General features: G+C 32.7%; 2 protein-coding genes, 2 long non-coding RNA genes and 1 pseudogene across 5 annotated transcripts; 3 read left to right on the top strand and 2 right to left on the bottom strand.

Annotated features, from left to right (window-relative positions):
* LOC141673632 (plasma membrane ATPase 2-like) overlaps nt 1–1,891 on the top strand; it is a 4,857-nt pseudogene extending 2,966 nt beyond the window's left edge.
* A 17,291-nt stretch (nt 1,892–19,182) lies between these two features.
* Nucleotides 19,183–21,724, top strand: LOC141672778 (uncharacterized). Its single transcript, XR_012555701.1, has 3 exons — nt 19,183–19,864; nt 19,971–20,035; nt 21,195–21,724. It is a non-coding gene; the product is annotated as an uncharacterized LOC141672778 (long non-coding RNA).
* Nucleotides 21,725–25,749: 4,025 nt separating this feature from the next.
* On the top strand, nt 25,750–26,828 carry LOC141671104 (uncharacterized). Its single transcript, XR_012554941.1, has 3 exons — nt 25,750–25,874; nt 26,097–26,410; nt 26,497–26,828. It is a non-coding gene; the product is annotated as an uncharacterized LOC141671104 (long non-coding RNA).
* Nucleotides 26,829–28,754: 1,926 nt separating this feature from the next.
* Nucleotides 28,755–30,550, bottom strand: LOC141673631 (uncharacterized). Its single transcript, XM_074480381.1, has 4 exons — nt 30,052–30,550; nt 29,747–29,931; nt 29,554–29,624; nt 28,755–29,448 (listed from the first exon to the last, which is right to left on the bottom strand). Exons 1-4 carry the CDS (start codon nt 30,548–30,550, stop codon nt 28,755–28,757), a joined length of 1,449 nt encoding a protein of 482 aa, XP_074336482.1.
* Nucleotides 30,551–39,656: 9,106 nt separating this feature from the next.
* On the bottom strand, nt 39,657–42,324 carry LOC141670699 (protein DEHYDRATION-INDUCED 19 homolog 6-like). Of its 2 annotated transcripts, XM_074476653.1 has the most exons (4): nt 41,896–42,324; nt 41,661–41,803; nt 40,347–40,429; nt 39,657–40,140 (listed from the first exon to the last, which is right to left on the bottom strand). In XM_074476653.1, the coding sequence occupies exons 1-3, from the start codon at nt 41,969–41,971 to the stop codon at nt 40,379–40,381; spliced, it is 270 nt and encodes an 89-aa protein (XP_074332754.1). In that variant the 5' UTR covers nt 41,972–42,324; the 3' UTR covers nt 39,657–40,140; nt 40,347–40,378. The 2 variants fall into 2 exon arrangements, with proteins under 2 accessions (XP_074332754.1, XP_074332753.1); XM_074476652.1 differs by lacking the exon at nt 39,657–40,140 and having other exon boundaries at nt 40,346–40,429; nt 41,896–42,323.
* Nucleotides 42,325–72,089: the final 29,765 nt, after the last annotated feature.

The following is a 72,089-nucleotide window of genomic DNA, read 5'->3' as shown; positions in this document are numbered from 1 at the left end:
CGGTTACCAATTAAGAACTGATGTCAAAGGTATTGTTAACATCAGTTTTTGATGAAAACTGTTGTTACTGGTACTAGTAACATCAGTTTATTGGTTAAATTGAAAGATTTTGCTTAGCTCACATATATTTAAATTGATAAAAATATCATATTCCGATGATATATGAAGATTAGATATGCATGAGAAATTTAATATCAAGATATAGAAATCGGTTTTAAACAAAGAATTGATGTTATATGTTGTATTTAACATCAGTTTAAAACCGATGTTAAATGGGGGGGTCTTTAACATCACCCACGAAGACATCGGATTTTTGCATTTATAGACATCGGTTTTTAGCCGATATCTATTGACGTTTTTCTAGTAGTGTTCATTTATGCAAAATTGTAAGGCATCTCCTATTTACAATTAGCCAACCTATTTTGTATATCTTGCTAGTAGTTAACATGACTTAGAATTTCAACAACTTCTAAACCTCTAAGTAATTATAGTATACATAAATGTTCTACAAAACAATATTTAATACAAGTTACTCCATCAATTGATGGTTACAAAATCATTTATTTGATCTACATATAGTGTTTTGTTAAGTTATTATTAAGCCTCCAACATATTCCAAACAATCTCCCTCAATTTATGTCTAATAAAATTGTAGGCATAAATTTAGGTTAACTTGATGATAAAAAACATCCTAAGAAAACTAATACAGTAAACAATAGATTAAATTTGAACAAAGATGGTAAAGTATAGTTATATGTCATTTTAAAGTGTTCCCTTAGCCTGAGCTGATAATTTTTTTCTCCTTGAATCCCTGGTCCTCTTTCCCAGCCTCTTATCATTTTCCTCAATTTGATTTTGAAGTTTTCTAAAGAATTTAGCCTCATTTTCATCATTGAGATCGAGCATCTCCTTCATGTCCTTAAATGTATCTTTGCTTGATAATTGTAGCTGGTCTTCAAGTCTAAAAAATCTTCTGACACCCTTTTCATCTCTAAACTCCATCATCCAATAAGGTCTCAAATGCGCTATATCAACATTGTATAGGATAGTTTAAACGCTAGGCAGTGCATTTGGATATCTCCAGCTTTGTCTGATTTGGCTGATCTTGCTAAGTACTTCTGATTTTGCAACTTTGATGAAGCCAAAATCCTTCCTCAATGCAGAAAACACCTTTACTAGGACATTGTAGCCTTCATTGAGAATTCTGTGTAGAGTCCAAGTGATCTCCTCCCCTCTCTTGTATTTAAACACCAATCTTTCTGGCAGCTTGTTATAAGCATCAATTCCCCTTACTTCATCCAGCTCATCCAAGAAAAGATTAATATTTGAGAATTCTTTGATGTCACATATAAATAATTGATCATCTTTGTTTACTGTTGGCTTGGGCTTGGACAATGATTTTGACTGGGGTAAAACTGCTATGACTTGTTTTCTGACTGATTTTTTCCTTCTTTTCTTGGTGGGAATGGGTAGGTTTGGCTCAGGGATTGGTAGGCTTTCCCAGTCTATTGGTTCATCCTTCGGAATTATTGGCTCACCATAAAAATTTAAATCAGGATGGACTTTGAACTCAACTTGCTCCATTGTAGGCACAGTTGTTTGATTTGAGGTTGTAGATTGTCTTGGCTCAATTTTTGTTTCTTCATCTTCAACAATCTTCCTTATTGCTATAACCTTGCTGTGCCCTTCAGCTAACTTTTGTGGTTCTTTATTTTCTTTAGATAAGGTTTTCTCAGTTTCAGTTAAAGTTGCAAGCATTTCCAATTTTCTTTTCACTCCTTTGGTGGCCTGCTTCTTCCTTCTTTTCATCATCTTTAGCTTCTCTAAACTGAGGGTGCCCAGTCATTACACACATCATCTTTCTATATCTATAAATCCTGGCTTTTCTTGATCTCAAGATAGCATCTTTAGTAGTTTTGAAGCTTTCAATAGATGCACGCATCATTTTTTCTTCATCAGGCATAGGTGGAGTGTATTCAACCAGCATTGGGTGCTTTGTTGATATTATGACACTTTCTTGTTTAGGCTTTAGCACAAAAAAAAATTGAATTCATTCTTCATTGAAGATTCACCCTTCTCCCCTTTTTCTAGATTCATGTCTTTCAAAACAATTTCTTTCAACTGTGTTGAAGGCCTCACAGATTTTTCTTGATTTGTAATTAAACCAAACACCTTCTCAATTCTTTCATCTATCATTTATTTATGTTCCTTCAGCTTCAGTTCAGCTTCTGCAAGGGTTATGAGATCTATGTTATCCGGAACTCGTGTCTTTGAGAATATGCAGCTGGAACTAACACTTTTGAGATTTGTACATGCATATCCTTCTCCCCCTTTGTCTTAGCATCAAGTAGATCAGGGTTTGAAGTTTGTGTAGCCACCAGTTGATGAAGGAGATGAGTTTGAGCTTCTTGATTTGAGAGTATCTTGGCTACCGAGTTCTCAACATTTGTCAATCTTGAACTGAATGCCTCAACCTTCCTACTTTGATCACTTTCTTTTCGAAGTTTTTGTTAAATGTCCTTCATTGTTGAATCAGGAAGCTTAATCTCTATTTTCTCATTTAATTCTTTCTTAACTTCACCAATTGTGTTCTTGAGCTTCTAGAAGACATCTGGTACTGGCATTAGTGGTGGCTTGAAGGGCTGATTAAGTCTTGTGAATTAGCTTGAATATTATGGAGTTGAAATGATAATAACTGTAATCTTTTGTTAGCATCCAGGTTGGAGTGTCTATAGATGAACTAAGGCCTGCATCCTCCCCCTATGTTCATGCCAGCTACATCAATATCTTCCCCATTATAATCATCCTTATAAGAGTCACTGAAATCCTACTGGAAATCATCAACAGTTGTAGGTGGAAGAGAGTTGATTGCATCCTTTGCTCTTATCATTGAAGTTATAGTATGTACCAGATTAAGAGTCCTCTCTGCATCCTCATTGCCCTGTTCAACCAAAATTTGATAGGCTGGAACAGGGTGGGTAAATGTCTCAGCATCCAAAGAATACCAGATTGATATTTTTGCTGAAATAGCCTCTCTTTATCTGTATCATTGACATTCCTTAACTCACTTGCAATGGTTTTCTCCCTTATTTCTCCTGTACCTCCATTTCTCTCATTTCTCTCTCTTTTTGCATTAAGAGGTCCCCTTGGCTCCCCATCCTCACACCCTCACCTTTACCATCTAAGGTGGGACTCCGCTCACTTACTTTTACCATACTGGAAGAAATAGCATGTGGAAGTTCACTCATTTCCTCTCCTTTTTCCTGAGAGCAACTCAGCCTCTCACTCAGGTCACTCACTTCCCTCAAACCTAGGAGTGATTGTACAACTACTAAGTTAACTACACTATAGTTGACACTGTGTGTCTACTTTGTAACTCCCCCAAGGGTTTCAACTTAATCTTTTTAATATAAGTTTGAGTTTGGTTTTTGGTGTCCCTACCCCTTTTATTCTGTGCTCTTTGAGAAGAGCTTATTTCAACAGTCATATCCTTCTGGGCGAATGCAACTGGTAATGTGATAATTTTCTTACTAACATCCACAGTCTTTTGGGAGACTGTGGAGTGGCTTGGCTGGGACATACTAAACTTTCCCACCTTATTCTTAGGGCTTATTTGATATTCACGCTTTCCCTCGCCTTGCTCACTACCCTTGACACTGCCCTCAGGTGATGTCGTAGTTTTCAAAACTAGTTTTTTTTTGAGAAACTAGAGTGTGGCTTCTTTGATTTGGGTGTAAATGATTTTGGTTTAGTGGCTTGGGAAGGCATTTGTTTGGTCACTGTTACAGATGCCATAGCCACAGTTGAACTCAAAAAAATATTAGGTTTGGAAGAGGTAGAGACAAGTTCATTTACCTCACTTACCTGAGGTGCCTCCATGATTGGCATGTAGTGAAGAGGTACTTCATCATTGAGATTGTTCCTCCATAAATCAGCAAGCACTCTCTTTTCTTGGACCCAACAAGCCAACAAGCAAGCTTGTTATTTGGGTTCTCAACTAAAAGATCTTTAGATACATGGTTAGCTAGCATCATAAGAAACCTAACATAATATACATTCTCTGGTCTTTTATTATTATCTCCTAACTTGTACCCTAACTCTAGCATGATACGATTGCTACAATTAAAAGAGTTGTCATTTAAGAGCATGTACAACATATTAAGCATGGAAGAAGTATTGCATCAAAATTACTTATTTTTCCAGAAAATACTTTTATAAAAGAATCACATACACTAAAACATATTTTCAATCACGCAACGGTTGACAGGCAACAGTTAAAAAAAATATCGTTATCCTTAAAAATACAATAATGGTGAATTATTTTACAAAAAAAACTGTTGTGTCAGTTTCAGAACAAACAATAGTTACCTCGCAGTTTAAAAATGGTTTTTTTCATTCTGTCCTCCCATGGAATTGGACAACAAATTAGACTACAGTTGCCTTAGACTGCTAAGACAACACCCTAAAAGTGTTGTTAAATAACAACCTTTTATCTGCTTATGACATGGTTTTGGTGCTTATGTTGTGTATTTTAGACAAGTGTTTATTAAATACCCCTGTCTGATTTAATATCAAACAACTGTGCATAAATACCATGGTTAAAAGGAAAGGCCACATACAATGGTCTTTTAGAGCATTATATTTATAATATTCACACAACGGATTTGTAACGCATCATCTAAACACCATAGTTAAAAAGATACTTTTAGAGGTTATGATTTGAAATGAATTTTTTCATTCTCCGTCTTATTTTAATTTTATCTTCCCCAAAATGTTACCAACTCACCAGTTTAGTTTCTTAATCTCTCAAATAATAGACAACGTTTTGAGATAAACAACTTGTTGAAAACTAAAAAATACAATGGTTTGGTTTTTCTAACATGTTGTCTAAACTCAAGGTAGAACACAGTTTATAGATTATGAGAGTAACGGTTGTCTCTGAGTAATGTTAAAATGAAAAATTGACTTGTTTATGCGAAATCCCGAGAAATTTAATCCAAAAGCATCCAACCAATGACTAGCTAACAAAAAAACCTCAATCAAGTTGGAAAATCAGAATATTTCCTCAAGTCAACAAGTAATTTCAATTGGATAATTCATAAACCAAATTTTATTACAATATGACAAGATAATTAATAAAAAAATATAAAATTTGAATGAGCTCTCATGATCCTATATAACATTGGTCCCTGAAAGAAAAATTAAAAAAACTGAACATGGATACAAATAACTAAGATTAAAATGGTTTATGGCCCATCAATACTACTGTCCTATAATTACATGACAATGAATCCAATATATGAATGCTAGATAGTCCAAACAATCAAGAAAAAGCTGAGCAATAAATTAGAAAATGACAAACTCCAATGTGATAAATCATTTATAAAAATTTTAAAAAAAAACTGCTAAATTCATTTATATTAAAAAAGTAATCGTAATTGACATGAATTAATTAAAATGTCAAATTTTGACAAACAAAATAATTCGAGAAATAAAATGATATTTCGGATAAATAAATGATAAACGGTAGAAAGGTGTACTCATGCTGGGGTAAATTTGTAGATAATTTAACTTAAAAAAGGTAATTATTACCATCTTGGAAGTTGAATTCGTTCATCTCCGTCCCGCATATAACTAGCTTTTTCCTGATCAAGTTCGTCAATATTGGGAAACATTGTCACTTGTAGCTCATTCTCAAGTTCTATTTCTACTGATCCATCATTTTCATCATTACATTGTTCATAATAGTTCTTTTCCGGTAATTTCAACACTACATACCAATGTTTTTCAAGAGGATCATCAATGTAACAAACTTGTTTAACATGTATCCCTAACACGAAAGGATCATTTACGAAACCAAATTTGTTTAAATTAACAATTTTATATCCCAAGTCATCTACCTTAACCCCCTAATTCATATCTACCCAATTACAATGAAATATTGGGATTCGAAATTTGTTAGATTATAACTCACATGTACTTGTTATAACTCTATAGTAGGTATGTGAAGTATGTTCAATATTCTTCTCCTTACCTTGCACAAGCATTATATCTGCAACGACACAGACGCCACTACATTGAACTTATCGAGTGTCATCACACTCCTTGGTTCTATACATAACACCATTGACTCTATATTCGCTAAATGTAGGGACATTCTAGTTGGGACCTTCTACAATCCACCTTATCTCCGCAGGTACATTATTATGGTCATCCAACAATTCTGATTCAATCTATTTAAAATAAATTGATTAAAATTAATTATATTTTCATATTAAAATTAATTATGAGTCTAAATGTGTTCCTGGATATTTTCATGTTCCTATGATTCATTTTTTAACCATCATAATGAAATTTTAAGGAAAATACTATTTTTTATGAAAATAACCATGTTTGCTTAAATAAACAAATAACAAATACATTTACCGTGAAAGTATAAACAAGGCCTATTTATGATGTTTTTAATCAAATAAGAATCATACCTTTTTCCTGAACTATTTGTGAAATTTTCCATTTTGCTTGCTTTTAAGCCAGACTTCGTCATTTTCATGTTGGTATCTTGTCATCAAAGATGCCATATGCTCACTCCGAGAAAAATCAATTTCTTTAGTATATTAATGAAAATGCAGAAAATAATGAAATAACACACACTTAAATGTCAATAACTTACTCAAAATATGGTCTAATGTCATTTGTATTTTGGAGAAAATACTAATGTGCTGGATGCAAATCCTCGTCGCTCGGCTATATCAATGTCGCACCAGATAGAGGTCTTGCATTCTGCTCACGTATAATTTATGACACTCCTATTGTAGCTTTTACAAAATTCCCCAAATACTTCACCGGCTCTTCGGTAACATATGTCTCAGCAATACAGCCTTCGGGATGAGCCAGGTTCTGTACTTATCCTTTAAATGCCTTCAGATATCTCTCAAAGGGATACATCCAATGAAGGAATATTGGCCCACAAAGTTTAACCTATCTCACGAGATGAACTGGGAGTTGGATCATCACATCAAAGAACGAAGGGGGAAAGTGCTTTTCGAGCTGGCACAATGTTTCAACGAACTCACTCTGCATTTTTTCCAACTTGTCTACATCGATCATTTTAGTGCAAATTGCTTTGAAGAAAGGCAAAACCTAATAATTATGCACCTGACTTATTTTTGTAGTATTGACCAAATCGAGATTGGAAGCAAATGAAGTAATATTCTATATTTTCAGATATTAATATTATTATTTAAAATTGTTTATGTGATTATTATGGGAATTTCAGTGAATTATCTGATGATTGATATTCATATTTGGCTGTTTATATGTGATAAAGTATTAGTATTTTGATTTTTATATGTCCCGAATAAAATGTAGATAATTATAAAAATTTTCCGGTAATTTTTGGACTGTTATATGATTTTATAATGATTTTATGAATTTAATAATTATTTTCTGAATATTTATAAAACTATTTTATAAAGCCGGGAATCATCCAACTTCAACTATTTTTGCATTTTTACAACCAGAAACTCTTCCGAAAACTCCTTCCTAACCTAATCTAGATATTCTGAGCATTTTTCGTGTTTTGACTTTTTTGATCCGGAGTACGGTTTGACCCGTACGAGTCCCGGTGCAAAATTTTCGATACGATAATCATTTCGGTAGATCAATAAAACACGTATTTTCGAGAGACGGGATATTTTTACATTATTTTCTCATATGATGTTTTTTAAAAGCTCGGTTATGATTATTATCCAATTCTCATATAAAATTATATCGTTTTTATAGTTACTTAGCAGCTAAGTAATCTATATCTGATAAGATCCAATAAGTTACTTATTGCGTGTTTAAGATGCATTTATATGATTCGATCCATAATTTAGACGCGTGTTTATTTGCATCTTTATCGAGTTACTCATTTTATTTCATGTTATGTGAATTTGAATGTATTTTATCTGTTTTCGGGATTTTCTGTTTATTTAAAAAAAATGTTTCTGTTTTTCAAAAATTAACGGACCGAGACCCCACCGGGACGTCAAAGCCCACAAAATTTATGTTTTATTTTTATAGAATTATTCTTATTTCAAATACCCGTTATTTTTGCATTTTTGAATAATTCGCAATTTTTGGGAAATTTTTGATACAAATTTTATATTTTATCGCTTTTAAAATTATTCCCCATAATTATTATGTTGGGGTTTAATTATTTTAATTAGGGAATAGAACACCCTAAATTGATTTTTGGGGTGTTTATTTTTCAGAAAATATAAATAGCCATTAATTCCTTTGTTACATTTTGATTTTCAATAAAAACGAAAACCAAGAACAAAATTGGGGGTAAAATTTTTTCAAGAACACAAATCGAATGATTTTGGGAGATTCAGGGATCCTCTGTTGATGCTCTACATACCAAAACAAACCTCTCAACGAGCCCGTTCTATTGGTACCACTTTTAAAAATTGAGGTCGAATATCTGTGAAAATCGATTTTTTGTTCTTGTTCTTAAATCTCGAATTTGGATTATTGTTGATTGTTGATTGAATATGATGATATAGATAGCTTTGTCATGTTTAGGAGAATCATTTCATATATAAAAGTTGATTGTTTGATTACGGGATGATATAACTCGAGTTTTTGTTTTTTTGAGTTTTTAATTTTGAATTTTTGATTAATCATGATGTTCTTGATGGTTTTGATGATTATGATAGTTTTTAATTGATTTGTGCTTTATGTTCGTACTGGAATCTTAATTTTTGGTTTCGATTTAATTGTTGGCCGGAGTTCGTCGGCGTTAATGGAAGAAGTGGCCGGTTTTTTTGATTGGTTTCCGGGTTTGATTGATTGTGTGATGTTGTTATACCTTGCTCTGGATATCTGGGCATGTACTGAATGTTTTTCTGTTAAAACCGGTGTGAAACCGTGTGTGTTGTGGCTGGGAAGCGGGTCTGCCGGACTCCGGCGAAGTCGCCGGTTTCCAGAATAAACCCAGATTCCGGTCGACCTTCAACCAGATTTCCTGGCAACCTGGTTGAAGCCTGACCCGACCCGTTTGTTTTCAGAAAAACCCGTATTTGAAACCTTTTTATGCTAATTTCTTTTTATTTTTATTTTAAAATTCATTGTCTAATTTCTGAAAATCATTTAATTTAAATTCAAAATTCATTTACTTATTATTTTAAATTCTAAAAATCATTATCTTAATTATTTTAAATTCCAAAAATTATTTTCTTTTATTATTTTCAAAAATCCAAAAAAATATTATTCATTTAAATTGATTAATTATTTTGATAATTAATAAGTTTATTTAAAAAATTTGTATTAATTTTCTTTTAATTCCAAAAATTAGGGAAAATTCATTTTCAATTCTGATTTTTCCTAAATAATGATTTTAAAATTATGTTTAGTTTGTAAAAATATATTTGAGTATTTAAAAATCAAATAATATTATTATTAATTGATTTATTCTTGTTTTATTTGTAATTAATAAACCGTTCGTCCGTTTATTACGAAACGAACGAGTCTAGACTCAGAAAAATATTCCACTTCTTTTAAAAATACTTTCGGGACCCAAATTCTTTTGTTTTGAAAGGTCGCTTGTTTTATGAGTCATTCTGAGTCAATTTTTGAATGATAAATCATATTTTTTACCCGATTTCGGTTTTAAGCGTACTGAGTCGAACCTTTTGACGAACCGAGTCATATGTGATATGAATTATGTGATACCTGAGTTATGTGTTTATGTGCTATATGAATTACATGCGTACGTGGGTCATGAGTCTTGTCTTTGACTTTCTTCTTTATGTGTGGGCTATCGTATGGGTAGACAATAGGATTTTGACGCACAGTTCATTGGGTAATTATAGATTAGATGATTAAAGTTGTATCTTTTAATTGTAGATGTGGATCATTCGAGTTGATCAGGACAAGATGTTGGATAAAGAATGAGATGGAATGGTATTGAATATCTCGCATCTAGCAATCGTAGGAGCAGCATATCAGTAAAGTGTTGAAAAGAAGGACGGTGATGTTTTGAGACAAAATGTCAGAGTAGATGCGTCATTGCGAGTGTGACTAATTGCTAAATCTTTAAGGCAAGTATCCTATCATCACTTATTGTTCAAGTGATATGTATTTTTGAATCCTATTATGCAAGTATTGATTTCCCTATTCTCTGTCATGAATAGATAAATGCTTTTTATATCGCTGAAATAAATGATTTCATTTATGCAAGAACTTATCCAACTATCGGGTTTATAAATGTTTTGGATTTTGAGAAAGATGACGTTGTTTTGGTTTTTCTGCCCAAGTAAATGGGCGAATAAAGTTTATAAGGGTGTAGAGTATTATGACCCCTTTCAATAAAATGTTTTAAAATTGGATTCTTACTGATTGCGTAAGAGGTCATAGTGGCAGTCCAGCGGTGAGCTAGGTATTATAAAGGATATAATCCCTTTTAGGCCGATATGTGCCTTAGGTACCCCTTTGTTTAGTTGGATATGTTTCGACATACCGGTGTTACTCCGCGGCTGATCACCGGCGGCAACACACCGTCGTTTGAGGATTCCAATCTAAATTATTATATTGTTTTGATAATCATAGAATAAATAATTTATCAACTGTATTGGTTTTGAATAAAAGATGAGATGCACTTTTGATTCAGTTTCTGATTTATGCTGATACTTACTTTTTGTTAAATATCAAAGGTGGTATTAGTATAGATGATTGATGTGATTTCAGTATGGGATGATGTGAGCATCAAAGTTCATATTGATATATAATTTGATATGACAATAAAATCAGTATTAATATCAAGAGTTCTATTTTGAATAAAGTTTATGATTCATTTCATAATCATTGCTTCTTGTTAGTGTTGTTTACGATATTTCCGTAAACACTATTTTACGAGTTTTATTCTCGTCATGATTCAAAGTATTGCGGAAACATTTCACTCGAAAATATCAAATAGAGTTTTGAATGAAGTGAGGAACAATTATCCGGATCCCTAACAAATTTTTTGTTTCAATAATTATGATTTTAAAATGTTTTGCTCTACGTAGATGTCGGTTTTATATCAAAATGACCCTATATTTGATATAATGATCTTGTTGAGCATTTCTTTCGCTCATACTTGCCTGTTTTCAAATTTAACCTCCAGTGAGGATTAGCTTGCGCTATTTAGCCGCGTAATTCGAGAAAGCAAAGAAGAAGCTTTTGGAAGCTGGTTGGTCCAGGGTTTACGGGCTAGTGTAAGTTCTGTTGTGTAAAGTATAGTTCGCAAACCCTGGACCAACCACCTTCCAAAAGCTTCTTCATTCCTTTCTTGAATTACGCGGTTAAACAGCGCAAGCTAATCCTCATTGGAAGTTAAATTTGAAAACAAGCAAGTATGAGCGAAAAAAATGCTCAAGAAGATCATTATAATATATATATAGTCGTTTCGATATAAAACCGACATTTACAATAGCGCATTACATTTTAAAACCATAATTGCTGAAACAAAAAATTTATTAAAGAATCGGATAATTGTTTCTCATTGTATTCAAAAGTCTTCTTGATATTTCGAGCGAAATGCTTCATCAATACTTTGAATCTTTACGGGAATAAAAATCATAAAACATTATTTACGGAAATATCAGAAATAACAATAAAATGAAACAATAATTATGGAATTGAATCATAAACTTTATTCAAAACCGAACTCTTGATATTAATACTCATTTTGTTGTCATATCAAATTAGATATCAATATGAACTTTGATGCTCACAACATCCTATACTGAAGTCAACACTAATCATCTATATTAATACCACATTTGATATTTAACAACAAAGTAAGTATCGGCATAAATCAGAAACTGAATCAAAACTGCATTTCACCTTTTATTCAAAACATAAACGGTTGATAAATTATTTATTCTATGATTATCAAAACAATTTAGAAACAACAGTTTAGATTGGAACCAATTATATTTCATGTTGTTCCTGATGATCAGTCACGAAACAGCACCGGTATCTCGCAGCCATACCGTGAATATAGGTATTACCCGTATCCCGCAGCCATACGGTACCTATAGGGTCCTAGAAAATGCATATATTCGCCTTGAAAGATATTATAGCTGGACCGATAACTCGATCACCTACGTTGTAACCAGTAACCATTCCAATCTTAAAACCTTGTTATTGAAAAGGAGCCGACTCAATCGATGTCTTAAATAATGTTATTCCCCCATTCTCTTGGACATGAATACTCGCAACAAAATCATCTTTCTCAAAATCCAAAACGTTTATAAATCTAGTAATTTGATAAGTAAAATATTTAACTATTATGAACGTAGAATAGCAAAGGGTACTTGCATGATAAGTATTTTAATTCAGCGATATGTAAAACATGTATCTATTCAAAACTGAGAATAGGGAAACCAATACTTGCATAATAGGATTCAAAGTATATATCACTTGAACAATAAGTGATGATAGAAATACTTGCATTTGAGTTTTTTTAACAGTTAGTCACACTCGCAATATCGCAATCCCTCATTCTGACATCTCATGGCATCACCATCTTTTATTCCTACAATTCACTGATGTGCTGCTTCTACGATTGCTAGAAGTCAGATATTCAATACCATTCCATTCCATTCTTTCTAATGTCTGGTCCCGACCAACTCGAATGATCTGCATCTATAATTAAAAGGTACAACTTTAATCGCCTAAACGATAATCACTCGACGAACTACACATCAAAATCCTATCATCTACCCATACGATAGCCCGCACATAAAGAAATTAGTCAAATACAAAACTCTTGACCCATCGTCTACCCATACGATAGCCCGTACATAAGGAAAATAGTCAAATACAAGACTCTTGACCCACGTACGCACGTAATTCACATAACATATAAACACATAACTCACATATCACATAATTCATATAACACATGCCTCGGTTTGTCGAAATATTCGCCTGGGTACGTTTAACACTGAAATCAGGTCAAAATACGTCTTTTTGGTAAATACACGACTCAGAATTAACTTGCAAAACAATCGACCTTTCGAAACAAAGGGATTATTTCTCGAAAGTATTTTTAATGAAAGAAGAATATTTTTCTAAGTCTATACGCATTCATTTCGTATTAAACGGACAAACGTTTTATTTATTACGAATAAAATAAGAATAAATCAATTAATTTTAATATTAATTGATTTTTTTAAAATACTCAAATATATTTTTAAAAGCTCAAAAATAATTTTTAGGAATTATTAGTCTCAATTATAAATAATTATACTTTATTTAACTATTCATAAATAAAATTCATTGATTAAATGAATTAATCAATTAATGAAATCTATAAATAATTAACTAAAATAAATTATATATAAATAAATCAAATGTTTTATTTTTGAAAATAATAAAAGTAAATAGTTTTTAGGATTTAAAATGATTAAGTAAATAGTTTTTAGGATTTAAAATGATAACTAAATGAATTTTAAAATTAAAAGAAATGATTTTTAGAAAAATAGAAATTGAATTTTGAATAATAAAAAAAAGAAAAAGCAAAAAAAGTTGGGAAATAAAGGTTGTCTGCAACCTTGAATCGAATGGTGGCAGGAGCTTAGGAACATACAAGAAAATCAAGAACATAACGCCGGAAACTGGACTTTCCCAGAATCCGGTAATGTGTTCCAGTTTCCGGTGAGAGTCCGGCAGCCCCAAACGGCCTAAAATGTTGCCAGTTCAAGTCGTTTTTAATCCCAAAATGGTCTACCCATTCCTAGAAACATCGAAATCCTACCAACAAGAATTAATCAAGCCGGAATCAACCAAAACGCACATACTCAGGCCACGACTCACGAATTTCCGGCAATAAATGAAATTCGGTCATTCCTTAACCAAAATCAACAAGCCATATATCAAATCAAAGCTCAGGATATCTATAATCTGCTACAACAATCGCAACATTCAAAAACAACACATACTAATTAACCGGAAAATCAAATTAAAAATACGTCAAAAATAAAAACTCCGTTTAATCAATCCTGAACTAAAACAAACCAACCAAATACACCAATCGAATCTAAAGATCAAGCTAAAGTTGTATATAACGTCAAACATAATCAAAGATCAACAAAAATCAAAAACGAGTTCAAGAAGAACACTAAAAATCGATATTTATAAACACTTCACCTCATATCACGATTCTGGTATGGATAGAAAGAGCTTGATGCGAGGATTGATTTGGTTCAAGAATTATTAGAAACGGTTCACTCAATCTCCCAAAATCATCAATCAAAGTTCAAGCTTAAGATTTCACCCCCAAAACTATGATTTTCTATTTTATTTTTAATAAAATAATTGAAATAAAATAAGTATTTAGGCTATTTATATTTCCTAAAATTTTATACCTCAAAATCAATTAAGGGTGATTTTATCCCCTAATTATAATAATTAAGCCCCAAAAAAATAAATTACGGGGAATAACTTTCAAAGTTATAAAATATAAAATTTTTATCAAAAATTCCCCAAAAATTGTGAATAATTCAAAAATGCAAAAGTAATGATATTTGAATTACGCATGATTCTATAAAGATAAAAACGTGAATTTTGTGGGCTTTGACGTCCTGGCGGGGTCCCGGTCTGTTGATTTTTGAAAAACAGAAATGATTCCTAAATTAACAAAAAACCCCGAAAATATATAAAATGCATTCAAACGCATATAAAATGAGATAAATCGAGTAACTTGATAAAGACGCAATTAAGCATGCGTCCAAATTAAGGATCGATTCATATAAATGCATATTAAACATGTAACAAGTATCACATTGGATCCTATTAGATCCGAAAATATATTACTTAGCCGCTAAGTAACTAATAAAACGATACAATTTTATACCATATTTGGATAATTATCAAAACCGAGCTTCTTATAAAATACCCTGTGACAAAATATTGTAAAATATCCCATCTCTCGAGAATACGGGTTTTATTGATCTATCAAAATATTTACACCGGGATGCATACGGGTCAAACCGTAATCCAGATGCAAAAAGTTAAAACACAAAAAATGTCTGAAATTAGCAGATTAGGTTAGGAAGGAGTTTTTCGAAGAGTTTCGGGTTGTATAAACATAAAAACGGTTGAGGTTGGATGATTCTCAGCTTTATAAAATTAATTTTATAAATACTCAAAAAATAATTTTTAAATTGAAGTGATGGTAATTTAATGGTACATGGTGGTGCACGTTCTGTAAGGACTTCTTCTTTGGCATCCTTTTCGTTTGCATCCTTGTTGGTTGCGGGTAAACCGTTTGCTTGTGAGGGAGTTCTTGGGGCAGCACGAGGTTTTGTCTTCTCAGCTTTCTTGGTTTTCTAAAAATGAACATATAATTAAAAAATTAAATTGTAAGTGGAAATTAGTTTATGCTTATAAGCCGAAATAACTAAGTAAATTGGATTGACAGACCTTTTTGGAATTTTTCAATGTTTTGTCTTCATTCTTCAACATTTCTCTTGAGTTATTTCATCTCCCCGTTGCCCTTTTTTTCCCTTTATTTATTTTCAATGAATCTTAACTTTATTCGACTCTTATTATATGTCTTCCCTCATTTTCTTTGAAATATATTTTTTCTTGCAATGCCTGTACAACTGGCTTATTCCTCAATAATTTTTCTTCATTGAATATAAGGGATATGATGAACTCATCAATTGTCATTTACATAAATGTGTAGCCTGGTCTAATAGAAGCTATATGATGAACACACTTTGTAATCAAACTTTCACTTAAGTGAACCAAGACTTTTTTACCCTAATGTTAGCATTTACCTCTCCTTTATTATCTTTCATTTATTTTATAATGTTCATTAAAAACTAATTTGAGATCTGATCCAAAATTCTTTTATTTTTAAAGTCTCAAACTCGCCATGAAATGTTTGTAACTGAACTAGTTTCACTTTAGCATCTAAAGAAGTATTTCTAAAGTAGAATAATCTAAGCATTGATGACATGATCTTCTTCTCATACTTGTTTCGCTTGTAATATATCTCTTTGAACTTTATTTAAATTTGCTTCTTTTTCAAACACACCAATCCATTACTCACAAAACCCCAAAAATCATTATCTTAAAGGTTTACCTTCATTAAAATGCATCAATTCTCATAATTAACTTAGTAGAGTTTTAGCATTTTGGCATTGAGAAATCACATTCTCCCTACTCTCATTGTGTTTTCAAAAACTACAAATCTTCTCTCAAGACAAGACATTTAGCTTTAAACACCATTTTATACAAGAAATGATCTTTACTTAAATTCACACACCTCAAAACTCGGAAGAAAAACTATTTTGTATTTAATCAGTATTTACTTGAAAAATGAGTTCATACGTACAAGGCTTTACAAAAAAAATTATATATACATTAACTTGAATGTTAAATGACTCCAAGAATATAATCAACTCCAATATTAATATATTATATATAGAATATAATATATGTGTACCAAGAAAAATCTCATAACATGTAGCCACGCACTTCTATTATTATTTTGAGAGTGCACATTTTATTTTTTATTTTCAACACTTAGATCTTTTCAGTTTAACTTTATTGTAATTGTTCACGAGTATAATCATATGTATAATTATTAATAATATATTTTTAAGAGAGAAGAGAATATTATAAATATATTATAATGAGGTTATTCTCTATTACACTTTCTATATAACAATTATTGCCAATTTTTAACAATATCGGCACACCAAAACTAAACTATTATAATAAATAAACTATTCAACATAATAATGTTATAAATGTTAAGAACTTATAATAGGAACTATCCAACAATAATAATGTTATAAATGTTAACAATAAGATTCCCATTATTTATTAGATCTCTGATTTCTCAGGCCTCCAGGACTTTGAAGTGCCTCATTTTGATGTGAAGTTGTAGCTCTAGATCCATTTCTTCCTCGTGCTTCTGTTTGTCGTTGTAGAGTCTGAGCTATTGAGGCTTGGATCTGCCCAAGATAAGGAATTCTGTTATGAATATCTAAATAAATGGTTGGACTAATGCATTTTACTCTTACATTTGAATATTTCTGCCATCCTTTGACTAAAAGTTCTAAGTGGATGTCCTTTAGGTGATGATAAACAATTGTTTGGGAAACATAAATAGCCAGACTTCAACACTAGTACCAAAATTTCGTAACTGGTTATAGTGTGCCCAAACCTTTTCATGCAAAGAGAATTCCTGAAGCAAGGGAATAGTAATATATGAATAATGAGTATGTTAATACTTACAACTTTGAACCTCAGGAATTAGTAGAAATTATACCTTCTCCTCATGTATATTATACTATAATAACCGAAATGTAGTATAATTTGTAGTTTAGTTAATCCCTCATTTTGCTTACCGTCGGATCTTCGTCATCAAATAATTTGAGCCGTTAGATCCAAATACTAAAAAAATACACTTCACAAATTCTCAAGTTCGAATCCCGTCAACAACAAACATTAACATTATTATTTATAATGTTATATATAAGTTCAGGATCGAATTCTGTTAACAACAAATATTTATATTATTATTAATAAAGATACATATACGTTTTTAGGTTCGAATCTCACTAAAACAAACAATTACATTATTATTTATGAAAAAATCTCCAATCATATACAATTTGAACTAAACTTGAAATAATACATAATGAAATTTATAATTATATAATTATTATTTAATATTTAATTATTTATATAATTTTTTTTTAAAATTATATATATAAAATATTGACCAAGACCCGTGCATCGCACTTAATAACCAGAATGAGATATAATTTCTAATTTGGTTAACCCTCATTTTGGTATTCCCTTTCAATCACGACCGTCAGATTATTTTCATCAAATAATCAGATCCAAATACTAAAAAATACACTACACAAAGTCTCAGGTTCGAATCCCGTTAACAACAAACATTTGTATTATTATTTATAAGATACATATAAGTTTTCAGGTTTAAATCTAACCAACAAGATATATTTACATTATTATTTATGAATAAGATCCCATCAATCATATATTATTTATACTATTTGAACTTAACTTGAAATTATAAAGAATAAAATTATAATTATATAATCATTATATAATTATTTATATAAAATTTCGATAAATTATATAAAATAAAAATAAATAAACATTAATCAAGACCCGTGCATCGCACGGGCTGTAAGCTAGTACTTATTAATATTTTGGATCATCTCTTAGAGAACGTCTACTAGCATAATGTTGACCGTTAAAATGGCAAAACAAATAAAATTTCATCATGAATAGTTTTTTTATTTTATATAATGAAATTCAAAAATAAATTACTATATTTCAATCATCAAATTATCACGAACCCCGTGTTACTTAGACATCTATCATTCTTATTTAAAACCAAAAAAATCTTATTTAAATTTGTTAAATATCGTTTATTAACAAAACATCAGCTAAATTATAGAAAAAAAACATCAGCTATTTACTACATCGGCCCATAAGCCTATTAATCATCTTAAGCCTATTTTCTCTCCACCTTACTCCGGTTTACCATAAACCAGTGTTCTAAAAATCGGTCTAGACGGCGCCTAGGTGCTAGGCTGTGGTAAAACGCCACGACTCGGACCTAGGCGGTGAATTAGGCGTTTTTTCAAAATATCGGGTCAAAATCGGGAGTAGGCGGACTAGGCAGTCAAAAATCGGTATTCGGCGGTCTAGGCGGAAAATAATTAAAAAAATATTTTTTTACCTTTTTATAATTTAATTCATTAATTTCATAATTTCACACAATATCGTGTCAATTTCTAGTATAAAGTATCGGTAAAAAGTAATAAGTAATCAAATATATTTACTTTCTCACTTAAAATATAAAATTAACATATTATAATTACATTAAAAGTGTGAATTAAAATATAGTTAATATTGTAAACTCAATAACTAGTACATAACGCATGTGAAATGTGTAGATATTGTTTAATATCATTCTAATTTCTTTTTTCAAACAAATATTTGACATATTAATCATTATATAATTATAAAAATTAAAAATAATATTTATATTCTTGTGATTAATGTTTCGATTAATGGGTCCGATTAATGTCCTACTTGGTGATTAATCTCTCGGAGTACCCTCACCGCCCTTGCACGCCAAGCGATTTCTGAAATACTGCCATAAACAACGACGACACCCACCTCACACAACTTGCCGCCCCCTCAAAACCCCTTTCTAATTCAATCCCACCTCCCAAACTCCGCCTCATGTGTAGCCTCGGTGGCCACATAGTCCCTCTCCCTCACGGCAAATCACTCTGTTAAGTTGGCGGCGCCACGCGTTTCATTGTCGTTGATCGTTTCAAAGCTGGGTAAAATTGTAATTAGTGGTGGTTTGAGTAATGGTGTTATGTTAAAGTATCAGTTGCGTAATGAGGATCTTGATTTTTTGATTTCGATTACAACAGATTAGGATTTGGAGAATTTGGGTTAGGAGTATGATCGGTTGAATATATCGAATTCAGGGAATTTTTTGGGTGGGAGGGTTAGTAGAATTAGGTTGTTTTTGTTTCCGGCGAGGAGTAAGATGAGTGGTTTGAGTATTGGGAGTTTTTTTGGGAGTGAGGTCAAGCCGGGGAATTGGTTTTTGAATGAGTTGAATGCGGGGAATAGTGTGGGGGGGGGGGGTAATCAGGGAGTAATTCGGTTAATTTGTTGAAAGGGGGATGGAGTTGTGTATAGGGGTGTTTTGCCTGATGATGAGAGCATGGAGGTGGGTGTCGAGTGGTTTTTTGCAAGGGTGAGGATGATTTCTTGGCTGATCAGCTTACGATTATTAATCTTGTTCGATTGCTTGGTAAGTTCTCCAAATTTCTGTTTTTCGTTCTTGATTTGCAGAAAGGCATGGCTGGGAATATGCGGTAAAGCTAATTGGCATTCTGTTTTATATTTTTCTTCTTAAGGACATAGGCTAGGCTCCTATTTTTGTTGCTGATGTGCCAGTGTGCCAGAATTCATTTAGTTGATGGTGGGTCTATGTAATCTTGTACTCATGTCTTGCCTCTTTTAATTGACTTTCTTATTTGTAGGTTAAGAAGCGTCAAACACCTCTATTAAAGGTGTTAAAATTATTGTCACTATTAATTTCCTACGTTAGAAGAAGGGGTTCTATTCTTTTATCATTTAAAATATTAGTAACATACTATTGGTAATAAATTGTACATTTCTTTTAAAAGGTGTCCAAATATTTTGGGCATCCATGATTTGTAGGTCATGCTTAAAATGGGATAAAGGATAGAATGCTGAAAAACATTCACTTATATATTTTGCAGTTTTATATTGGTTTATAGCAGAGTATCTAAAGCTGCTCTATAAATTCTCACTGCAGAAGATGCTATATAGTAAATCACCGGTGACCAGGATTTATGCTTTACATTATTTTGCCTTTCTATCAGTAAATCTGTGCATTCTCAGATTTACATTCTCATACAGTTTTCTAAGTGAAGCTTCTCGAATATTGCATGCTATATGATGTTGTGAGTTCATTACTATGCATATTTTTATTTACATAATAGCAACTGCTTAACTTTTTTCTGGTGCTTAGAAGTAAAGGAGTTGTTATCTATTGTACTACGGGACTTGTGCTTCAGCACAGGTGTAGTTCACCAGGTTGGAATAGTTCCTTCAGTTCTAATATATCTTCGTCTCTTTATCTTATGCACAAAGAGGTCCTATTAAATAAATAAGTTTCATTTAAAGACTAAATACTGATCTTTGTAGTCATACTAGATGTGTGCATTGCTTGTATGATCATTACTCATTACTCTGTTGTCAAAATTATGGATTTTTTTATTGTTTTTCTCGGAAGACCATGATCAGTACAAGTTAGCAGCTAAATCACGATCATATTAATCATGTGAACAAGGTATGCATATTGATCTGAAATACTTCAGACTACAGATGCCTAGGGGTATATACTCCTTGAGACTTTATTGTTCACCTACCAACTCTTGTTATTTCCATGAATATATACCATGCTTTAGTACTGTTGTATTTTAAAAAAGTTCTTCATATAAACAAACATGGATAGAATCTTTCCTGATCTCCTTGTTAAATTTATTGTTCCATATGTTTTGTGATTTTATGCTCTTTTAATATAAGTTATTATTGTGAACTGATTGACCCAGGAAGGTCTTGCTGCTGTATTTGGGCATGGGTTATCAACGGCATGCTTTGTGAGTATGGGTGCTCAGGTGACTTCAGTTGTTGTTTATTTCATGATTTAAGCTCATTTAAGGGATGATATAGTTGAGAATTAAGGTTTTTGGGATTCTGGAATGATTTTTTAATAAATCAAGCCTTTCTGATTATATCTACTCCCGTGCGCATTCCCTGGTTAAATTCAAAGAAGGCTGCTTTATGACACCTGATTTCATATAGTTGTCTATGTCATTCATAGATGAGAATGCTTCTGTGATTCATATATTTCTTAAGAGTTGATTGCTGCTTATTATTATTTATTGTCATCTTTAGCAAGAGAATGGTTGTAAATTTTTTTAGAACCAACTGATGAGGGGTCGGATCATTCTTTCTTTATGCTTTATTTTTGGTTTTTTGCTAAGTTTTATTTCTTTACGGTTGCAAATTAAAACGTATGCAGAAAACTTCAAGTGGATGGGCCTTCCTGAAAAACAATAAACATAATGCCACTGCTGTTCTGTTGTATATTGTATTTTAATTTTTTAGACAAAGAAAACGTAAGAATGCTAGCATTGGGATATATTCCATGCTAGCATTGTATTGTGTTTGATTTAGAATTATTGATAAAACTTAATACAATTTGATGATTGTGTATTTTGCTTTAATAAATGTTGATTGTCTTTTGACAGTTTTAGAGTTTGTTTTGAGTTTGTTTTGAGTTTGCGATTGCATAAGATTTTGGCAGATTTAGAATTTAAATTGGAAGCCGAAAATGGTTGGATACTGAAAAATTAGTATTTGGTTATTCTGGAAAAACAAACTTACGACGATTATTCTTCAAACATTCTGTCGTAAATGTATCCATTTTCATATTTAAAAATATTTTTTTTGAATTTTCATTTCCCAGCTTGTAGGCCCCATCTTCTAAAAGACATCGTTTTTTCTGTCAGAAATTTCTAACTTACGACGCATTTTCCGTCGTAAAATTATATTTTATCTCATTAATAGTGGGTCCCATAAGGTTTTTTCCATCATAAGTAGATAACTTACCACATTATTGTTCGTCCTATTGTGATATTTTATGACGATAAATTTCGTCGTAAGTAAGTTCATTATTTTATTGAGTATGTGGCCCCTACTTCCTAACTTGCGACTCAATTTTATCTTTTGACGAAAAACTAACTTACTACTCGAACAAAAACGACGATTTTTTCCGTCGTAAATGGCTCAATTACGACGATTTCAGTTCAAAAAACCGTCGTAAATGACCAGGTTTGTTGTAGTGTCCTATATAATAATTATTGCCAATTTTTGACAATATCCGGACACCAAAACTAAACTATTATAATAAATAAACTATTCAACATAATAATGTTATAAATGTTAACAATGAGATTCTTATTATTTATTAGATCTCTGATTTCTCATGCCTCCGGGACTTTGAAATGCCTCATTTTAATGTGAAGTTATAGCTGTAGATCCATTTCTTCGTCGTGCTTCTGTTTGTCGTTGTAGAGTCTGAGCTATTGAGGCTTGGATCTGCCAAGATAAGAAATTCTATTATGAATATCTAAATAAATGGTTGGACTAATGCATTTTACTCTTAAATTTGAACATTTGTGCCATCCTTTGACTAAAAGTTCTAAGTGCTTTAGGTGATGATAAACAATTGTTTGGGAAACATAAATAGCCAGACTTCAACACTAGTACCAAAATTTCGTACCTGGTAATAGAATTTCTGAAGGGAATAGTAATATATGAATAATGAGTATGTTAATACTTACAACTTTGAACCTCAAGAATTAGTCAAAATTATACCTCCTCCTCATACTTATTAATATCAGGATATAAAAGAGAAATTAGGGCATCATACTTTGGATGATCTCTTAGAGAATGCCGCCTAGCACACAATGTGTGCGGCAAGCCGGACACTCATTATTCCTACATGAAAAAAGCAATAAAATTTCAATTTGAGAGATTTTAGATGCTCTGTGTTCAGTCTTACCCTAGTCTCATATATTTGTCAATGCATTCTTTACAGAAGCGATGGAGACACTCCATGACAGTTCTTGTCTTCTTTATAATCCCTATCCATATCACCACGTTTAACGGTGTACTCAGCAAAAAAATAGAGAAAACAATAATTATGGAGTTTTGAAGGAAAAAAGTAGCTCCCTATATGTGTTGTTGACCTAATTCAAAAAGGCACAACAAAATTTCTAAAGCATGGGGTTGTTTTCGTTCACTAGAAGAATCATTTACATATTGCAAAAAGTGGCAAGATAATTCTTAAATCATAAACTAGCGTGCTCTTGAATAATTAAACTTTTTTTATAGCCACCGTCAAATATTCATCTCTTGAATGTAGAACTTTTAGGAAATAATATAGGTCTCTATGAAACTTGATGGTGGAAAGATTTATGATGTAACAAAATATTGTTTAATTATATACTACTACATTAGCCTTCATGGATTTCTATGTTAAATTCGTGTAATTGGGTAAAGGTCTGCATGATAAATGAATCAAATGACACAGAGGCAAACAGGTTGGACATTTGGATGTACCATTCTAGATAATGTGAGAAATGAAATTTTAGTTAAATAACTGAGAGTCAATTTATTGTTCAAGTATTGAGAGGAGGGGAGTGGTGGTAGTTGGTCATATTTTCCAAGCTGGTTTTTCATATAAAAAGGATCTGACGGAAATAACATTTATGTATTCGGTAGAGTAGGAATATATAACATTCGCAACAACGTTGTCTTTCATGATAATATGCCTCCTCTTCCATGTTTCTAATCGATTATTTTGGCATCTATATAAACAAATGTTTTGGAAATATTTATTTAAAAAATTAATTATAATGGTATGTGTTTTGGGTTATTTTTAGAGAGTTTAATTCTAAATGGATTATAATTGATTAATAAACATATAAAGTAAAGCAAATAGTAATGCTAAGAGAGTTGGTGACGCGGAAAACTTCTAAAGAGAAGAAAAAACCGCGGGTGGGTATTATCCCAGCCAAAAATATTTTACTATCTTTTATTTGGATACAATGTAGAGCTGTTATTCTAGTTGTCTGTGCCGGTGCCACTTTGTACATGATTCCTCTATATTTATATACATATTTTCCAACTGATCTCCTAAAAAATCTCCTTATCACCCCTCAACTAGCTAACTTATTATTCAAATCCACTATCCCCACAAATAGGAACTACTTTCCATACTTATCACTTAAACATTTATCAATTGACTAAGTCTCATTCTTATCTGTCAATTTTCTATCCTCCTCCATGTCGTCTAGAAACATTCCTTAGCCTTCACGTCCATGTCTTCTCGTCATATCAAGTCGTTAATGAAATTGTGGTAATAACATTTGCCCCATTAAATTAATGAGATAAATTTTATTAATTTAATCTTCCAGAAGCATGTAGAATTTGCAATGTAATCTTGAATTGATAAGTCACGGTCTTTTCTCATTCCTTTCCTCTAGATTCATGTTCCTCGTTATTAGGGAAAACTATTCTATCTTCCCAACTTCGTGTATATCACTTTTCGTACTCCTCTCTTCATATATCCATGCCTAAAAAATTCCTTAAACATATTTCTTCTAAAAAATTCCGTATCAATGACTAAACCGATTGAAAAAGCGAATGGGTTCCCACCAATATTCTTGATCCTTGAGATAATGGCAAGCAAAATTGGAAAGACGACAGGATTGCTGAGGCTATGGCTTTATTCAAGGACAAATTCAACATGATGCTCCCTTTTCTTGATGAACTGGCTGACTGGTATGGCGAGGGATGGATATTCTTTTATTTCTACCCTTTTAGCATCGGTTTGTCTCTTCCTTACTCCGATCTCGTTAAGGATGTTCTTAATACTTTGCATGTGTACTCCGCACAATTGATGCCCTTCGCTTGGAGAACCTTGGCTTGTCTTGACGTCATTGAAGAAAAACACAACTTGAAAATTAATGCTGATGTAGTTAAGTGTTCTTACTTCATCAAAAATTCAGTAATTGTCAATTTAGTTTTGTGAATAGGGATAAGCATAATCCCTTAATCTTAAATAATGATACGGTGAATGATCGTGGTTGGAAGGTAGAATATTTTTATGCTGAGAAATTGACCCTTGGTGATGATGTTTATTACTTACTAGAGAAATGGAACGTAGATGGTAACTTTACTCTTCCAGTTCTCCTCTTTTTTATTTTTCCTAATGTCTCTTGATAATCGTCCTAATTTTTCTACCTTGTTCGGGTTTTAGATCTTGCTTCTTCGCCATTTTTCCTTGTTCATTATTCATATGTTATTTGTTAAAATCGTGGCTTTATATACCGTTATTATTTTGAGGATGTTTGTACTTGTTGGCCCAACATGTCTTGTCGCTTGAATAATTTTTAACTCTTTTTGTACCCGTCCTCATTTTTTGTTCAGGTTTTGAGTTCGAAGAAAAAGAGGATGATGATGTTGCTAAGGAGATCAGTAGAAAGATTTTGGCTTTACCAGTCGCCGAGAAGATATGGCTGAATTGTCTTAATAGACCAGTCATGAATGCTTCAATAATCGACGTGGATGAGTTCGTTGCCTCCATGAAGAAAGTCAAGACAAAGAGAGATGTCAATCTCCCATCCGGAGTTACAAAGGTGCTTCCTCTCGAACTAGAAGTAAGTTCATATCTCCTGCTCTTAAGCCTTCTTTGTCAATACAAAGTATTTTGTCTGAATCTAGAGAAAGTCTCAAACCCTTGAATGATATTGAGATGAGCTCTGGACGCAAGTATGCTATAGGTATTTGTCGTGTGCTTTCCCACTTATTGTGCCTTTTATTTCTTCTTAGTGCTCTTATAGTTCTTTCATCAATTATTGACCCATTCTTCCTTGTTGTAGAATTTAAGCTACCAGTGAGCAAGCCGCAGATTGTCTCTAGTAAAGATCTTTTTAAGAGAGCACGTAAGGATAAATCTGTTGAGACTGAGAATTCGAAAGCCCCAGTGATTTTTAGCCCTGTTGTTAGTCCTCCTGCTAAGAAAGTTAGAACTAACCCCTCTAGCGTATCCACATTTGGAGATATGAATTATTTTATTCCTCTTGTAGCTCACTATTATAGTGTGGGAGACATGTTATTGCCCCTGTCTATGGAAAGCCAAATTTCTAAACCTATTGAAAGCATCCTGGATGATACAAAAGGCCACATCTTTCATGTAAGTGGATTGTATTTTCTTAATGTCACGTTATGAAGCTCAGCATATTACTATGATTTTTATATCTACTTTTTCCTTTTTTGCAGGCCTTCTAGAATGCCATAGTCGCCTATGATGCTTATGTGAATGAAGTGAAGAAGTTAAAGGCTCTCGAGGATGAGCATAAAGTTTGTTCTTAAAAGTTGATGACTGCCCTTGATCGTTCATCAAAAAATATGAAAAGGTTAATGAAATCTAAAAAGACTTTGATGAATTTGCTGCCAAAGTCCAGTGCTTAGAAAATGGGTTGAAGGATTAGGCCGCCAAAGTGGTGACACAACATGTCATGCGTACCAGAGTGGAAATGATGCTTGCATATAGTAAAGGCGAGTGGAAAAACTGGGATGTGGACGAGACCATGAAGATTTATAATGACACCTACCCTGATGACGCCTTTCCTGTTACAACTCCAGATGGTGTAGATGATGAGGAAGGTGGTGACAAATCTTCTAAGGATCTTGATGTCGATGACAAGTAGTTGTTTTATTTTCTTTTATTTTGAAACCATGAATCTTATCATATTAGATTTTCTTTTGAGACTTTGATTATGCTGTTGACTCCTATTTCACCTGTCATTGGGGAGCTAAGTTATTTTCACTTGCCATGAACAATTATCTTTATTTTAATATTCCTTGTTTATCTTTATATCATGTTACATTTCTCCTTCTTTGTTATTTGGATAAATTGTAATCCAATTTACTGTGCTTTTTCCTCGTCGAACTTATTTTGCAATCCGTACTTGTTAATGCATGCATCGTCATGTCTTATTAAGAGGCCTAACCCTATTAAAATAGGTCAATTTATTTATAGGTTCTTGTTGGCAAATCTCGAGATACGAAGCCCCTTATTTTCATTATTTATACATATATATTTTTCTTGTGACATCAAGGTTGACCCTTGATACGTCGTGGGGTGATCAGCCCTCTTATAGTAATAGAGTTGAGAATCTAAGCCTCACATCTATTGTATAATCCGTCGTGTATGCTTATTATTCAAATATGACACACTTGTAAAGTAAGTAAAGGATACCGAGATATTAAACCCTTAACATTAAACCAAGTGCAAGTAAATGAGCAAATAAAAATAAGCTAAGAACCACATTTATTTATTCATAATATAGAACATAAAAGGAAAGCATAAATCAACTACGAAACAAACCAAATTCTAAATAATCCAATGAACCATAATACCAAGTACTTGTCCTAACGACTTATTTACTACCAAACAGGAGACTAGATCTTAAATGAATGGTGAAGTGATTACATGTGGTATTTCTTAAGATGCAACACGTTCCAACTTCTTGGAACTCTGATGCCTTCAAGAGTTGAGAGTTTGTATGCCCCGCATCCAATAATGTCATGAATCAAGTATGGGCCTTCCCAAGTGTCAGTGAACTTTCCAGTTGTCGTGAGACGCTTATTCTTAGCACCAAATCGCCTAATCCAAATGTCCTGAGACGCTTATTCTTGTTGTAGCCTCTAGCTACTGCTTGTTGATTAGATGTCATCCTGATTTTGGCATGTCGCGTAGCTCGTAAATTACATCTAGATTGTGTACTCGTTCGTCATAGTTCATCTATGTAGTTGCCAACCCGTACCTGGCTGTTGGTGAAATGATTTCAGTTGGCATGACAACATCCGTCCCATAGACTACGATAAAGGGAGTTTGTCCGGTTGACATTTTAGGTCTTGTTCTGTCTGACCACAACACGAAAGGGAGTTGTTCAGTCCATTTCCCTTTGTGCAATGCCAGTCTCTTCTTCAAGTTGTTAATGATAATCTTGTTGCTAGACTCGGCTTGCCCGTTAGCTTGTGGGTACCTTGTTGTAGATTTCACTAGGTTAATGTTCCATTTTCTACAAAAATCTTCGGTCTTGTTGCAGATAAATTGAGAGCCATTGTCATAAATTACTTCAGAAGAAATACCAAATATGTACAATATATTCTTTTCGACGAATGAGATTACTTCTTTAGATTTAATTTTCTTGAAGGCCTCGACTTCGATCCATTTTGAAAAATAATTTGTCATTGCCAACATGAACACCTTTTGTCCGGGAGCTAGGGGTATTTTCCCTACTATGTCAATTCTCCATTTCATGATTGGCCAAGACGGGATGGAAGGATGTAGTAATTCCGACGGTTGATGTATGTCTTTGGCAGGTGTCACATCTTTTAACATAGTCGATAGCATCCTATTTTACCGTAGGCCAGTAATACCCCATTCAAAGGATCTTACATGATAAGTTCCTTCCTCCAGTGTGATTACCACAGTCTCTCTCATGTACATCACGTAAGACTTGTTCATATTATGCTTTCTCTAAACATCTCTGTAACAGACCGCTAACAGATTTCTTAAAAAATACACCATCAATCAAACAAAATATGGACCCCTTCATCTTGAAAGTCGTAGCCTCAGTCTTATTGTTAAAAGAGATATCCGTCGATAGGAACTCCTTGTACTTTGTCGTCCAACCATGATGTTCTCCTTCCTCTATGTCCATGACAGGATGTTTTTCTTCATTTCTCTCCATAGCTGGTTTCAGAATATGAATAATGGGAATATTCGAGATGTTCATTTGTCGAGATACTGCTCCTGCCAACGCATCTGCCTGATCATTTTTTTCCCTTGGAACTCGTCGTATATCGAAGGAATCGATCTTTCTTTGTAGCTTCTTGACAATTTCCAAGTATGTCATCATCTTGCAATCCTTATCCTCATAAGTTCCTTTTACGTGATTCACAAAGAGTAAAAAGTCACAATTGACTTCTAAATGTACTATGTTCAGGTCCAGAGCTGTCGTCATCCCAATTATTAATGCCTCGTATTCAGACTCATTATTTGTTGCTTTAAATTCACAGCATATAGAATATACCAAGGTGTCCCCTTGTGGCGACTTCAATACTAGTCCTAGACCTATCCCATTGATGTGGATACACCATCTATGTATAGTGACCAGGGTTCTACCTTTACCGTAGAAATCAAGTGTTGAAGTTCCTGATCTGCTTGACATAACAGGTTAGGACTGAAGTCGGCCACAAAATCAGTTGATGCTTGAGACTTGATGGTTGTTCGAGAATCGTAAGTAATATCATACGTGCTCAGACGTATTGACCATTTTGCCATTCATTCTGTCAGCTCTGACTTGCTCAACACGTTCTTCAATGAATAATTCATCCTGACACATATCTTGTATGTTTCAAAATAGTGTCTCAACTTTGTTGAAGTCGTGGAGAGAGCTAATATCAATTTTTCCATGGATGTGAGTTTAGTTTCTACATATAGTAGACTTCGACTCACGTAGTAAACTGGAAATTGTGATCCATCTTCTTCTCGCACAAGAACACCGCTGACGGCATGATCTATTACCGACAAGTACACATATAATGTTTCACCCGGGATAGGTTTAGATAATAGTGGAGCTGTAGACAAGTACTTTTTTAATTTTTCCATGGCGGCTTCATGCCTTGTTTCCCATTCAAACCCTTTATTTTTTCTAAGTACGTCATAGAATAGTTTGCATCTGTCTGATGATCATGATATAAATTTGTTAAGTGCCGCAACTCGTCATGTTAACTTTTGCACTTCTTTAACAGATCTCATACTTGTAATCTCAGAGATAGCTTTTATTTGCTTCGTACTCGCCTCTATTCCTCTTCTAGTCACCATGTGTCCTAAAAACATCCCTGACGACACTGCGAAATTGCATTTGGATGGGTTTACTTTCATATTATATGCTCGTAATACATCAAATACTTGTCTTAAATCTTGGACATGATCATCTGCATTTTTTGACTTTACCGCCATGTCGTCAATATAAACCTCCATTATTTTGCCTATATGTTCCTTGAACATTTTATTCACCGGTTGTTGAAAAGTTGCTTCCGCATTTCTTAACCCAAAAGGCATTGCCATGTAGCAATATATACCCCTCTCTGTCACAAAGTCTATTTTCTCTGCGTCTGACGGTTCCATTCGAATCTGATTAAAGCCACTTGACGCGTCAAGGAATGTGAGAAGTTCATGTCCCGCTGTTGAATCGACCATCGTGTCAATATATGGCAATGGATACGGGTCATTAGGACAAGCTTTGTTTAGATCCATAGAGTTAACACACACTCTCGACTTGTAATTTTTTTGTATGATTACTACGTTTGCCAACCATTCTAGGTAATCGACTTCGCGAATCATTTCATTCTTTAATAACTTATCGACTTCTTCGTTAATTATCTTGTTTCATTCTGGTCCAAACTTGCGTCTTTTCTGTTAATATGGAACGTAGTTGGGGTCAACGTTTAGTTTATATGTAATGATGTCTGGCTGATTCTAGTGATATCATCATGTCCCCATGCAAACGCGTCAAGTCTTGTAGCTAAGAATTCGACCAGGTTGGCTTCTATGTGAGGTGACACATCTTCTCCTATCTGGACCTTTTTGTGTTCATTTGTCAACTTCGCTTCTGTTAGATTTTTTGGTCCCTTTAACTCAATGGTAGGTGGCTCCTTTTGAATGTGTTGTACAGTGGGTTTTAAGCAAGTTTTATAACATTCCCGAGCTATAGCTTGATCTCCACAAATTTGCTGTACTCCCCAGGGCGTAGGGAATTTTACCACCTGATGTAGTGTTAATGGGACCGCCTTCATGTCATGAATCCATGCTTGTCCCATAATTATATTATAGGTAGATCCTCCATCAATGACTAAAAATCTCTGAAGCAAATTGATTTCTCCAGCGTACGTAGGCAGATGAATTTCTCCTCTAGTTATTTTTGTCTCACCACTGAAGCCAACGAGTGTTCTAAATATTTTCTCAATATTTGCTTCACTTAATCCCATTTAGCGTAACATGTCGAACATCATTATATTAGCAGCACTTCTATTATCCACCATTATTCTTTTTATGAGGAAGTTTCCTATGGGTAGTGAGATCACCAAACCATCATGCTGGGGTGCTATGACGTGTTTCATATCAGATTCACCAAATTACAGGACAATCGAATCACCTGTCCCGATGTCGGCTCTTGAGAATATAGTTAATTTCAGATCCACCAGCAATATAGTTAATCACTTTGTGGTGGGGCGGTGGAGGTGGTAGCTTTGTAGGCGTTCTTTCTCTCCGAACATGGTTACTTTTCTGCGTCGACATTTATTCTGTTAAGTATCCCATCTTTACTAGGGCTTCTATTTCTTTTTTCAGTGCCACACAATCATTAACCCTGTGGCCGTATTCTCCGTGGAATTTATACCACAACTTCGAATCCGGATTTGACTTGGACTTATTGGTCTTTGGGAGCCATCTGACTTCATTACCCAACTTTCTGAATTCTTTAACCAATACTGCAGGCGTCACGTTAAATCCATAGCTGTCAAACGAGGGAGACAAATTAGGATCTTTTCTCCAACTGGCTCGACTTTGTGACACTTTCACATGTTATTCTTCCCTCGAGCTATGTGAGTATGGTTTATAATCTGATTGTAGTCTTTAAGCCTCGACGTTGTCACCTTCCTCCTTGGCTGATAATACTTATCCTCGTTTTCCCTCTTATCTTCCTCTAGACATACTTGGGCCATAGCTTTAGCTTAGACGTCGTCCATAGTCTTGCATGGATATTTTGTTAATTCTTCGTAAAGTGGCGAATCTCTTTCTAATCCTCTCCTAAATGCCTCAATTATCGTAGGGGTGTCACATTTTTTTATAGTGGCCTTTTCTCTGTTAAACCTGGTCAAGTAGTCTCTGAGGGGTTCTCTATACTTCTGATAAACCTTGTATAAATCACTTGTAGTATTATCAAATTGCCTGCTACTTGTGAACTGTAAATTAAACGAGTCCTCTAATCCAGCAAACGTTTGGACGCTCCCATATGGTAACCCCACGAACCATTGTAAAACAAGTCAACTTCATGTTGATCCAAAGCCTTTACACTTTCAAGGCTCCTTGTATTCTCCAGATATGGATACCGTAAACATTCGTTGTTTGTATTGAGAAATATGTTCTTGAGGATCCGTCGACCCAGCATACTGTTTCGTATGAGGTACCGTAAATCATTTCGGAATCTCGATATAGGCGTTATATTCTGCGAAAGGAGAATCAACATAGCTCATCGGGTTTGACTTTTTGAGAGGTCTTGGAACACCAGGAATTCTTTGAATCATATCTTTTACTTCTTGTAGTTCCTTCTTGACTGGCTCAATTATCTCAATCCTTGATCTGGACTTTCTGTGCTTCGATTTCCTTGTGTCGTTGCTCTTTTCCGATTGCTCGTCGTGATGACTTTCTTCTTGTTGATCAATGCCAATAGACACTGATATAAAGACAGACACGAGACATGTGTTCAACATAGACTTTGACATCCCACGATAAAGAATACCTCAAAACACGGTTGATAGAAAACTAAAACTATACATATATAGCAGGCCATTTATTTTTTATAGGTAATCACAACATACAGAAGACCAAATATTGCACAAACATTCATGCACATTTATAATTGTTAACATCAAATTTAAATGTTTATTATGTGTTCAACAACATTCAACATTTATAACTGATATTCGAAAGGAATAACTTTATCATGTCTCATCTTGCTTGATGTTAAGACTTCATTAAGGGTTATACTATAATTTTACTGGACAAGATACAAATTAAAGGGATGGTGAGAAATAGGAATACCTCAATGTGGACAGATTTTTTGTATGAAGTTCGATCCTTTCTAAATATTTTGCTTATTTGCCAATTTTTAATGATTCAATTAACATCATCTTCACTATGCCACAAAGTTTGTGAGCTTCAAAATCCTGGTCTCTTGCCCACTTGAAAAGTAATTCAACTAAAGTTGACAAAAAAAACATGTATTGTATCTTCAAATACTTATCCATTAGGCATATCAAGTGTAAAACAGTAGATTAAGGAAAATAATATGAGCAGAAAAATAATACCCAAATTCACCTTTTTAATAAAAAACTTAAACCTATCAAATGGATATAAAAATCCATATAAAAATCAAAACAAATGATAGTCATACCCTAAAATTACAAATATTGGAAAACATATATATACATTCCAATTTAAGGCCAATAACTAATTTCAAAGAGTGCATTAGCAATAAATTAGAAAACTAACAAACAAAGTATTTGAAAGTCAAGCAGACCGTGAGAAAAAAATTAAATATACATATATAAAGAAGAACGCATACTCATCACTGTCACCGCAAATAGCCGCACTTCCATGTGAATCTGAAAAAACAACCATCACAATAGAAAACAAGCAAAACTATGTGCGTGTCTAAATGATAACATGTATATCTTTAAACCAAGACACAAATCAAAATAAACAAATCTTAATTGAATCAAACAAATATCCTAAAGCTTATGTAATATACGAACCAGAATGTTGTGTTTTAGGCTAGTATTGGACAATCTCATTTTGTTGTTCGGAAAAATCTTCACCGTTGTGCTCAGTATCATGTGAGCCAGGTGGAGTGTTTTGTGAAGGCATTTTGTGTATCTAATCTATGTATTGGTTATGATCAGTGTTAGATGGAGAGGTGGAGGAGGCGACTGAATGTGCAGGTTGCCCTAACCATTAGTAATTTATTTTAGGTGTTTAACACAAATGCCTTGTCTACTATGTTATTTAACTACTTAAAACTTCTTATTGGGGTTTTTTAAAAAAATATTTAAATTCACACAGATTTTACAAAAATACTATCATATTTTAAGAAGATTGCAAAAAAGTTTTTTTTTTATTTATAAAAATTCCAAATTTTTTAATTTTTTTTTGTGAAAATACTCTTTTTGTGAAACTTGATTGAAAGTTGATAAAATCTCCAATATCATCAAAAAAACTCAAATACTTAATTTTGGGTGCACACTATTTTTAAAAATATTTTAAGAATAAAGTAAATTGACATGGTAGTTTTTTTGTAATATTTTAAGAATAAATACTTGATTGGAAAGGATTATTCCTTAATCCGAAATCAATAGAAAAATTTTGAGGCCTATGCCAAAGAAATTTGCTTCTAAGGTCACCATAGTGCAGGATTCAACTGTTTCTTCTAGTATAAAATACTCGTTCACTCTTTAGTGAATAGGAAGAATTCAAGAATCAATTACGCATATATGATGAAGAAGCTGATGCTACTCGGAAAAGATGTTTGATCTTAATGCAGATGGAGATGAATCTTTTGACGGTTCTAATAAGGAAATTGCTCTTCTGATCAAGAAATTTCACAAATTTCTTACTAAACGGAATGCATCTAAACGACCTATGAAATCTCAATTTCCAAATAAAGACTTCAAGTCTAATCCCAGCAACGAAAGCATGACCAACTCAAGCAAGGATGTATGCTTCGAATGCAGGAAAAAGGGCCATTTCAAGAAAGACTTTTACAAGCTCAAATCTAAGAAGAAAACATTGCTTACATGGAGTGGTGATGATTCTGATGTGAATATTGACCCTACCTTCTTTTTCACCCTTTCTACCCATCTATATCTCCATATTCATCTTCATCTTCTCCTTTTATTCACTTTTTCTTTAATAAAATCGAGATTTATTTTACAAAACTCGAAAAATCCATTACAGTTCTTCACTTTAGTTTTCAGATCTACTAAGGTAAGAGCTTGAATTTTATAATAAAATTATGTTTTTGGATTCAAAATCTCTGGTCTAACAACATATTACAATTTGGTGTTATTCGGAGATTTTTGAATTTTGGGTTTTTTCGTATTGTTCTGTTTAAGTTTATTATTTGTGTGTTTGATTGTCTCGCTTTGTACGACGTGTCTCGCTTTTTGTGATGTGGTGGTTGTGTTGAAAATGAATTGGATGGTGTATTGGGAGATCCGGATATCTCGCATCAACAAAATTTTCGGCAGGTCTATAGCTGGTGTCCAGCAGGTAGATAGCTGGGTGCATTTGGAACGGTGGTGAAAATCACATGTGCTCACCTCTCACAAAAAATATTTGTTCATAACATGAGGCCTCTAAACTCAGTTGTTGCAACTGAGTCCTCTGAACACTGCAATATGAATCGAATATTTACTTTTTTTGGAATATTTGTATTTAGTTTGTTAAGCAATCCGGGAACAAAATGGCTAATTATTTAGCTCTATTTGTTTTTGAACCTGGTTGCATGATTAGTTGGGGGTTTGTCCCGATTGAATCTCTTTCAAGTCATTAATGAAATATGCTTAAAAAAGTGATAATGATGAGGTGTGCTTGAAAGTCTATGTTCCTCGTATAAAATGGATAATTGATAGTGGATACTCTCGTCACATGACTAGTGAAAAGTCCAAGTTTTTCCCACTCGAAGCTAAAGAGGGAGTCAAGTTATAATTTGTGATTTTAACACTGCTCGGATCATTGTTAAAGTTACCATTGGTAATGATAAATTTGCTATTAATAAGGTTAATTCGGTTGATGGTTTAAAATATAATCTTATTAATGTAAGTCAACTTACTTATGCTGGTCATAAGGTTAATTTTGATAAGGATGTTTGTTAAATTGGTATTAAAGCTAACGAATTTACCTTAGTTTCCAAAAGAAAGGGAAACATTTTTTTCTTAGATTTTGATGAACATCATGAATAAATATGTCTTGCTTCTATTCAAGAACAATAAAATCTCTGGAATAGGCGTCTCGGTCATGTACATATGGACTTGCTTCGTAAATTATCATCTCATGATCTTGTATGAGGTCTACAAAAGCTCAAGTATAAGAAGGTGGAACCTTGTTCAGCTTGTCATGTTGGTAAATATGTGAAAACTTTCTTTATTGCTAAGAATAGAGTTTTAACTACTGATCCATTACAGCTACTTCATGTAGATATTTTTGGTCCTGAACGATATTAGATTTAAGAGGTAGGAATTATGATTTTGTTATAGTTGATGACTATTCTCGTTTTAATTGGATATTATTTGTACGTACTAAAAATGAAGCTTTTTTTTGAGTTTAAAGATCTAATTACTAATCTCAAGACCAAGTATTCTTTTAAGCTCAAAGCAATTCGTAGTGATCATGGAGGAGAATTTGAGAAAGACTTCATTACATATTGCAAATCTAGAGGAAATACTAATGAATTTTTAGCTCCACGTACTCCTTAACCGAATAGAGTAGTTGAATGGAAGAACAAGAAACTATAGGAAACTGCTAGAACTCTACTTCTTGAGAGTAAGCTACCACATAAATTTTGAGCACAAACGGTACACACTTCTTGTTATGTTTTAAATCGAGAACTTATTCAACCTATTATGCTTAAAACTCCTTATAAGTTGCTTAAGAAAAATACTCATAACATTAGCTACTTTCGAGTATTTGGTTCAAAATGTTTTATTTTAGATACTCAGAATACTAAAGGCAAATTTGATCCAAGATCGATGGAAGGAATTTTCTTGGAATATTCTACTACAAACAAGGATCATCGTGTCTATAATTTTCTCAAGAACAAAGTGGAAGAATATATCAATATTGCTTTCATGAATATACTCGTAATATTTCTTAAATTGAAGAAGATGCTGCTGATCTATCCTCTCATTCCCAAATAAGATAACCTCTTTTTCAAAAGAGTCAGTCTCTTTCAGATAAATCTGGCAGTCAAGATTCACCTAGCTCATCTTGGTATTCTGGAGATTCTTTAGACTCTCCTCATGGCTGAGATCATTCTTCTGGTTCCCGAAGGACTCCTAACAAATATTTAATTGATTTCACCACTTCTCCATTGGATAAATCTTCACAAGAAAAATAGGACATTCTCATTTAAAATAAACAACCCCTATTCATTTCCAGGAAGACAATACTAATGATGAAGAAAAGAGTAATATTCATCTTCCAAAATTTTCCAGAACAGTGAAAAATCATCCTCCGGACAATGTTCTTATAAATTTAGATCAAAGAATCTCAACTCGAAACAGACTTCAAAATTTCTGTAGTTTCTAGGCTTTTGTTGCTTAGTTTGAACCTAAAAATGCTCAACAAGCTATTGAAGATGAACATTGGTCAGTTGCTATGCAGGAAGAACTGAATCAAATCAAGCATTGTGATGTTTAGGAACTCATCCCACCTCCTAAGGATGCCAAGGTCATTGGTACCGGTTGGGTTTTCAATTACGACCAAACTTATGCCCTAATAGCTCATTTAGAAGTTATTTGTATTCTTATGGCATTTCCAGCTCACATGAAATTAACGCTTTATCAAATAGATGTCAAAAGAACATTTCTCAATGACCATCTCAAGGAAGAAGTCTACGTCAAGCAGCCTCCAGGTTTTGTTCATGAAAAATATCCTAACTATATATTCAGGCTTAAAAAATCAGTTTATGGATTAAGAAAGTCCCCTCGGTATTGGTATGAGCGTCTCAGTCAATTTCTAGTAAACAACGGTTTCATTCATGGTACACTAGATCCAACTTTCTTTATTTTTCATAAACATGATCATTTTTTATTTGATCGAGTTTATGTAGATGATATTGTGTTTGGATCCCCTAATGAGTCTTTATATAAGTAGTTTTCTAATTGCATGCTTAAAGAGTTTGACATGAGTTTAATGGGTGAACTTTAGTATATCCTTGGGTTACAAATTAATCGATCTGCTGCAGGAACTTTTATTCACCAAGGTAAATATATTAATGATCTACTCAAAAGATTTACTCTTGAACATTTTACTCCTAAGGCTACACCTATGAGTACTTCTGTTAAGCTCACTAAGGATGAACAAGGTACATCTGTAGATGTCACTAAATTTCGAGATATGATTGGATCATTTTTATATTCAATTGCCTCTCGTTCGGACATTATGTATATTATATGCTTATGTGCTCATTTTCAGTCTCAATGTAAATAATCTCATTTGAATGTTGTTAAGCATATTTTAAAATATTTGAAAGGTACGAGCGATTTGAATTATTCTATAAAGCACATCATCCTTTGATTTAATTGGTTTTTCAGATGCTGACTATGCAGGGTCACAAGTTGATAGAAAAAGTACGAGTGGTGCTTGTGAAATTTTAGGTGATTATTTAGTTGCATGGCACAGTAAATTAAACATTCGTAGAACTCTCTGCTATAGAAAATGAATATATAGCAGCTAGTAGTTGTTGTGCTCAAATTTTGTGGATGCAACAAACTTTGGAGGATTTTGGTATTTATCATGATAATACTTCTGCAATTAATATCTCTAAAAAGCATGTCATGCATTCTGGTACTAAGCATATTGGTGTTCATCACTATTTTATACGAGATAATATTTCTAAGGGTAATATTGAGCTTATTTATATATCTACTGAGAAACAGCGTGCAGATAGCTTTACTAAGCCTTTCGATGAAGATAGACTTTGTCTCATACATAAAGAACTTGGTATGTACTCTTTGTATGTTTTATTTGATTTCTCATGTTCATTTATTTCATGAATTATTGTCCGGATATTTTTTTCCTTTATTTTCATTTATTTTATTCGAGTGTTTCAATTTGTTTTAATTTTTTTAAAATTTTTTGATTTTTTTGCTTGTTGACTCCGAATTGCATGCATCAAGATTAAGTGAATCTTGTAATGTGACATATTACTTCCCCTTTATTCTCGGTTCTTGTGCATGTATATTGGTTTTCAAATACATTTCCTATTTTTATGTTAACTCTTTCAATTCTATCTTTACTTTATTTACTTCTATTTAACTTCCACCTCTCTTAGTTTTGTTCTTTATAAACCTCTCTTCATCTATATCCTCTTCTTTTTCATATTTCTCTATAATCCCAGTCTCTCTTTCATCTTCTTCTCTAACAATACACTATGCCATAGATTTGATTCCGCAACCCCAAGAAACCGTTACTAAAGGCCAAAAAAGCGTTGCTAAAGGCCAAACAAAGGCTATTGCGGCTCTTTTTTGGGGTTACAATTTTAAACGTTACAATAGAGTTTTTTGCAACCCCGGGGACACCCTATTCCAACCCTTGGTTATCCGTTACAGAAACATGCTATTGCAACACCAGTGGGGTTGCAATAGGACTTGAAAAGTGTTACAACAGAGTTTGGGCTATCAATATAATATTGTGGGCCCCACATGTGGGCCCCACATGTGAGCCCCATTTGTGGGGTATTGATACAACCCTTTTGTAATATTTTCTAATTTTTTTTGTAACGTTCTTAGTGTTTTTTGTAACATTTTATGCTGATTATTAACAACACTAAAAAGTCCTATTGCAACACTTTTACAAAAAAAAATGCAAGAAACTGTTTATAAATTGGCATGCCAATAAATAAGACCATAGTTTTAAAACCAACACAATCAACCAATCTACCAACCATAACATCAGTTATCCCAAATAAACACCACTACCTTCACCATCACCATACTACCATCCTTATACCACCAATTGTCTACCAACCAAAAAACAAAAGTGAAAGTTTTAATAAGTTAAATTTACATACTTCAAAATTTAAACATCCTAGTACTGAGAAAAACAAAGTAGAATGATAATGCTGCTAGAACGCTTCTGACTGGGTAGAACATTCTCTTCAACTTTTTGTATAAGCAGCTCCATCTCTTGAACCTACATAAAAAATCAAGCTAACAAGATCATCTAACATTCGACAACCAGCTCCTTTAATTCCATCTCGACTGAAAGCATACTCTCAATGTTTCCTTCTCCAGTTAGATCACCCAAGTCTTGGACATGGTTGCTTCTCCACTATGGATTTTTTTCTCCTGCTTAGTTAGAAGATAGATTTAATGCGATATATGTGATCATACACATAAACATATATGTGTGTATATATTTCCTCTATTGTATAGATAGAGCCATGGAGGAATTTTATCAGTTAATATTAAGATAATAATAAAACAGCATAATAGAACCCACACAATACCTTCAACTTTCGAAGAAAGTTATCACTAAATACAATACATGTTACCTTTATGTAGTAAAAGAACCCACACAATACATTCAACTTTCTAGGCAGATCAGCTTCAAATGTATCAAGTTTTCCTTGAAGGTCTGCATCAAAAAGATGTATGTTATGTAATTATTAGAAAACTGAAACTTAGCTTGTTATAAGCTGAAACAAAATAGATTAAGGACCGGAAAACTACACCTTTGATTACATTGGCAATAAATAACTATTTTGAAATCACCTCATTAGTTGTTTAAGATAATATCACTATATAAGACTGTATAATACATTAAATTAGCAATTACATTAGTTGTTTGTGGTAGTAGTTTATTCTTATGTAACTATGTTTTCTGGCACCAATATATGAAGGTCAGGATGTAATTATTTATTATGTTTCTAATTATAAAAATGCATAGATCATCATATATGGTGTGGGTTCTCGGCATCTGTGACTTTCCCATACTTAACTAGTGACTTGATTTAGAGATTGACAAATACCCACTTTATACTAAATAAAGAGATATATATGATATGATTAATGATCTTTTTCTAGTTCTGTTTAAGAAGGGGATATAATTTATAATCTTTCTTAATTACCTTAAAAGATTTCCTTTCCAGTGAAATAGATCTCCCCAAGTACTCATGAAATTAAAGAATAATAAACAACACCCTTCTCTATATTTATGAGTTCATGAAAACGTACAACATTACCAGTTTTGAATTATTACACCAAGAATTCTCTATAATAAGCACAACATTGTCCAATCATAAATTTGTGATGACATTTCATCCATAAATGGATAATGTAATGTTTAAACTAGTGAACAAATGCAAGTTAACTATAACATGTAAATTATGGAGTCTAGATGTTAGAATTGCTCAGGATAGGTCCATAAAGTGTAAAGTGTGCACAGAGTAATTGCATCCATAAACATAACAAAGCAAACATTTTTCCTTGACAAAGTAGAGACCTGTGTTGATGGAAATTAAATAGTTTGTAAGCAGAAAAATGAACTTTTAAATCCAAGTATAAAAAACCAGAAAGAAGATAACATTCCTGGAAGCAAAGTAACATAATGCATAAAGTGTGGCAAATGTATTACTATTTACTACATATGAACTCGGCCAACTGAATGTACAACTATATATTATATAAACCAATGCCTTTATGATCAGTAACCTTGTGCAATTCAGCAAACGAAGTCTTCTTGTCACCGGTTAGTTCATTCAATTGTCTTCAAATACGACGAATACAAATTAAAGAACTTTTAGAATTAATCAAGGCATAAAGTGATCATCAACATAAACAAGTAAAAAAATGTAAAAGGAAAGTACCCCATTCTTAGCCTCTACAGGATGCTCATCATCAATATGACAACACAAGCCCACAATATCAAAATATTCGGAACAAAACAGGCACGGATACTCTTCCCTAATATCATCATCTCCCTCAATTTCTTCAAACCCCATGAACATATCTACATAAATATCAAAACTTTCACCTCACATATCACCAAAAATCAAGACTTTTTCAATAAAAAAATAGAGATTCAAGATAATTAAAGTTTACCAGATCGAGAGTGTAGAGCAGATTGGTATCTTTTTGAAGCTGAAGGAAGACGAGCGCTCCAAGAATCAGCGTCCATGGTTTGATAATTTAATCATGTACAGAGAAGAAGATATACTGAGAAAGAGAAGATGAGAGAAACGAAGATAATTGGAAATATACGGGCTCCATCTGTAAATCCCCAATTGATGACCCTAATTCAATTTCATTGTAAACTTCATTTGATACTCCCTATCAGAACCCTAATTAAACAACCCAAATAAGCTGAAACCCAAGATGAGACTTCAAGAGTAAGCCTTTGTGAATCTTAAAACCCGAGATGAACAAGTTGAAAACCCCAGATCTTGAGCTCGAAAATAGAGAGGGTGTGAGTTTGAAATGTCAGTATGAGAGTGTGAGTTTCTCTTTGTCCGAAACCGCCCTAATTTTTTGTTAAAATTTCAACTCTCTCCAATTTTCATCTTCGGCCCATAAATTTCTACTCTTGGCCCAACTTCTATTCTAAATAAATAACCCGACCCAATTTTATTTGTTGAAATTTAAATTTTTAATTTCACTTTTCTTTTAATATATATTATTGTAGCAAATAATTATGAAAGATAAATAAAATTCAGCAATATATAAATATTGTAAATAAATCCATTAATTAATGATCACTTGTTAAGTTTTATAAAACATTCAATTTATTAATATAATTTTGTAAATTAGTCCACTAATATTATTAACTTTTAAAAAATAAATAAAATATTTCAATTATTAATTCATTTATGCTATATCGGTAACACATTGTTATGGCAACATCAGAAAAAGAGGGGTTGCGATAGACATTTGTGTATAAGTCTACTGTAACGCTTTTCTTTGCAACCACAAGTTAAAATGTTGCAGTATGCAATCTATGGGGTAGTGATATACATTGTTAACATACTAACAATACTCGTTCCCATTCCCTCGGTCATAAAACCCCTAACATTGCGGCTTCCGGTTCCAAATGATGATGTGTGGGTAACCATGATTACGAGGTCTCTAACCATACTTCTCAAGAATCTTCTTCAGTGCATGCAAAACCAAGCGGTTCTAAGGTTTTTTCTAAGTCGATTTTAAAAGAACAATTGTGTGATTTGGAGCTTCTCAATCAGATCGGCGTTGTTCAATTGTCTCCATCATAGGTGATCTATCCAAATCTAGTGAAAGAGTTTTATGCAAAATTTTGACTCTTTTAACGCAATATAATTTTCTCTGAAGTTCAAGGAATTCCAATTTGTTTCAAGGCGGATCTTCTATCTTGGATTACTGATGTTTCTAACAAGGGTCCATGTCCTTACACTACTCATCAGGAATTCAAAAACATTCCTGACTTGCAATATGAGGAGCAATTGAAGACCATTTTCAGTGTCAATTTTATTTCTTCATCCATCAAACCTCTAGTATCTGAATTAATTCTCATCTCTCTACTTTTGTTTAAATTGTTTCATTCAAATGTCCTTCCTCATAAGAATGGTCATGATCGAGTCACCTTTCCAGATAATATTTTATTGTCTGTGTTTGTAAAAAAGACTCCATGTGATATTGCTTCTTTGATTACTCATAACATTAGTCACTGCTTTAGTCATGAATCCATGCATTTGCCTTATCCAGTTTTATTAACAAAAGTTTTTGAGTATTTTCGTTTCTTGACTCCTTATGTTCAGTTTAATAAGATTGTTACTATGTTTGATATGTCTACCTTGACTATTAATAATTTGGTCCTTTCTTATTCTAATGGGTTATTATTTGATGATTCTCACCGTGTTTTTGACGGTTTACCCAAGTCTTTCAACTATGCTTCAGACCCTTTTGACCAGGATACCAGTAATATTTTAAATTTTCTTCTTGTTAAGTTGAATGAAAACTCTGAAGCCACTGCTTCCTTAAACCAACACTTTTTTTTGTTGAATTCTCGGTTTCTCTCACATCCCAAGTCAGTATAATGAGGGATCCATATGAACTCTTCAATAAGCATGTTTTTCAGTCTCTGGATGCCATTAACTCAATGCTCAACATTCTTTATGCTCATGACAAACTGTAATAAGCCCAATTTTTGGAAAATTTTTGTAACCCTTATGAATAGTGTTTTTGCTGAATGAGAAAATTTTTCATGCCACACTAGGTAGGGGTTCTTTTATGGATATTCTGAGATTTTATTGGCATTCTATATGACATATAAGTGTATGTAAAGATCGTCAGAATCCAATTCCGAATACTTTGATTTTTCCCAGAAATCCACTAGATACGGAAAAAATTGAGTATAAGGTAACAGGATAAAAAGGATTTAAATTAAAGGATTATAAGAGAGTATCATAAAAGGAATATAATGTATTGAGCAAGGTTAAGGAAACCCAAGTAATAAGATCTCTGGTATGATCCCTCAAACGATAAACGAAAGCGAACCGTATAACAGATCAGCGGTCATTAGGCAAACAATTAGGAAGTTAATCAAGGAGGTTAGGGATGATGAGGCCATCCAACCAATAAGAAGAGGGCAAGTAAGAGATGATGACATCATAAGCATGACATAAGCATGACCTAAGGGGAAGGAGATGTGGTTGATTTAAAACCACACAAAGTCAAGTCTAGAAAGGTAATTACCCAAAAACAAAACAAAAACAACCAAGCTAGGCAAAACAAATCAAAGCAAACACAAAATTATTTCATTCCTTCAACATTGCTCTCGGCTTTTTCTTCTTTTCAAAGGAAGAAAAATCAAAAATCAAGTTCCAAGCATTGTTAAATCACAAGGTAATTATCTAAGGTTCCTTGTACATAGATATGGATATCCTATAAGTTTAAGCTTCTAATTCCTTCACAATCTCTTCCAATAAATCAAGGAAGAAGATGGTGAATAGTAACCTTCAAGAAATAACTTTGGTTTTCTTGATTTGTTTATAAAAGTTCAAGGTAGCTTAAGCATAGATCAAGGCTTCCATGGGCATTCCAAGGATCTTTCATTGATTAAAAGCTTCAAGGAAGGTATAACATCTCCAAACCCTAGCTTTACTTTGTATATTAGGATGATTTTGATAGTTATGGTAAAGAGTAGCTTGATGCTTGCATAATTAGAGTTTGGGTTGGAATTGTGGTAAATTGGATGTTGAAATCTTATTAATTGGTTAAAGGACTTAAGTATAGTTTAAATTCAAGTTTAAGAATAAGTATAAATTGTTAATATTGAGTTGATTGGGGCTGTTATGATGTAGTGTGGATGGATGTTGGTTGTATGAATGAATTGGGATTGATTGGTGGTTGAATTGGAATGGTATAAAATTGGGAAATCGCGTAAACATAGCTGTCGTAATGTCCGATTTACTTTAGACTGCTTTTGTTCATAACATTAGGACCCGAGAACTCCCTGCTAAGTTTTGACCATTGCCATGTTTAGAGATTTCATGTTACGAGCTTCGTTTTGATATGTGGTTCGTTTGATTCTGATGTACGGTTTAGGAGAAACGGCCGTTTTAAGTAACGACATTTCGCGAACGAATCATTACCCCTAGCCTTAATTTGAAACATAGGTTAAAGACCTTAAAGGGCTAATTGGAGTATGAAACAATTATGTTAAGTGGATTAGGTAGTTGGTAAGGTACTCGCAAAAGAATCGCCTTAAAACCCTTAATGGTTAATTTATTAAAAATGGTGGAGCCGAGGGTACTCGAGCGACTTAAGTAAATCGTTAAGCGCGAAAGCGAACGTTAGGACTCTAAATGGTTAAAGTCTAGTTTCTTAAGCGACCGGGGTTTAATTCCGACTTATGTTGTTGTTCATAGGTTATCGGACCCACTCTAAGCTTAAGTCCATCCGAGAGCACTCAAGCAAGTTTTCTACCATATAACTGTTGTTGTGATGTATATGTGTATGTGTATGATCTTGCGATAAATGCATATTTGTTATTAGCAAATTCTTGCGATATATTGTAGCATGTGATATGCTATATATGCATGCATGTTTCATATTCTTGATTTATATATCTATTGGTTCAATGCTTATAGTTGCATAATATCTATGCTAGAGATAAGCGGTATTTGAGTATACCCTTAGTATAGGGGATCAAAAGGTGAACTTTTCTAAAACCGGGAGGCGAGGCTCCCGAGTATAATATATATTTATATATATATATATTGATATAGTTTTTAAAACTATTAATCGAATAAGGATTATTCGATAATTTTATTTTATTTAATGAATATTATTTCGAATATTCATTCGAGGGCTTAAGACTCAGTTTATTTTATTTAATGAATATTATTTCGAATATTCATTCGAGGGCTTATGACTCAGTTTATATTATTTATTGAATATTATTTGAATATTCATTTGAGGATCTATGACTCCGATTATTTTCTGAGATATATACTTTATTTTATTAACGAATAAGGTGTCGATAATCAAACTTATTTTTGATTATTCAAATAAAGATAGTACTTTCGTATACGTATATCTTTGGTTATCTAATACTCATTTTGAAGTATAAGTCTAACAACTTCTACTTCAATTATTCGTATAAAGATTATTCTTAATGGGAATATTATTTAAATAATAATATTGAGATATTTTTTAATATATTGGGACTGATTTACTTTATTAAATCAGCATTATTCCAAACACTCTTTAAAGTGTTTTCGAGTCTTAAAAATGATTTTTAAAAGTTAGAGCGGACCCCAAAACTCATTTTTATATTTAAGATCTTTTATATTCGCAACAAGGTTGCTGCTTTGATAAATGAATTGATTACTTACCCAACGTTCGGGAAGTAAGTCCATCTAATTGAGTCGGCATAAGCGACAGGTCGGGGTACGGTCTATCAAAGTATAAGGGGCTGGGTGGCAGTCCATCAACGCGTAAGAGGCCGGGTGGCGGTCCAGCACAAGGTCCTTATGTGGCCAGGGTGATGACCGGTGGGGGATTCATCCATCTACTAGTAGAAAAGGTTACTTATTGGTATCTTTGCCTGATCAGCAAGATATCAGGTTTATGCCAAAATTCTTTTCTTTCCAAAATTCATTGGATATTGTAACTCTGTTTCACTACAAGAAAAACGCAATCAGACAACACCGATTAGACAACACTCAACCAAAGAAGTGTTGCCCGAATTTTTCATACAATGGTTTTTTTGCAACCAAAAAATTGGCGTTGTCTGACGTTAATTACTACAAGCGATAAAAAAATGTTGTCTAGTAAAACAAATCAGACAAGTGTTTTCAAAATTAAGATGTTGTGTGAATGGGAAGGCTTTAGTATTACTACAACGCTTTAAAATCCATTGTCTAGTTGATGAAGACAGACAACCCTTTCTAAAGTGATGTTGTGCAAATGAGTAAAATTGTACAACGATTTTTAAAATACATTGTCTGAAAATGATTGAGATAACGTCTTGTTTAACGGTTGTGGAAATGAGACAAGTGTTTTTTCTACTAGTTATTTAAGCTCGAATCACACAATGTACAAATTAGGTGTTGTCTAAATGATACCTGATAGACAAGTGTTTTACATATATTGTATGTCACCAATATGAGACAATAGTCTAATTCTTAAAACCGTTGTCTTTCTTACTAAATTTAAAAACGTGTTGCACAACAAAATATTCAAATAAATCGTTGTCTAGTTTATTACAATAAAAATAGTAATAATTTCAAAAAAAATAATTTCCAGACAATTCATTTTAAATTTTTTAAAAACAACAAACTCTAATTAAATCCACTTTTATCTAGATTAAATATTTAAATTTTATATTTCAAAATAGTTTAATTATCTACTTTATAATTAATAAAAAAAATAATCACAAGTGCTTCAAGTTTACATTGTTAATTGTTCAATCCAAACAAGTGTTTTTCGACAAAGCACGTTGTATTAATCTACCTTATACAAGTTTTTTTAAAATAAAACACTTGTAAGAGTTAGACAACCGTTATCGATATTTATAATCTGTTGTAAAATATGTAATACTACAACAGTCTTAAAGAAAAAACTGTTGTAGAATTCCAACAACGATATTTCCTGAAAAACACTTATGTAAAGTAACTTACCACAACATGATTTTAAAAAAAAACCGTTGTCTATATTTTTACTAGTTTTAAATTTTTTTCGGAAAATTTATATGCCACCGTTAATTAATTTATATGAGTAACCAATAACTTACACTAAATTAATTTGTGTGTATTAAGATTTGAAATAATCTTTTTCATAGATTTTTGAATTCTTTTACCTATTAGTACTAGACGTTACACAAATATTAATAGCATCAACAGATAATCACATTGATGAGGATATAACGTGTATATTATAAATGTTCACTTAGATTGTTAAGTTGATATAATAAGAGCCGTTGATTAAAAGTAGATTTAATATCAGCCGTCAGATTTAAAAAAGTTGAACATCTAAGACAACGGTTTTTTTCAAAAAAACTGTTGTCACAATTTATTTCAGACAAGACTTTTTCATAAAAAACTGTTGGGTGTTGCCTCGTACTAGAGTTTTTTCATACCTGATGAAAAAGATAAATTTTTTTAATGATTTTTTAGAGGATCCAACCGTACGGATGTTAAGAAATACTCATTTTAGTCACATGAAAAAAGTATTAAAAAATTTTAAATTCATCTCGAATGTCAGGATTAGAAAAATCTGGTAAAAGGACCCCTCCCGACAACGAGACTCTTTCCCGATTTACAGGATTAAACTTTTAAAATGATTTTTCGATGATCCAACCGTACGGATGTTAAGATATATCGATTTTAGTCATAAGAAAAAATTATTAAAAAATTTGAAATTCATTTTGCATGTCAGGATTAGAAAAATCTGGTAAAAGTACCCCTCCCGACAAGGAGACTCGTTCCCGATTTACAGGATTAATTTTTTAAAATGATTTTTCGACGATCCAACCGTACGGATGTTAAGATATATCGATTTTAGTCATAAGAAAAAATTATTAAAAAATTTGAAATTCATTTTGCATGCCAGGATTAGAAAAATCTGGTAAAAGTACCCCTCCCAACAATGAGACTCATTCCCGATTTACAGGATTAATTTTTAAAATGATTTTTCGACGATGCAACCGTACGGATGTTAAAAATATATCAATTTTAGTCATATGAAAAAATTATTAAAAAATTTGAAATTCATTTTGCATGTCAGGATTAGAAAAATCTGGTAAAAGTACCCCTCCCGACAACGAGACTCGTTCACGATTTACAGGATTAATTTTTTAAAAATAATTTTTCGACGATCCAACCGTACGGATGTTAAGATATATCGATTTTAGTCATAAGAAAAAATTATTAAAAAATTTGAAATTCATCTTGCATGTCAGGATTAGAAAAATCTGGTAAAAGTACTCCTCCCGACAACGAGACTCGTTCCTGATTTACAAGATTAATTTTTAAAATGATTTTTTGACGATCCAACCGTACGGATGTTAGGATATATCAGTTTTAGTCATATGAAAAAATTATTAAAAAATTTGAAATTCATTTTGCATGTCAGGATTAGAAAAATCCGGTAAAAGTACCCCGCTCGACAACGAATATAAAAATATATTAGTTTTTGTCATATTAAAATATTAAAAACATTCAAATTTATTTTATATTATTTTATAAAAATAATTTCTTAAATCTATTTATAAAAAATTTATAAATATACAATATTTATTTATCGAGTTTTCTTGTTATAATTGGTTTCCCTCCTTCAACTTTTCATTTCCCCTTTTTTTCTTTTCATTACCCGCTTCCCCCTCCCACTCCCCCTCCCCCTCCCCCTCCCATGCCCCCATTTCATCTCCTTCTCCGTAAACATAAAACACCAAAGTACACAAATCTAAATCTCTCTCTCTCTCTCCCTCCTAACCCTTTCAATCCACCTCTAATATTTCAAACACTAATTACACTCTGAATGACGAATTAACTTCATAGACGTCCGCTGTTTGTGCTTCCATTTCCGATCCGAAGGATCTCAGCTGCTTGAATTGAGTTAGGTTTCATGATTTTTCGTGTTTTCACTTTTTGAATTTTGCGTTTTAGATATGTTTGTAAAATCTTTCTGTTATTTTGTGGATTTTTATGTGTGGTGTGAATGTTGGTATTCCAAAGAAGATTGTGGTCCTATTGAGTTTTGATTTAGGTTGTGGTCTCTCCCCTTCCCTCTCCCCCTCTCTTTCTCCCCCTCTACTCTCCCCCTAAGGCTTTAGGGCTTATTTATGGATTCAATGGAAGGTGCTTGTCTTTAATTTTGAGGTATCACACTCTCTCTCTCTCTCTCTCTTTCTCTCTGTCTTACTCTCTCTCATTTTAGTTCTTATTTTGTGCTGATTTTAGTTCTTATTTTCTTCGTACAAGTAAGTAAAGGGGATGTGGAGGGGAAAATTGAAGCTCAAGAAGAAAATTGAGTGTTTTGATGATTTGTGTAGGTTTGTTTCTGTGTGATTTAAGATGTAAGTGATTTGTTATGTTCCCGGGACTGGAGTATATACGTGTAACGTGATTAGTAGGTGTTAATTTTGTCAAAATTTGAAAATTATGGAGGTTCGGGACTGAAATTAAAGTTGTTTATAATGGAACGTGTGTACCACCAAAGTGTTAGTGTAATCGTTAAATATTGTATCTCTTACGGGAGGTTAAGAAGAATAAAATGGAACGTCGCGTGTGTATATGACACATGTATTTGAAAGGTGAATGAAAGACAAATAAGGAGAGATAGTAATATGGGTATGTTGCACATTTTGTTACATTTAAGTTTTTTGAGGTCGCAAGAATTAGTGAAATTTGGTTATGATTATCAGCCAAAAGGCTAAAGAAGGGATTTTTGGTATGATTATTGGTCTGAAACTGGGTAGTTACTTCAGTTGGAATGAATTAGCTGTTTAACTTAAGTTGTATTGCACAGATGGAAGAATGAAATATTGATCAACGCTCTTTAAAGTGTTGAGCTCCATTTGAAATGGAATTAGACTAATCAAAATACTCATACAACTCTTTACATTCTTCTATCAGCCTATAGTTTTGGACAATGTTTGCAATTGCAGGTATAGGATGTGATTTCAGGAACACATGCAGTCATATATTTGTACTCTTTAAGTATTCTTTCTTCAGATTCATTGTGTCAATCTTTACTAGCCCTGTATTGGAGGCATTTTCTCTCCTCTACTCAAACTGTTGTAAGTGTATATGGTTGCCTAATTTCTCTAATAAACTCTATCTGATTAAGTTGGAGACATTACTGTGACTCCTATTATGAAAGGTGGCAGACATGAATATTCACTTCTGTCATTGCATCTCAAAAAGAGGTAATCTTTCTTCCTTTTACAAGTGCATAAGATATATTCAGTAAAAAGCAAAAGTAAGGAGCATAATACTAGTACTGGCTTCACCAACTTGACAGTGTCATTCAAGTAATCTTTAAGATTGTGATCGTTCTTCATTGCAGTTTGTTTTTAAAGATAAATTGTCGATGAAGTTTGTTTATGTAACACTCTATTGAGGGAAATTACTTTCTTTCCAAATATACTCTCTTGTATAATCATATTATTAGGCAACTTTCAGCTTTACATGATGTTTACTCCTCTTGCTTATATCCAGAATACTCGTCAATTTCTGGGGATAGTTTGATGCAATAAGACTTGGACGGTGGATTCAGAGTTCTTACTTGATTAGGTATTCTCTATGATCCGATTCTTTAGAAGAGCAATGCCCATAGTCTATGTTCTTTTGCTTTCAAGGTAACATAATAATCTTTTCCACTTGGTGCAAAGTTAATGTTGGACCACTTAGGATATGGGCACATATTCTGGTAGGAGAACTAGCACAGGGAATTGTAATTTGACACCACTAAGTGCCCATACTCTAATTTATAGTTAGGGCTTGGATCAAAGGTCTGCTTTCTTTATTAAAAGCTCGTGTTCTTCCATCATTTTCCTGACAAAGATTGACAGTAAGAAAACGGTGTCCTCTTTTTATCTTTCTCTCTTTCTCTTTTGTGCTTATTTTCTTCTCTGGTCTAATTCTCCTTCCGATCAATATTTGTTAGCATGAATCTCAGAAGTTCATATCCATGGTAAATGCCTGGTAATTGGTAGTATAGTTGATTTTTTGCATGCATGCTCTGAGCAAAATTTTGATGGAGTTGTAGTCTCCAATTTCAATCCTTTTGCATGTAAAAGAAATTATTCAATCTCCTTGAACTTCTATTTTTTGACCAATATGACATCAGCTTGTGTATGTTAATAAAAGGCTAAACGCCTAAACCTCATTGAACAAGCCCCGGATCAGAGAGAACTAATAATATCATTGTTCCTATTAAGAACCTACCTATTTTTGAAACCCCCAAGAATTATGAACCAGACAAAACTTATTTCTTGTTCACCTATAATTGTATTCTTTTGTAGTGCTCTCCTCATTACCAAACAATCTGTTTATTGTTCTCTCTGATCATATAGCTATTCTGATCATTTAGGTCAATCACATCCAAAAGTTTTTCACGAGGATAAATGATTTTCTATGTAATTATGTTATATGTAATTATGTTGTAATTATGTAATTATGTAATTATGTTGTCAATTTATGTTGAAGATTGTTTTCTCCAGATTGGGAAATTGCCTATCACATGCTGTAATGATATTGCAAGGACAACATAGCTCTTGCGGAAGACGTGAAGAGAAGCTAAAAATCCTTGTAGACTCTATATTTTCTTTAATTTGTAGTAGAAATCTTAGACTCATGAAGGCAGTGATATCAATATGCTTTTAGCTTTTGTATAACTATGTTGCTGTGATTTTCGATCATGGATTAACTTTAGAACTTTTGTTTAGAATTGCAAAGTTAATTTCATTTGATTACTTGTTATATTTTGTGTAAGACAACGCTTTTACCAACCAAGCTTCATTAAAATATCATGTCTTTAATACTAAAACAATGCTTTCGAACATAAAACTTTGGTGCAAAATTAACTCTCACAACACTAGTAAACCATTGTCTATATAATATTAAGATATTGTATCAAAGGTATTCATGCAATACGTTTGGACAAATAAACAGTTGTATGTATCTGATCATGCCATACATTAAAATCCAAAACTGTTGTGTGTAGAAATTTATTACAAGAGTTCTACGAGCTCAATTTCATTTTTGTTGTCTATCTGAATACACAACAACGTTTATACAACAATAAATGTTGTACGATTGGTTTTAATGTTATACCTTACACAACGGTTTTCTGAGTTTGTGAGAATCCCTGAGTAATGTCGCTTGTTACGACGAAAACAAGCAAAAAACATTGTCTTTTCTGGATGTAATACAACGGGCTTAATCCATAATCATTGTCTGTATAATCTCAGACAATGTTTTTTAGCCGTTGTCTGATCCAACTAACAGACGGCGGCTCAATAGTCAACGGAAAAATAGGGTATCAGACAACGGACATAAACCGTTGTTGAAGCTTGTTTTCCTTGTAGTGTTTATAATTTTCATAACAGAGGTTTTCAAGCAGTGTATGAAATGTATATATATATAGGTATATATATATATCGGGACTTAATGAAGTATGTCATAACTTCATTATTTATAATGATATTTCAAGGATTGAATCTATTCAAGTCTGATCTTGTAGTCTCATCTGGGTGACGAACTTTTGAAACTGATTATAACTTGAACGGTGGTAGTTCAAGTACTATTCAGATATAAGTATATTGGAGTATCTTGTAACTTCCTCTTTTAAACTTATATGTAGCAAATGATTATCTTATGCATGTCAAAGATTTTCAGAAAAACGTTGAGACAAGGTTAGATATATGAGATCACCTCACAACGATAGTTTTATAAAGTTATAAACTGGAACTCTGTGTATATTATGCATGGAAGAGGACTTCCAAGATTTTGAAAAGTATATATATATATACTGAATATTTTGCGACTTCATCGCATTAAGATAACAAAATTGGTCCATTTCTTTTGACCAAGACTTTTATGAGTACTATGAGAGGGCTCATATATTGTTAATCATTATACATATTATTTTGGTGGGCTTGGTGCTCACCCTTGCTTTCTTCTTTCATCACACAACAACAGATAGAAAAGATGAACAGGACCAAGCTCTCAATTCGCGAGCGGATAGGAAACGTTCCGCAGTTTCCTATAGGCGTTGATGTCGTTGTAGCTGAGGTAGGAACTACCAATAGGCTAGGCTTTCAACTTTTGATGTACCAGACTTATGTATCTTTATCAATTGTAATAATGGCAAAGAAATGTAAATCTATTCAGAAACCCTTTTAAGGTGTAATGGCATATAATTTGGAATAAAATAACTCGTGTTACTTTTGGATATTCATCTCTGAGACTATAACTTGTGGTGTGTGTGTTTATTGTGGGGTCACAGTACAGAATAGTTGATTATTTATTAAGATTGAGTGTTATTAAGGGAAATGGAACTCGTGACAACCCGGATCCCCGACCCCGGATTTGGGGGTGTTACACAAACTCTTATCCAAGACTGTTGATTTTGAATTTGATTCTCTCCAAGAAGGGATGCGCTCTACAACGAATGCGGGGGGGGGGGGAATTTATTAAACTCTTCTTCTAAGTTGGATCGAAAATAAAGTTTTAATCTCAGCAATTGTTTGCTATACAAGATAAGTCCAAGATATATTGGCACGCACTACTAGAAATAGTAGACATGACATCGATGCTTAGACATCGGCATGTATTGCACCCGATGTTAAAATGCAGTTTAACATCGGTTTTGTAAAAAACGATGTTCAATACAAATAATGACATCGGTTTCACTTTGTAGCCGTTGTCTATGTTCAGAAATTAAAAAGTCCACAAATATGCTTTTAACTTTGACATCGGTTGATTTTGTTAACCGTTGTCTATGGCCTTTTTAAAAATAATAAAAATTACTTGCCATTTTTTCCCGGTTTCAGTACACTTTCTTCCCTCCTATAATTTTAACAAAAATTTCACTAACCTTATTCCCCCCACCTTTCCAAAATAACTCCCGCGACCCTCATCTCTACCCCGACCCCCATCTCTCTCGTCTCTCTCACCTCTCATATCTCTCTCATATCTCCCCTACTTCTCTCTTAGTCTTCTTACCTCTCATCTCATCTCTCATCTTCTTACCGTCTTTTCTCTCTTTTCGCTGAAACCCTAATTTTAGCCCCAATTCTAATTCAAGATTTGAAGCTTCAAATTAGAGCAAATTAAACTTAAAATTGAGCATCCGGAGATTGGAGCATCTGGAGGTAGACGTTTTGGAGCATCAGGAGGTTGGAGCATTGAGGTTTTGAAACATTGAAGACCCTGGAGGTATATTCTTCTTTTAATGTAGAGGACTAGATAATTCAGGAAAGACCACCATTATTTTGAAGCTTAATGGTGAAGACACAGGTGTTATTAGCCCTAATCTTGGCTTTAATATTAAGACTATTACTTATAGCATGTATGTTGTTTTCTTTTTCTTTAGACATTTTATCGAACATATGGTGCGCATTGTTGTGATTTTGTAATGTAGGTAGTTTTTTGACTTGGTTTGGTCTTTGTAGGTATGTGCTTAATAAATGGGATGGTGGGGGGCAGAAGACTATAAGGTCTTACTGGAGGAATTATTTCGAGCAGACAGATGGGTTGGTTTTGGTTGTTGATATTCGGATCTTAGACGACTGGTTGATTGTAAATTTGAACTTAATAATTTGTTAAAGGAAGAGGTATGCCTTGATTTTGAGCTTACTTGATAATTTAGAAGTATGAATTTCAGAACTTTGTGAGTTCTTGCTTGTTGTCGATGTTGGCGGAAATAAGGGTTGTGGTTTAACTTGTTGCGAGTCTAGTAGTGGCCATTATCATTTGCTTTCTTTTCAGTGACTTTATACGCTCTCTCTTGCCCAATATAAATGCGTCATTCTCAAACTCATAATTGATGTTACACCATTAGGTTTTCTAGAATTACTAGAAGAACTAAATATCTGGTTGATTTTGAAAAAAAAAATCTGGCTGCTAGTGCATTGTAGGGCTTCGGCAATATTGACTTGTTAACTGAACATATAAGAAAATGTTCAGTTCTGAATTACAAGTGAAACTGGATAAAGTGATTTGAAATGTAGGTGGCATTTTATTCTTATCTGTAATGTTTCTGCAGGAAGATCTGTACTATCCCCACCCTCTCATACAGGATATACTTTGGAGAACTCTGCATAAGGTTGTGGAACCTTTCTTAATGAATTGGCCTGGGAAGAAGTTAAGAGAGAAGTCTCTTTGTACTGTTATGGAACACATACATTATGAGGATGAAAATACTCGGTATATATGTATTATGCCTGTAAACAAGGTCAGTTTGCAATTCTTTATGGTGTTATTTTTTGATAATATATTCCTATGTATGCAGGGAAAAATCTGACAATTAATTTGTGATTATTTATTATAATTGTGTATCATTGTGTATTCTTTTTATATTACACTTTCTAGAAAGTTTGTAACATTAATTTTTATACTTTGTTGGTGCTAGAAAATAGCAATTTGATGATACTGGTTTTGCAGGGTCACCTAAATGAGAACTTTAGTGCACTGGAAAACTTTGGACAAAGTAGTAATATGGAGTTCTATGTCGAGGAAGCTCTGAACTTATTTTTTGAGAAAACAGAGAATGTGCCCATAGAAATGGAGCAAGAACTGTGAGTTCTCTATATATGAGAATAGTTGTAAAATTTCACTGTATTTAAGAACTTATAATTAAAATTTCTCTGACAGTGATAACATATTTTGATCTTTGGCAGAAAGAAAACTCCTCTTGATCTTCATTCAGTCTTAATATTAAATACTCAGGTCAAAAGTCACTGCATCAGGTGGGAAACTATGTTTTTAAATATTTTTAAATAAAATCAATGTTTTTAAATGAACCCATATATTCATTTTACTACTGCCTGAATTTTGCTCAGTCAAATTATATTTTACCTACTACCTAATATATATGCCCTTCTGAGATCTGCAACTAATCAACAAGGGTAAAGTCAGTAGAACTGTACGTATATTGTTAAACAAAGTTAAGGTTAATTTAGTTTTTCATTGTCAGGAAGGAGCAGATCGGATCTGACAAATATAAACGAAGTATTTAATGCTATACAGTTCTGATTGGTTATCTTCAACATTTCCTCCAAACAGAAGCTGTATGTTTGGACATTCTAGCAAGATTTTTTCCCTATTGATTTGTTCACTGTTTCTTATAGGTGATCTGTTCTCAGAAGGATCTCTGAATCCATATGCAGCTGATCCTTATACATTTGATTAGAGGTAATTATAATTCCTCTTAATTTATATTTTATGAAAATTAATAAAACAAATCTGCTGTGACCGCCACTCTTACTGTCACAGGTTGGATTAGAAGCCAACAAATCTATACACATAACTATAAGATGATTACTAGTCCAATATTAACTTTGCTTCAATAACTTAATTTCAGTCACTTTCCTTCTTGGATTATCAGCTTGGTCTGCTCGGCTTTTACACTGTCACTGTGGTACAATTCCTAAGATGGAGCGCGCGCACTCATACACACACTCACTGTTATAACATTTTAAGGGAAGAAGTCAAGCAGGCCGCCTACAACTGACAGTTTTGGCTGATACTTTGGCAATTGCGCAACATCATGATGCAATTAGTGGTACATGCAAACATTAGAGATGTTTATAATGTCGGATTTAATAACTAGGGAATTTGGATTTTATTATTTTTTGGTGGGATGTTTATTTTAGACTTGAATATATGTATGAATTGAGTTTGTTGTAGTGAATCTAAGAAATCTGCTATCAATTTATCTTTATGTTTATGTTGGATGTTTTTAAATATTTTTTGTTGGGATGTTAGTATTGTTTGGTTTTCTTGGTTGTAGATGCAATTGGTTCCCTGTGGCTGTAAATATACCAGGATGTCATGAAATTTACAGAACATTAGCATCATAATGATTAATGTAAATCGATGTAATAAATGTACAAAAGATATCAGGTAAAATAATATTAAACAAAAAAGAACTAAAAATGATGTGAAATAGTCAATTGACATCAGTTCCGAAAAGAAACTCAATGTATTTTAACTCAAATAACATCAATTAGAGAAATTGGCTGATGTTAAACAAAAAGATTTAATATCGATTTCGTGAAGAACACCTGTGTCTTATCCATCATTTCACATTGGGGGCTAATATAACCGATGTCTGATCAAACATTTCCCATCGGGAAACTAATCTAACTGATGTCTGATCTAGCATTTCACATCGGTTTGTTCAAAAGAATTTTAATAAATGGCTTTTAGAGCTTGTAGATTTCATATTTTAATGGATAAATACCACATAATACACTCATATTCACGTAAAAATACTGTAATATAAGCTAAAATTTGTTGTAAAGATATCGCATTCAATCTTAAAACCGATGTATAGCACTGTAATAGACATCGGTTGTTAACCGATGTCAAAGGCTGATGACATTTAACATCACACGCGAAGACATCGGTTCAGATTTTTTTTAACATCGGTTCGAAACCGATGTCTGATCCCATATTTCTAGTAGTAACGGGAAGAAGGATGGGATTTGTGACTGCACTCTGTAAGAGATTATTGCACATGTTCCACTCTTTGTGATTCCTCCACCATCGATCTTTGGAATGACCCGAGAAGTGTAGAAGTCCAAGATCATCGAGTGGCTGCGGGAGAGAGATGGAACGACACCAGATAAGGATGCTTTTGACAAGGTGTTTTCGGAATATGGACAAGAAATCATCTACCCACCTCAGTCCATGAGCAAGGACAAGGGCAACGACAAAGTCAAGGCTCTAGTTAATGTTTCTGATTCAGATTGAAGACCCTTTTATGACGATGAAGGGGGAGAAAAAGAGTTTGTCTCATCTGGTGAGATTGTTTCTTTTATGATATGTTTTATTGAATTTGAAATATGTTAGTTTTGGAAGGATAGGTTCATGTTTTAATTATGACTTGGTTTGATTATTTAAGAGATGGTTAACCTGGGTTTAATGGGTTTGTTTATTACGTTTTTCATCGGCACTGGTCTATATGTTATTATGTTTATTATATCATGTCTTATTTAAATCATCATAACATTATGTCATTATATTATGTCATTTATGCTCCTTTATACTACATGTCTCATTCATACACTTGTTGTATAAAAGTTATAATTTCCATATGTGTATACTATATTGTTGCTAATCTCTGTAACAGGCCTTAAAGTATTTTCCATAGGGGAGCAATTATTCTTCTTGTCATCATCATAAAAGGGGGAGAATATTGACATACAGGTTTATGACGATAAAACTTTTTGGACAACCATCCAAGAATAACGCAACAAGGACTCTAAAATTGCAAATTATGAGACATAGTATTTGTAGGTCAGAGATTTTTTTATAATTTCTAATGACTGGATAAAAATTATTTCAAAATAAACTATTCATGGATAAATTTATTTTTAACTAATCTTCTTATCCTTATTAAGGTTTATCTCTTTACAAAAAACTAACGGATTATCTTCAAAGACTTATTCAAATTTTTTTCAAACAATTTGTTTAACAACCTTATCTTATCTTTTTTTGAAAATTAAATCCATTAGAAGTTGTGCTTATATGTATATCTCGGGTTTTCAGATTACGACCAATGCTTTTCATGATCTATCCATATAATGTTTTGGAAAAACTTTCTTGTTTATATCTATTGAATGTCGAGTTAAACAAAAATATAGTTTGAGTTGTAAACTTTCATTATTATTCAGCGCGTGTTTTCATATTAACTTGTGTCAGATTATGGTAAGGTTTTTATTTCAAAGGATTTGCTAAGGTGGCCAATGTGCTAAGTGGCAGAAGTACTGTTAGGGTAGAAAGTGTGCTAAGGGAAACAGTTTATTTGATGGCATTAAAGAAAGATTGTAAGTTCTTTTATTAAAGTTGATATAATACATTTTTTATGCTAGCTGTCATCGGAACTTTTGGATGTAGGTCATAGACTATAACTAGGGGCCGAATCAAGTGAAAACTCTTGGAGTTTTTTATTATTTTATTTGTGATTATTATTGCTTTATATTTCAGTAATTTACATTCTCCAGATTAATTTAGACTACCTGATAGTCTGTATCGTTGTGAAAGGGTATGTCCCATTTATAAAATAGACCGTGCCACTCATCTTAAAAGTTTGATTTTCAAATATATCAATTTCAGTAACAAACCTACTAAAAATAAGATATTTACATAATAAACTTTATCATACTAAAAAATGTTTTGGTATTCATAATAGTTTACAAGTTTACGACTACTAAAGATTGAAATCAAAGTTTATCCCTAGGTATTACATATATATAAATTACATCATTTTATACATAATCAAAATATAAAAAAAGCATCACCTTTCTAATAAAAAAGTAAACATAATTAAATAAAAGTATGGTTAAAAATATATTATCCTTTCACTACAAGAAATCACAATCAGACAACACTTATAGATGATTATAGACCTCTGGTTTTTTCCCAATATTTTTTCACCCTAAAAAAGTATTGTTTGATATAGTTAAGTACAATGATTTTTAAAATTGTTGTTTGGAAAATGGAATCAGACAAGTCTTTTTGATAGAGGCCTTGTGCAAGTTATATGGTGGAAAGTTTACAATGGTTTAGAACCATTGTCTAGTAGGACTATTTAGACAAGACATTTTGGAAGAACTTTTGTGCAAATTAGGGAAATTTCACAACTATGTAAAATTATAATTGTCTAATATTGTTTGACATAATTATATGGTTAACTTTTTTTAACTAACAAGTGTTTTAATGTGTTTTTTATGCTTTTTATATGTGGTGTTTCAAATTAAAATCAAGGTCGAGGTGACTGTACAGAGAAGAAATAAATAAAAATAAATAAAAAGAAAACCAATCTGCCAAAACAAAGGCATATATATAAACAACAAACCAACCATGAACAAAACTAAATCAAATTTATATCGTGTCTTAAAACCATAAATAATTCAAAATACACAAATGAAATTGCAATATGAAAGTTTTGATTACTTCATCAACATCTCACATGTAACTAGCCATGTCCTCACATTCATCAATATCGGGAAAATTTGTCATAAAAAAATCATTCTCAAGTTCTACCTGGACAAAGCCTTTATTTTTATAAAAGTAAGATAAAAGAGTTTGTTCGAAGCTCAAGAGATAAAATTAAGATACGGTGCTTCAATTGTAGTGCGTATGGCCATTTTACCACAAAATGCCGCAAACCGAGGCGAGAAAGAGAACAGAAGAATGATATGAATCTGGTGCAAACCAATGATAACGAGCCATCATTATTGTTGGCAAAATGTGAAGATCATGAAGGGCAGAAAATTATGTTGAATGAAGAAAATGTGACTCCAAAGCTAAGTCATGTAACAGTTGTGAAGAATGGGAGTTCAAATGTATGGTACCTTGATAACGGAGCAAGTAATCACATGATGGGTCACAAGGAAAAATTTCAGAACTTGGATGAAAGCGTGACTGGTACGGTGAAGTTTGGAGACGGATCGATGGTGAAGATTCAAGGGAAACACACTGTGAGCTTCATAACTAACAACAATGAAGAACATGTCCTTAAAGACCTATACTTTATTCCCAACTTGTGTAATAATATAGTCAGCTTGGGTCAGTTGTGTTAGAATGATGGTAAAATCGTTATTCAGGTTGAGTTTTTGTGGATATATGATGATAAGGACAGGCTATATTAATACACACGGAGTTGTGCTTGTTGACTAAAACAGAGGAGACTCCACGTTTATGGCATTCGACATTGGGTCATGTTAATTTTCAGGCCATGGTGCTTATGTCGAGGAATAATATGGCTCAAGGTCTACCTGAACTAACACACCCAAAAGGAGCTTGTGAGGGTTTTCTGATGGCAAAACAGGCAAAACGTCCTTTTCCATCTGAAACTGAATTTTCTGTAAAAGAATGACTAGGACTGATTCATGCGGATATATGTGGCCCTTTTTCTCCATCAACAGCAGCTGGCAACAGGTATTTTTTGTTATTCGTTGATGACTCTAGTCGTGCTATGTGGGTATACATGATTAAAATCAAGGATGAAGCACTGGCATATTTCAAAAAATTTAAGGCAGTGGTAGAAAAGGAGCCAGGGCAGGAGATAAAAGTTTTCGGGAGGGGAGGAGAATTTTGTTCGAGTGAATTCAAGAACTTTTGTGAAGAAAAGGGTATCACTAGGAATTTATTGCGCCATACTCCCCACAACAAAACGGGGTTGTGGAACGTCATAATCGAACGATAGTGGCCATGAGAAGGAGCTTATTAAAGGACAGAAGTATGCCATCATATTTCTGGGGAGAAGCCATAAGACATGCGGTGTATTTTCTAAACAGATTGCCTAAAAGAACGTTGGCTGGAGCGACTCCTTACGAGGGTTGGTCAGGTGATAAACCACAGTTAGACTATTTGAGGGTGTTTTGTTGTATTAGTTATATAAAAATTCCTAGTGTGCATACAAAGAAATTGGACGATAGGAGCAAATGTGTGTTACACTTGGGAAGAGAGGCAGGGACCAAAGCTTATCGCTTACATGATCCGGAGACTGGAACTATACATGTAAGTAGGGATGTAGTGTTTGAAGTAGCAAAAGGGTGGCAGTGGAGCTGTGCTCAAAATAAAGATATTTCACCACTAGTGTCGTTTGTATTTGAGGTATTTCAAAACGAAGAAAGGCAGCACACTAACATGTAGAGCTGTTCACGAACCGAGCCGAGTCGATTTTTGATCGAACCGAGCCGAGCTTTAATTTTTTTTCTGACGAGCCGAGCCGAGCCGAGCTTTCTTAACGAACAAAAACCTGTGTTCGAGCTCGAGCTCGTTAACGAACGAGTCGAACACGAGCTTTTATCGAACAAAATCGAGTCGAGTCGAACCGAGCCGAACACGAGCCGAACACGAGCTTTCTCCATCAAAACAAGCCGAGTCGAGCCGAGCCGAGCTGAGCCGAGCTTAATTAAAAAATTCTGGTCAAAACACCGGTTGACTGTTAAAATAACAAACCAAATACTTTTATTTTTTTCTAAAAATTTTGTCATATCACTAAAAAATATTGATCTTAACATCCGTACGGTTGGATCATTCATAAATATTTTTTAAAAAATTGAAACATTAATACGATACTAAACACTAATTACAAGTACAAGTCAAAACACCGGTTGACTGTTAAAATAACAAATCAAATACATTTATTTTTTTCTAAAACTTTTGTCATGTCACTAAAATATATAGATCTTAACATCTGTATGGTTGGATCATCTATAAATATTTTTAAAAAAATCAAAATATGAATACGAGACTAAACACTAGTTACAAGTATTGTTCAAACAAGTGGTTGATTGTCAAAATAACAAACAAAATAAATTTATTTTTTTCTAAAATTTTTATCATGTCACTAAAATATATAGATATTAACATCTGTACGGTTGGATCATATATAAATATTTTTAAAAAAATCAAAACATTAATACGAGACTAAACACTAATTACAAGTAAAGGTCAAAAAACCAGTTGACTGTTAAAATAACAAACCAAATGCATTTATTTTTTTCTAAAACTTTTGTCATGTCACTAAAATATATAGATCTTAACATCCGTATGGTTGGATCATTCATAAATATTTTTAAAGAAATTGAAACATTAATATGAGACTAAACACTAGTTCTAACAACTATTCAAACAATTGGTCAATTGTCAAAATAATAAACAAAATAAATTTATTTTTTTCTAAATTTTTTATCATGTCACTGAAATATATAGATATTAACATCCGTACGGTTGGATCATTCATAAATATTTTTTAAAAATTGAAACATTAATATGAGACTAAACAATAGTTACAAGTAAAGGTCAAAACACCTGTTGACTGTGAAAATAATAAATCAAATACATTTATTTTTTCTAAAAATTTTGTCATATTACTAAATAATATAGATATTAACATCCGTACGGCTGGATCATTCATAAATATTTTTTAAAAAATCAAAACATTAATATGGGAGAAGTACTAGTCAAACTACTAGTTTACCGTTAAAATAGCAAACCAAATATATTTATTTTTTCTAAATTTTTTATTATATCACTTAAATATATAGATCTTGACATCCGTACGGTTGGATCATTTATAAATAATTTCAAAAAATCGAAACACCGATCAGGAAATAAATACTAGTTACAAGTAATAGTCAAATCACTTGTTAATTATTAAAATATCAAATTAAAAAATTAATTTTTAATATCTGAATTTTTTCAAATTACTAAAATATATATTTTGACATTCGTATAGTTCAATAATTTAAAAATATTTATAAAAAATCTGAATAAAATTCATAATAATTAAATATATAAAAAATAATTTTTTTTTTAAATTTTTTTTTCGAGCCGAACCGAGCTGAGCTCGAGCCGAATCGAGCCGAGCCGAGCTCGAGCTGAGCTCGAGGCGAACATGCCAAAAGCTCGGCTCGAGTTCGTTTTCTTAACGAACACATTTTTGTGTTCGAGCTCGAGCTCGAGCCCTTAACGAACCGAGCCGAACCGAGCCCTTAACGAGCCGAGCTCGAACTTGTTCGCGAACGGCTCGGTTCCCGAACAGCTCTACTAACATGTATGGGGAGTGCAACCTTTGTTTTCAATGCCACAAACACAAAATCAGAGATCACCACAAAATAATATAGAAGACTGTCAGGATGTGCCAGACGATTCGTACCAAATGATTATGGTACGAATTCATTATGACCAAAAAATTATGTTAGGTAATACCTATTCAATAAGTTTTAATTTTTATAACTTAATAAGTATTTAGTAATTATAATTTTAATAAGTATTCATGTCTATAATTTTTATAAAAAATTGTAATTGTTAGATCATAGCCCAAAACTGCAAACATACATATGATATAACTTTGCCAATAAAAGTGGTTGTGCATGTGATTGAGTTAGAGTTCATAAATTCCACGGCTGGTTATAAAAAAAACTAGGCCTTTAATAATATAAATGGGGTCCGAGATTTCCATTTGGCTTCATTTAAAAAATAAATAAAATTTGAGCTTAATATATTTGTTTAAAGTTAAAAGGGATATTAATTTAAACTAGAATGTATATGTTTGCCTAATTTCATTGTAAGTAAAATGATTTAGTAAATATGTAATTAAAAATTAAAATCTCTATTAATTAGTATAAGATAAAAGTATAAAATATAAATAGATACAAAAAAAATACGTGAGTTAAAAAGATGACTTATTTATATAAACTACTTGCAATAAGTTGAAATAATGGTCCAATGGTATGAGGGATGTTGCTAGAAGGTAAAGAAAGCAAACCTTTTTAGTAAGATGAAGCCAAAAAGCCCACAAACAGATTGACATCTCCCATTTGCAATCGAATTACTCATGTAACAATAAATTTGACCGTTGAAGGGTAAGGAGTATAAGAGCCCTACTAAAACTCTACAACTGTAATAACAACTTCATTCTTTATGTATCAAATATATTCGATTCTCGCTCGCACCGAAAATGAAAACGACAACAATGGTAACCATGATGACAGACCACTACATTGTTGACCAAACTAGCGAGACCAAAATGAATGAGTTTGAAAGAATCAGTCAAGAAAGAATCAAAGAGAATTTTGAGAGAATGAAAAAGCTAGGCATTCTTGATCTCTCACTTAAATAATAAGAATATAAAAAATATAAAAAATTAGGTGATGTGACGAGACTAGTGGGTTTAACACCATCGGTCCCATCTGTCACACTCCCTTCTTAAATTTAAAAGGGAAATATTACTTAAAATCCATAAACCTGCAAACACAGCACTAATATATTTCTAACAATAATTAAACAGTCTAAAATCTCCAAAATAATATTAAATCTCCAAAATGTCTAAACCAAATATATAAATGCTGAAATCTGTAATAAGTAATTATGTCTCAATAATGATAGAAGTCTGAAATCCTAAGAACGAAATAAAAGGAGCTCTCCATTCACACAGTCCCAGATCCCCCTAAGCACCTGCCAGAAAAAGAATACGGTATGAGCCAAACGCCCAGTACGAATTTGGAATACATTTTATAAAACAAAATATCAGAAATAAATAATCAGCAATTTATAATAAAACAACAATTTTTAAAATAAGTAAGGCTGAAGCAACGAGGGGTTAGGATATTTCATACCGAGATCAGAACATATACAAATACACACATCATAGGGTACCTAATGCGTGCAACAGAATGGATAACGTGTACCACATATACAACGTCACCATAAATCAAATCACAAATCAAACTCTGGGTGCACCCACGTATCCTGAACAAATATCAAATACGCAAAAGCTCCTCCCAAGAGCTAACAGAAGGATACGCCGTGACCAATCACACTGTCACGGAAGTGTCATGTCACTGGTGCCGCAACGACATGGCTGTAGTACCCCCACAGCTGGTTAACTCAGTATACCCTAAATCACACTAAGGGTTCAAAATAAATATTCTCGCAAAATTTAAAACTCACCTGAGACAAATGATACAAATTTCCAAAGCAGGTGGGTGTCATAAATAATTTTTGAAAACCGCGTAAACAGATATCTAAATTTTCAAAATCAAATTTTAAAACAATTTTCGGAAGTTAAAACGGTCAAAGCAAATATTAACGGAATGAACAGAAATTAGAACGGAATGAATCAAATAAATATAATGGACAAGAGGAGTAGCGGTGAATAAAACGGGACAGAATCCGTACCTCAAATGTCGCAACTCTAATACTAACGAAATCCACACACGATGCTCTAAATTCCCGGCTCCCGACCTATTTACAAAATTATAATTTATAATTAATATATATTAGTTTATCTTTAATATTTAAACTCCATTTCTGCTACTAATATATTAATTATATTAGTGGCCTCAGTAAACATGCACGTAAACTTATCTAACCATCTCTATAATAAGATAATATTTATAGTCCTATTTTTCTTATACTATTAATACTTTATTAGTCACATGTCTAAGCTAAGGTTAACAAATCACGTTGATGGTTGAGCAATTTCACCTACAATAGCCTATTGTCATGCCAGGGACATAATTATGTTAATAAATTAACTAACAAATAAACTAACCATTACAATCAAAGGTGTATAAACCTATGTACATATAACTAAATATGAAATTGAAGCCTCTGTCACCGTCTAATAACATATAGGCTTTATTAATAAATTAATACGAGTCAATTCACAAGTATATATATGATTTCTAGGATTAACATGCATATAATTACATAAAATGAAATTTTCAAAATTCTTTTATAAGCTCACATTTAAAAAAAAATATATATTTTTAACAACTCTTAATACATATGTGATTTAAATATACTATGACATAATTATGAAACAGGTCACAATTTAAATTACTCCAATAATACTATAAACTTATACTCGAAACCACGTATATGTAGCACTCAACAAAATAAATAATAATTTTTTCCATAGTTTTTAAAGAAATAATTATTAAAACTATAAAGAACATTAATTATAATAGGACATATCAAAGTGTTAACACATGAATGTTACTAAGATCACCAGATTCATGTTATAATATTAATATATGCACGCACATGGAGCCTCTTTCAATATAGCTTCCAAAATAATTGTTTAACATATAAAATTAAAACCAGATTGTAGTCTTGTATCAAGTCTGAGGGAGAATATAACTATGTACACAATTTGTATGTGATATCTTATTATCTCACATAGGAGGTGAACAATTTACCTAACATTCTCGACACACAACTAGTGCATAACTGATCCGCCTACGCTCCTCTCCTCTGTTTCGCTTTCACCTCTCTCCCTGTACGCAACCTTGTTTTTTTTTAGGGTTTTTTTTTTCTCTTTTTCTTTTTACTCGCCTACATGAATAATGCCCATGTCTTAGTATATATATTGCAGAAGGTATCCTCTAACTAGTAGAATTAGAATTTTATTAAATAACTAAACATTATTATCACTCTTTTTCCTTTTCTAATTTAAATAATATTTTTAATAATTTATTCTTCTCCCAAATCTAATTCAAATCTTATTATTATTATTTTTATTTTTATTATTATTATTATTATTATTATTATTATTATTATTATTATTATTATTATTATTATTATTATTATTATTATTATTATTATTATTATTCACGTATATTGCACCATCCGATCATAACAGCTTTGGTCCCATCCGATTCATAATCAACCATCAATGGTCTGATAGTGGTTGGTTATAAATTTATTTATGGCCGAATTTCTCGGTCGGTTAGTTGGTCGGTTATAATATGCCATTTTCGACCATTTTTTAGTCTTCAGGAATGAGTTGGCCAGAAATGTGTGCTTTTCTTGCAGTGTAAAAGGTAGATTTAACGTATAATATAATTGTTTATGCATATAAGTCTTTTATGAAGTTATATTTTGTAACTTAGCAATAAATTATTAAGTCATGAACTTAATTTATCATTGTTGAGTAAATTTTCCCTAGTATATCCATATAATGAAAAATAAAAAAAATCATAATTTAATTTTTAACAGAGGTAAAAATTTAATAATATTAACATAATTTTGGTTTAATTATGATTTCAGATTTTGTGTATCACAAATTTTATGATAAAATTCGTGAAATTTTTAATTTTTATATTCCTAGAATGAGGTATAGATTATTTTGGTATTTTCTAGTAATTTATATGTTATTATATGATTTTATAATTGATTTATAGATTTAATTAAAAAAAATTGATTTAATTATTAATTATTTTGATTATCTGGGAACCGTCCAACTTCCACGATTTATACATTTTACTACCCGGAAGTTACGGGAAAACTCATTTCTAGCCTAGTTTGATTAATCCGAGCATTTTCCGTGTAATAGCTTTTTCAATCCAGTGCACTGATTTACCTGCATGATTCTCAGTACAAATTTTTACAATATTATTTATTCGTTCTGGTAAACAGGGAAACCAGATATTTTCGATATACTCGATATTTTGGTTAAAATACTATATTTCCTCGTAGTATGAGTAAACAAAAGCTCGGAACCCCAAAACTTTATTTAAAATCCCGATTTTGATGTTTATATCTGATATGGTCCAACGGGGTACCAATATTTTGTGAAATAGCATTTACCGTACTTTATTTTGTAAGATAAACACAATTAAACAGTAGAATTCTATAATTATTGAGAGAAAATATATATATATTCATCGTGTTCTTCAAAATCCGATTAGGATTCGAAGGTGTTAACGAACTCCGATTTTGGCGTACAAGTAGTCGAATCGAAAGTTTTGACAAGTAGACGCAAGTTCAATTCACTATCTCATTAGTGCACATAGGCAACCCTTTTCTAATGACATTTTTATTTGTATTTTAATAAACAATTATATTTATTTTCCATTTATTAGAAACTTAATAAAAGTTGCACTTATACATAATGTATAGTATAAGTTGCTGGAGCAATTTACATATGCGTAATTTTTTTCCAAAAATGTTATCAAAAAATCCATGTCATTTTATTCGTAAAACTCATATTAATATATGCGTGATTTATTTTATCAGTGAACGATGAGAACTGTTTAGGGAATAATTATGGGAATAACATTTTTCAAGTTTGCAGTTAGAGGTGATTAACTAACTTTGATTATATTATGTGAAAGACTAAAAGGAGATGTACTTTCCTCTTTTAAACTCACCTTATGGAAAAATGTTGTTTACTAAAATCTGATTGTTAGTAGAGTTCAAGTACACTTACGGTACATTATTCCTTTTTGGAGAGGACCGGATATCGATACATTTCGGCATTTTGAGTAATTATAGGAGCTTAAGCTTTCTAGCATCATGTTGTTCCAAGTAGACAATATTCTAGTATATATGCATATTTAATCAACAAAACCCACCCACACATCAAAAATGGGATTTTCATTGCACAAAAATCTTGCATCGCATAGTAGACAATATTTTATTCTAATGTTGTAGATCAAACTTCTACAACATAATTGTATGAACATAAGGAAAATAATACTGAAGCATACAATCAACCAATCAAGGATGCCTAAGCCTAATACTTAAGCATTCTCTCACAAGAAATACTTAAGTTTGCCTCTTGGACACTCCTCTATACTATAAAGCACAATATAATTATGTATATATATCCATCCAAAACTTAGTAAACAAGATATACCTAATCGAATTATGATAATAATTTTCTACACAAACAATTATTACTTAATATAATTATCATAATAATTATCTACCCATACAATTATTACCCAGTTCAATAATGTCTTGTATCACCAAACTTATACTACCTATTGGGTTGAAACCCAACCATCATACCATTCAACCCATTACGGTTTCATGCACAACCGAATTAGCAATCACCATCAAGCCATCGACCGTGATCCGTCAATGCCTCCCCTTGATCAAGAATCAATTCATCTCGTTCTTCCAACTTCAAACTACTGATAATATTCTTCATCATAATGGCATATCCGTCCACCAAATCATGTGCATCAGTCACGAGTGCACTTTTCATCATTGGCTCACCAATTATTCGGTCTCCTGAAGAAGAACATCAACATCATCCAAAAAGTTCAATTGCTTGATCAAGCTACAAAAATAATTGCAATGATCTCTTCCATCTTATTCTTTCTCGAGTATGAATGAATTGATCTATGGTGCAAGTTAACCATCATATGAAAATTTTCCAGAGTATAAGGATGTGACTGAAAGCGTTTTGAGTTGAATGTGTTGTAAAACACGCATCTAATTTCACTCTAATTAGTACTGACTTAAACAAAGATGTTACTGATTTATTATAAACTGAGGCATAAGGGGTATTTATAGGCTTCAACAAGCCATCTGCATCATACACGAAAGATAGTAGAATTAATTTAGACCGATGAATAAGTTTATCACATACTAAATATTTCAACTTGAAACTATTAAACAAGAAATTAGAGTTTGCCTTTGTTATACTACTGGACAACACAACCAAAACCTATAATATTGGTATCTGTAATTTAGACTTTGGGGTCTGGGGACTAGTATTGAATTTAACACTCTCCCTTAACATTAGTCATTATTCTCTCAACCACTCCAATTTGGCAATGAAACTTCTCATACTTTCCAGTACTAAAGCTTTTAGTAACCAAAACATCAATTTGTTCATTTTTCGCAACTAACCTCATTTCAATCTCTTGTTGCAAATCTTTTCTCGAAGAAAATAATAGAGTACCTCAACATGTTTTGTCCTTACGTGAAAAACTGGATTTTTAACTTAACTAATTGCTGATTAATTATCACAAAATAGTGGAATTGATGCATCTACTGGATGACGCAAATCATGTATTAGTTGGATCAACCATGTGCTTTCTTGAGATACCATTGATGTTTTCCAGTACTCAGCTTCTGTTGCTGACAGACACACCGTTGGTTTTCTCTTACTGCACTGAGAAACTGTTCCAGATCCAAGCATAAACATATACCCTGTAGTTGACCTACGAGTATCTTGATCTCCTACGTAGTCAGCATCACAATATCCAAGTTTATTGTAATTTTTAACCTTCTTGTATATTAGACAATAACTTGTATTACATTTTACATATCTGAGTACTCTTCGAACAGAATCTAAGTGAGACTTCTTTGACTTTGCATGTATTGACTTATCATACCAACTGGATAAGATATATGAGGTCGGATTATATTCAAGTAAATTAAACAACCTACTATTTGTCGATACATTGATGAATCCTGAAACTCTTTACCCTCGTCAACACATAATTTTATATTGACTCCATAAGTGTTGTCATTGGTTTACATTCAAGTTTTCCAAACCTTTTTAGTAAGTCTGTAACATACTTTTGTTGACAAATAAACACCCCTTTTTTCAGTATGATCAACCTCTAATCCCGAGAAGTGCCTGAGCTCTCCAAGTTCTTTCATCTGAAAATGGACTCATAAATTTTCCTTTCTTAGAAATTTTTCTCCGTTGTCATCCCCTGTGATGATATAATCATCTACGTATACCAACACCCATTTTAACTTCCCTTCTCTTATTTTAACAAACACACTTGAATCTGAATGTGCCATCACAGAGCCATTTTGGCT

The sequence above is a fragment of the Apium graveolens genome, chromosome 7 (assembly GCF_009905375.1).
Source record: "Apium graveolens cultivar Ventura chromosome 7, ASM990537v1, whole genome shotgun sequence".
Taxonomy (NCBI): domain Eukaryota; kingdom Viridiplantae; phylum Streptophyta; class Magnoliopsida; order Apiales; family Apiaceae; genus Apium; species Apium graveolens.
The sequence above is the reverse complement of the archived record's forward strand: the minus strand, read 5'-3'. Positions and strand labels throughout refer to the sequence as shown.

What these genes read in the sequence shown, in the direction of transcription:
- LOC141673631 (XM_074480381.1), bottom strand. Translation starts at nt 30,550, where the DNA reads ATGGATCTAAACAAAGCTTGTCCTAATGACCCGTATCCATTGCCATAT. An exon ending in AGCTATCTCTGAGATTACAA is followed by an intron (nt 29,932 to 30,051) that starts GTATGAGATCTG and finishes GAAAAAATAAAG; the next exon opens with GGTTTGAATGGGAAACAAGG. An exon ending in CACAATTTCCAGTTTACTAC is followed by an intron (nt 29,625 to 29,746) that starts GTGAGTCGAAGT and finishes GATATGTGTCAG; the next exon opens with GATGAATTATTCATTGAAGA.
- LOC141670699 (XM_074476653.1), bottom strand. Translation starts at nt 41,971, where the DNA reads ATGGACGCTGATTCTTGGAGCGCTCGTCTTCCTTCAGCTTCAAAAAGA. An exon ending in TGCTCTACACTCTCGATCTG is followed by an intron (nt 41,804 to 41,895) that starts GTAAACTTTAAT and finishes ATATTTATGTAG; the next exon opens with ATATGTTCATGGGGTTTGAA. An exon ending in CTGTAGAGGCTAAGAATGGG is followed by an intron (nt 40,430 to 41,660) that starts GTACTTTCCTTT and finishes TTTTTGATGCAG; the next exon opens with ACCTTCAAGGAAAACTTGAT.